The following is a 72,089-nucleotide window of genomic DNA, read 5'->3' as shown; positions in this document are numbered from 1 at the left end:
GGCGGGCGGGCGGGGCGGGTCTATTTTCAGGTCGGTGCGGATTTTAGTGGCGGGTGAAAACCGGGTACCCTACCGGATGATGTGTCAACGGTTTTTTTTTTACACTCATAATAGAGTCTCAAAAAAAATCAAAACACCTTGCTAACTACAATACAAAAATAATCAGGAAGGTACAATTACGAAAACATTGGGAGATGATCGCCATAGCGTGTTTCTAAATATATGAATCAAAAACTGTGAAGTATAAGGGCTCTTTAATCTTTCTCACTTTTTTGAATTTGAAACAATGTTGAGCGTCCAGCACTATCTAGCGACAAATTCTGCATACTATTTGCAAATACTTTGGGCTTTCATAGACTATGACCGCTATGGTTGTCAAATGTCAACATGAATTGGGCCTGACTGTATTGGGGGGACCGGGTTGAGCTGCTCATTCCCATTACCATTACAAGCTTTGAGCATAGGGCATATGAATTGGTGAGGCGGGTGTGTTGGGTTGAGGGTCGATGCCCAATTTCATAGCTTCCCAATGTTGGTAGTGGCAGTTAAATGTCATGATGAATCTCAAATTCTAAAGGAGGAACAACTAACTGATGAAAAGTTGTAGCGGTCAAATTGGTCAAATTCTAAACACATGCATTAAAATATATTTATGGGCACAAACAAGTAATATTAATACTAATAATACATTCTTTTTTCTTGGATCAAATTCCACTCAAAATACATTTATACATCTTAACTGATTGATATAACTACACTGCAGAATCCCTTCTACGGATTTGTCTAGATCATTGATTAGTAGTGTATTCATGTAAAACCTAGCAATTTGTCGCTACATTCTCCTATAGCGCACAGAACCTATGGAAGTTAGAGCATTTCCAATGCAAGCAGCAACTTGCTACCTCCATATAGGCGACACATAGGACTATTTCCTCTCATAGCTATCTTACTGGTGAAAAGCTATCAGCGGTTGCCCAATGCAGAAGTGACTTTAAACTTCAGATGGAATGTTTCATTCCATCTTAATGTAAAAAAAAAAAAAAAAAAAAAAAAAACGGCCTCTAGAAAAATAAATAAATAAACAAAAAACAAAAACACACACACACACGAAAAATTTCAAAATAGCACACGAGACGGAATAAAAGGTTCTGTCCGAAACTCACTACTCAGTGGAAATTTTGGTAGCTGATAAGAGCCCAAAACTGTAGTTTTAACTCCTTAATATTATTACATTTAGACCAATTATGTTTATAATAAATAAGAGTTAGTACTGTTTACATACTTTTGTGTATTCAAGTCTTGGAGTCAAATATGTGAAGAAATATGTCACTTTTGCAAGAGCAAGAGAAAGGAGCAAAGGTTGGTTTCTAAGAAGTTATACGGTTAAAGCCCAAGTTTCAAGGAGAAAAAACCTTTTTAAAACCCAGTTAAAGCTGAAAAGTCAAAGTCAACGCGGGCAAAAATAGAGCAGAAAAGTCAATAGAACTTCCGCAATCCATATCTTTGGACTCAGACCTTGGAATTGGGCCTACTATATGTCAAAACGACCGGCTCGGAAAGAGTTTTCTAATGGTTCTAGCCTTAATCTAATCAAAGAATTAAAATTAGACTAAAAGGCTGTTGCAGTAATTTCCAATAGAAAAATCTTTTTTGGACTTAAGTAATTAGGTTTTGGGCTTGATTTAATGGCCCAAAACATAGATCCAAAGCCCATGTATGAAATTGTAAACCTAGCCCTCTCCTATATAAAGAGGACTAAGGCACAACTCTAACTCTCTAACCTTTTAGTTAATTAGACTCTCCCATTATTTAGAATAAAACCCATTAGATAATAAATTAGTTTTTTCTTCTTTAGTTTTAAACTCTAGTTATTGTTTTATTAGCATAGCCACCATTAATTCAATTCAAATTATCTTTAATAAAGTAGTTCTTCATTATGTCTTATTCTTATTCTTTTAATCATGATAGTCTAATGAATCATAGCTAAACATCCATTAAAAGGGTTTGATTGAATCTTTGATAAAGACTTGATGTGTTAGTGTAGAATAGTTGTAGTAAAATATTTCACTCTAGAAGGTAGTTAATTCACCATGAGAATGGATTTAAATTGTCTCACATGCTAATTATTAGTTGGTAGAGATTGCCATGAATAATTAGGGATTGAAAAGACCTCAACTTTATGTGATAATAGAAAGATTAAGATTGTAACAACTCTATACTAGCATATTAAGAATTAATCAAGGTGGAATCAAATCCCCCTAATACTCTTCTTCTCATTCACATTTTCTCATTAAATTGTGATAGTATAATTTAGAATATATTAATTAGTTAATTTCACCATATTAGTATAATTAAACCATTGCTCTCATTAATATTATATAATTGTTAAGTTAGAGAAATTGTTACGTTTAAGCAACTAGGAGTGGAACGAATTCTGACTCCTGTTATTACATGATAATTGAGAGTAAAACTTTGACAACAACTAGTGCAAACACATATTTTACTTCTGCTGAGTTTAATTAGTTAAGTAGGAGTAAAAGCGTGTTTTTTACGTTTTATCAAATGGCGTCGCTGCCATCTTAGTTGTGTTTAAATTAGTTTCCCTTTGTGTTTTCAATTCTACCAATATCCCATTTCACCCACCCACCCGATTGTTTGGTTCTAACTGTGGTTGTTGTTTTTTCAGAAATTTTTTTTCGAACAGTACCTTGAGCGCGTCCGCACCCTCTTAACTCTATCATTTGAGCGTGCCCGCCCTCTTGTTATTGGAAAAAAAACATTTCGAAACAGTACCTTGAACGCGCACGCGCCCTTGTTTACTCTTGACTAGAGCGCACTTGCGCCCCTCTGAAAAAAAAACCTTATTTTCACAGGTTAGTCACAGGCTCTCGTTTTGTTCAAGTTATTTTTACTATTCAGTGTTCCAAACTTCTTCAATACACTGAGATCGCGTATAAAAGATACTATTCGTACGCGTAGCAAGGAGGCATTCAGATACACCTTCTTTCACTCTTCGTCTCTACTATCAGAGGAGTTTTAATTCTAGTATATTAGGTTGTTGTTTGATTGCTGCTAGTGGGTTTTTTTTTTTTCATATTGGTCTTAGTCTTGCATGAGATTAAGGTCCGGTAAGAGTAAACCATCTAACATTATCTATCGTAAACATCAACGCACACGCCTATCTAGAATATCACACACTACACCTGCATCAATGGCTGACGAAACAGAGACTCTTCTCTCTGATTTTTACAAAGCCCTAAATGATAGCCCTAAGTCATACATCGTTCTTGCAGACCCAGTGGGGGATTTTTAGAATTTCCCCAAATATATTTAATTTGTTACCGATTTTTCATGGGTTAAACCACGAGAAGCCTTATCAGCATATGCGTAGGATTGAACAAGTTCTTACCACATTTCATCATCCTACCATAGGTTCGGAACAAATTAAACTAAGGGTGTTTCCTTTCACCCTAGCCGATAAGGCTACATCTTAGTTAACTGCCCAAACGCCTAATTTTGTGGACTCATGGGCCAAACTTGTTCAATTGTTCATGGAACAGTTTTACCCACCACTGAAGATAGATGAAATGCTTCAAAAGATTCATTTCTTCCACTAGAATTCTCATAAATCCATTTCAGAGGCCTGGAATCATTTCACCGATCTTCTCTTCGAGTGTCCGCATCATAACCTTGCGAAAGACATACTTGTTCGTGCCTTTTACAAATGGCTTTTACATCATCATAAAAAGGTTCTTGATATAATGATGGGGGTTTGTTTCCTTATTAAAGGAGCCTCAGAGGCTTATAGGTTTTTAGAAGATCAATCTAAGCATAATAATAACTAGGGGTAATGACATCCCCCGCTCCGCTAATTCTTCTTCCACAGCTAAGGCTGCCAGTATGTTTGAGGTTAAAACTGATCCCGAGCTTAGAACTCTAATCGAATCCCTCACAAAAAAGGTAGAAGCCATTTCTATTCAACATAAGCCTACTCCTGTCATGAACATCAACTCTCTTCCATGTAATTTCTGTTACAGCCTTGAGCATACCGACTCCTATTTTCCTCTTGTCTATGAACAACTATCACAACCACTATCACAGCCGGATAATGTTTGCTTCATTAATAGCCAACCTAACACACCTTGGAGACAAAACCCCAACTTCGATTGGCAAAATAATCAACAAGTTATACCTCCGGGGTTTAATAATCAAAATGTTATGCCAGTAAACAATTACAACCAAGCTCTACCAAGATAAGGACAAGAGAATTATAATCATTATAATAATTATAATAATAATAATAGAGGTATCGTCCTGGTTAATAACAACTATCATAACCCACCCGTTAATAATCAACGTGAGATAGTTCCAGTCACACCACTTGTGGCCACTACACCTTCACAACTGGATCATTTCGAAGCCTACATGTAAGCTAACCAACAGATTTTATAATCCATTGATCATTCCATACAACAGTTAACCCAAGAGAAAGCCCAACCAAAAAGTGTGTTTCCAGTTCAAGCTATACCTAATCCTAAAATGTCAAACATATCCTTTGAAGTAATCGGTAAAACTAGTAATGAAAACTTAAATGTAGGTGAGTTAAATGCCATCACCACTCTCCGTTCTGGCAGAGTGGTTGATAACGCCATAACTAGGCCCATTAATACACCACCATTGGCCGTTGAAAATGAAAAATTACTAGATACCGATATAGAAACTGAAGATCCTACTCATGTAGAGGTACCAGTTAAACCACAACCCAAGAGGAGAGTGGCCAAGGTTAAAACTCCTATTGATCCATATGCTAAATATAGAGAGAACCCACTGTTTCCCCAGAGACTAGCCAAGTTAAACAAGGATACAAATTTTGACGAGATTAGGGAAGTTTTTCAAAATCTAATGATAAACCAATCTTTTCTTGAAGCTATTAAAAAATTACCACAACATGCTAAGTTTCTAAAAGAGTTGTGCACTACTAGGTGGAAAACAAATATTCCAAAAGACTCCTTTCTAACTGAACAGTTTCCAACATTATCAGAACATAATGGAATCGTTAAGTACAAGGACCCTGGTCGTCCTACTATACAATGCACCTTAGGGGATACCCACACGACAACTGCTCTATTAGACCTGGGAATGAGTGTTAACTTACTCCCTTATTATCTATATAAACAAATAGGTCAACAAGAAATGCAACCAACTAAAATGACGTTACAATTAGCTGATCGTTCTATTAAGTATTCTAAGGGTGTGGTTGAAAACGTCCTGGTTAAAGTTCAAGATTTTTACTACCCAGCAGACTTCGTTATCCTCGACACAGAAGTCGTTAACAACTCTGTTCCTATTCTTGGCAACTGCTAACGCGCTCATAAAATGTCGCGATGGTTCAATGTCTATGTCCTTTGGTCATCTTTCTGTGGAGGTAAATATTTTCAAAATGATGCAATAGTTACCCGATACAACTATCGATGGAGAAGTTAGCATGATCGAGAGCTTAGCTCAAGATTATTTCAACAACACATTTCAAAGAATCAGATGTACCAATTCCTTTCCTTCGAAAGTTTCGACTTCGACGACGACTCCTACGTAGAGGAAGTCAACGCCCTTTTCGAGTCTACTCCTATCTTAGATCCTTCTATAGCTCCATCTTCCGAGTTTGAAAACCTCTTACCTAAACAAGTCTTCACTACTCAAGATGAGGACCCTCAGGAAGCCTTTTTACCCATTCCTCCCACCCTTGTGCGTAAACCTCTTCTTGCTGAGTTGAAATATATCCAGCTTAATCCGGATGGTAGTCATCCGGTGATCAAATCTTCTCAGTTGTCTGCTGATGAAGAGGCACGTTTGATTAGGGTGATTAGGGAACATTATTCCGTGATCGCTTGGTCCCTAAATGACATTAAGTGGATTGACCCTAATGTATGCACACATCGCATACATTTGGAAGATAATGCGAAGACTTCACGCGAACCTCAGCGTCGGTTGAACCCTGCCATGAAAGAGGTGGTCAGAGAAGACGTATTATAGTTAATCGATGCTGGTATCATATATCCCATCTCCGATAGCGAATGGGTAAGCCCCATTCACGTAGTTCCTAAAAAATCGGGGATTACCATTGTGCGTAATGTTGCGGGTGAATATGTTTCCACTTGAGTTCCTATGAAATGGAGGATATGTATTGACTAAAGACACTTAAACGCTATGACACGAAAGGATCACATTCTTTTACCCTTCATAGATCAAATGCTCGAACGTCTAGCTTGTCATGCTTATTATTGTTTTTTAGATGGCTACTCTGGCTATTTTCATATCATTATCGGTCCTGACGACCAAGACAAGACTACCTTCACATGTCCTTTCAAAACATATGCCTATAAACGAATGCCTTTCAGCCTTTGTAATGTTCCTGGTACCTTTCAACGGTGTATGCTTTATATCTTTAGTAACATGGTAGAGTGCTTCATGGAAGTTTTCATGGATGATTTTTCTATCTATGGAGACTTTTTCAGTGAATGTTTGTCTAATATTTCCAAGGTATTGACACGATGTGAGGAGAAGAATCTGGTTTTAAATTGGGAAAAATGTTATTTTATGGTAAAAAGAGGAATAGTGATAAGTCATATTGTATCTAGTGACGGCATAGAAGTAGATAAGGCCAAATTAGATAAAATAGCATCTTTATCTATACCACGGAATATCCGTGACATTAGAGCCTTTTTAGGCCATGCAGGTTTTTATAGGCATTTTATCAAGAATTTTTCAAAATTAGCTAGGTATTTAACTAATCAGCTTTTAAAAGATGCCATCTTTGATTTCAATTATAATTGCAAACAGGCTTGTGAAACTTTAAAAGTGACCTTGCCTCTTTTTGTGTATGTAGATGAGATGGTATATGGATGATGTAGATAGATGATGGTTGTTGAACAAAATAGAAGCATATCAAAATCCAATTATCCCTCAATAAGTAAAGATGAGTAGGGTATCGTTCCACTTTTAAGTATATGTTTATATGAAGGACAAGACTGGAAAGGGGGTTTGAGGGATTAAAAACTATTATTATAGATATTGTAGATTCTGATACGAAACTAAACTAAACTATTGAGAATTTATAAGAGAGGGAATTCAAGAGATTAGAATCCACCAATATTTTTGATTCAATGACCTTTTGCTTCATGGTTATTCTCACAAGTAGACTACAATTAGGCAATCGAGCGAGTGCCGATGCCCTCTTCGACGAAATATCGTTAACGAATAACTCTACTTAAGGTTGTTCCTATGTTCATATTACTAGTATCTTCTTTCCTTTTATGTGAGCTTGGATAGCTATTCAATGAATCACCATCTAAGGCAAACACAAAGAATACTTCCCTTACTCTAAAACAATACACAACTAGAAGAAAAGTAGAGAATAATAGTATAATATTCAATTACAATAAATAAAACCCTATTCTAGCATTATATTCAATTGCCATATATAAAAACCTTAATCTATACTTCCATCCCCTGGTCTGGGCAATGAAACTAATAACTAAAAACATAAAGAACTAACCTGATTGAAGAACACCATGAACCAAAAGAATCATTAAACCTTAAGCACCGACTTCATCTTCTCCTTTGAAGGAGAAGATTAGCCTTCCATAAAGAAGGAAAAATGAGAAGAAGAAGAGTCAAAGAACATAAGACTAAAAAGACTCATTTATTAAGACTTAGCTAGTTAAAACCGATCTTTTATTATTAATCTCTCTCCGCCTCAAGTTTTGGAGACAAGAGTATAAGTGAATTAGCAAATTACATGAGGCACTTAAGTCCTCTATTTATAGAGGCTACAATGAGCTCTATAAGCATTCCAAACCGTCATTTGTTTCCTAATACAAATAGACTTCTTTCAGAGTCCAACTTCGTCTCCAAAACTGAGAAGGAATTGGCTACAGTGTCGATCCATGCATCTGGACGCACTATTCATGCATCCCAGACGCGATCAATGCGTCTGGACGCTCGATCCATGCGTCCCAGACGCGTAAGTCTATTTTGTCTCTTCTGCTCTATCCTTCTATCCTCTTTTGCGGGCTTTGGTCCAAGCAACGAATCATTTGGCCTTGGGCTTCCAAATAGGCTTTAAAATAGGTCCAAGTCGCATCTTTAATAGCTCCAATTCCTTGGCCTTCTCCATGATTGCTACGGGCTTCCCATGTGATCCTTAATACTCCAAATTGCTCCGTTTTACCCCTTTTTCTCTAATATTCTACAAAACTCTCTCTTTCACCTGTAGAATCATAAAATATAACTTACAAACACTATTAGTCCACTAAGATGGCTAAACAAGAGGCATAATCGAGGGTTAAAAAGCACTTTTTGAGCACTTATCACAACTCCCAACTAGCCTTTTCCTAGTCTCTTAACAAATAAGATAAAAAATAAATAAGTGATCAAAATCACATCCTAATAAGAAAAATAAAATCCTAACTCACTTTCGCAGGCATCGTGATTGTATTTACCATATGCAACAAGGCTTTAAACCTTTAAGTTCCCCAAAAAGGACGAGTTATAGTCTCGTGAGGGTTTTCAAGTGATATACCCACAAAATCAATCAATAATATGTTTAAGAATGATAGTATTTTTTAGAGAGAGAAATTCCTTACCCACTTAGTGCTTACTCCAATAGACAGTCTCCATTGCTAACTACATTGTTGCAAAAACTCATAGATTATGATGGGAGATAGTAAAAATTAACAAAATTCTCAATCAAGGCTTATGTGTGTACTTAGTCAATCTCCTATACTCCCCTATCCAAGAAACGGAATCCCTAGTTTACCTTTAGATAGATAATTTCAACTTTCAATCCTCACCGGTCATACTCTCAGAAAAGAATCTCTCAAAAGATGGTCTACTATTTTACCTCATATATGTGGGGAAAAGAATAATGAATACGAACATCCCACATACTACCTTGAAAAACAGACTTCTAGATGAAATTAGTCTCATAGAAAGAATGTCAATCACATATGAAGTGTCGGGTCCTTCACTTTAGCATCCTCTCACCTATTCTAGACTTCGTACCATACTGTAATGATAAGTCATGGGTTGTAACTTGGCTTGGGTATTGGTTTATGAAGGAAAGGTAAAAAGGATTCAAAGGTTGTTTCTGAAAAATACTAAGGGTTTTGCTTCATTATTTGGAAGATTTCTTCAAATTTTGTATTGCAGAGAAAATTCTTCCTTTGTCTTAGCTTTTCCATCCATTATGTTCAACTTCTTCTTCTTCTTTTTTTCTTTTTTTTTTTAGCTCAGTGGTATATCCTTGATTAGTACTGGATATGCTTGTTTTCTACTAGCTTCTTTCACTTAGAACAGAATGATGGTCTTCATTGTATCTCTCTGGTATTTCCTTGTAATCTTCTTTTTGTGCTATTTCTTCCTCTTTGTGCCCCTCATATTCTCATAAACATATGGGTATGGCTGATAAATGTCTGGAGTTGGGTAAAGGGTAAAGGGTTTTATGAAAGAAAATGGCTTATTGTAAGGCTCAAAAGGGTTTAACATGATGGTCCTACTAGGTGGGATAAAAGCTGAATGGGTTCACTACTTGACTTATCAGTACGATACTCTGTTTCAAATAGACTACAAGACCTAATGGCTATCTCCCCAGTTGATGTCACTTCGTGATTAACCAAATCAACAAATAATGAGACTATATTACAACGACATAAAGAACTGAAAGATGTTGAGTCACTAAGACTCGGATTTTTCGTAAGAACTCTCCAAAGAATGGGTATAATGCGCAAGTCTCATGGGCTAAGTCTTAAAATTCTACTTCCAGTTTACTAGGGGTTTAAATCTCTCTTCTAGCACAAGTACACAAAACTGACCAAGTACTATGGTGGTGCCTTGATAAAGAATTCTATCAACAAGAACTATGTCCAAGCATAATAAATAGTCTAAGTGGTAATAAAATCAACAATATCAACTATCTATCAAACTCAACACTAAGCAGTATAGAATCTATATCCCAGACTCATCATTAAAATTCATTTTTCTCATGCTACTGGTATAGAAACAAAAATATTTTTGTTTTTGAAAACTAATTTTCGAAATTCATTTCTCAAGTACTTCTCAAGTACACCCTCCCCCAACTTAACATATGTATTATCCTCAATGTATAGAAACTAAGTAAATGAAATGAATGAGAAAAAGGGAAGATGTTACCATTAATGCCGAATACCAAAATTAATCCAAAAAATAAGAACATTTCCTTTTACCAAGATTTTTTTTTTTTTTTGTTAGGTCTTTGTAAGTCAGATCCCTAAGACTATATATCATACATTATCAATTTGGAGTGAGGAGATCAGATTTTCTTACCCAAATCTGACTAATGTTTGGAGGACGAGGAGGTCTCACCTTGTGGGTTGTCAAAAATACTTCTTGATATGCTGGAAAGATTGCTGGTGAAGTTGCTTTTCTACCTTGAACTATTTCAGGCCTGATAATTATGTGATAGGCCTTGTGGTTCCTCTGTGTAGAAGATTGACAAAAATCTTTCTTTTTAACAGGACAATAGTATCTGATGTGCCCTTTACCACCACAGTGATGATAATGGATGTCTGGCTGACTGCGCTCAGGGTGGGTGGTAGACTGGTTCACATACTTCTCTCATTCGGACAATGATGGTGTAGAAAAGGCTTCAACAGTGCAATGCTTCTTATCAATATGGTCCACTTTCTGCTTCAGAAGGCTCGTTTCAGTTTCTAGATTCTATTGTTTTTCCAAAACTTATTTAAGTTGATTATCTAGTAACTGATTTTTTTGGGCAGAAGTCTGTTGTTCATCCAATTTTTTTGGGCAAGGTATGATACTCTCTCTGCCAATTTTCCATTCTGCTCACTTAAATCCTGAATTTTCTACAGAAATTCCAAGAACATGGCTAGCAACGCCTCTGTGGTGGAGTTCTCAGGTTCATCACAGTTTTCTGTAGATTGAGCACTCTCAATTGTATCTTCGAATGGGACGAATTCTTGTATCATGCTATCAAGGAAGTACACCTCTCCACCTTCGGTGTCATCACAATCCTTATGCAACAGGTGAAAGATATTTATGTCCATGGACATCTTACCAAAGTTGATCTTTATTTCACCATTGTGACAATTTATCAAAGCTTTTGCGGTAGCGAGGAAAGGTCGGCCTAGAATAATTGGAATTTTATCAAAGGCCTCCTTGGTGTATATCACAATGAAATCCATTGGATAATAGAAATCGGCTACTTGAACAAGAACATCCTCAACTATGCCTCTGGGAATCTTGGTAGAGCGGTCAGCTAACTTCAATTTGACTTGTGTAGGCTTTAGGTTCACTAGGCCCAACGCTTAGTACACATGATATGGCAAGAGATTAACACTAGCACCACAGTCTAAAAGAGCATTACTCGTGAATTTTTCTCCTATCTTGCATGATATTGTAGGACTTCCTGGATCTTTGAGCTTGACTGGAGCTTGCTAATGGATAATAGATGTTGTTTGTCCAGCTAGAAATGCTCGCTTTGGAACATGAGTACTTCTTTTTATGTTGCATGCATCCTTCAAGAATTTGGCATATGATGGCAACTGCTTGATCGCTTTGAGAAATGGTATATTGATGTTATCTTTCTCAAATGCCTCCTTCATCTCTAAAAATTGCTTGTCCTTTTTGCTTTGAGCAAAAAACATAGGAAAAGGTGCCTTGGGTACAAACACATCAACATATGTCTGCTCTTTTTTCTCTTTGGCATTCTTGCATATCTTGTCTTGGTTTTCTTGACAAATAGGAGTTGAAAGGATTTCTCCCACTTCCTTTCGATCTTCATTTGAAATCTTGACCGATTGCTCTGTAGCAATGTCATCATGAGAAGGTAAGTCAACCTTGTTGTCTATCTTCAATCCTAATCTGAGAGTAATAACTGAGCTGACATGATCATGGAGGTGATCAGTACTAGCACTTGTCCCAATGTGGCATACATCTTCACTCTTCGATATTGGTTCCAATAAGCTAGGTTGAGTGGCTTGTGTCTTTACAGACAAAGCAGTGGTGAGTTGGTCGACCTTAGCCTCTAGAGACTCCATTCTAGAACATTGACTTGCGTGAGATTGAGCTGAGACTATGCAAGAAGCTCTAGAACACTTTCAAACTTCTGATTTTTCTGTGATAGCAAAGTAATAGCATTCTCCAGGTTGGCAGGTGTGGTATAATTTCTCCTAGGATCAGGCACTAACTCTCCACTTGTATTGGAATTCTGCTGAGAGTATAATTGTTGTTGAGGAACCAACTGTGAAGCTTGACTTATCTGTGGAATATAACTTTGATCTTGAGAACCTGGGGGTCTAACGTTCTGTCTCCAATAATTACCTTAAAAGTTATTACCACTTTGGTTGGGCCTCTGAAATGAGTTCACATTGTACTCTCCAACTGATGCATGTTGATAGTAACCAGGACATTCTAGAGTTGCATGAGAAGCGTCCGAACAGACTTCGCAGTATTGGCTAGCTTACATGACTGGGAGAGATTTAGCTTGAGACTTATTGATCTTGGAGGGATTCATGGAGAACTGATTGAATTTCTTACTCAAAGGTTCAATGCTGATGGCCAGGCTGGCCAATGTAAACTTCAGTTCTTGATCTGCTTGTTCATGTGCTTGGTAACCAAATTACTTTGGCTCCCCCTCCATGCTAGCGACATCCTTGTTGCTAGTAGTCCATTGTTGTGTTTCTTCAGCTAAATTCTCGAGAAAGTTGTAAGCTTCCTTTCCATCCATTGATGTAAACTTGCCTTTGTGCATTGACTGTTTCATCTGCTTGTTCATCATCGAGAGTCCTCGATAGAAAAAATGAGTCGGTGTGCTCTTGTCGTATCCATGATGTGGACATGAGACTAGCAGATTATTGAATTTCTCCCAGCTTTGATGATATTCTTCAGTCACCTTCCCTTTGAAATTGTTGATGGCTTCCTGCATGGTATCTGTCTTCTGGGGTGGGTAGAACTTGTTCATAAACTTCGTTCTCAACTTCTCCCAGTTATCTATTGAATTGATTGGCTGTGCAGTTAACCATTCAAAGGCTTTACCTTCAAGTGAGAGCGGAAAAAGAATCAACTTGATACTCTTATCTTTGATATTCTAGTTCTTGAAAGTTCTGAGGACTGATAGAAATTTGTTCATGTGAACATATGGCTGAACATTGTCTAAACCATTGAACTTTGGAAGCATAGAGACTACTGATGTTCTAAGTTCAAACTGGTTAGCTTCTGTCTCTGGAAAAACAATACTGCTGGGTGGGTCTCCAATGATTGGCGAATAGAAATCGCTCAGCTTCTTCCTCTGCTGTGCTTGCATGGGTGGGATAGCTTTAGGATTATTGGGTTCCGTAACACCTCCATCATTGCGTTCGGCCATTGTATCAATCCTGTCTAGTATTCTTGCTATGCGAAGATGATGAAAACTATCCTACTATGCTTGAATGCAATTAAACTAATATGCAACTATTCTAAATTATACTAATATGCAAAACTACTTTCCTTCAACTGGGTTGGACTTTGCAGCTAGTATCTCGCCCGTTGTCTAAAGCTGTCTCTTCTAGGGTTATGGTGAATCACTTGGATTGCTTAAGTACCACAACCCACAGACGATAGTCCGTTTGTCAAGATTCAGACAAGAAACAATAGAGTTTGATGTTTCGCTGTGGTGGCTTACAACTTCAATTGTTGAAAAAGTCTTAAATGCAATTATACTAGAAAGCAATAAAACTAAACTATGATGTAACTATACTAAGAAAGTAATAAAACTAAACTACGATGCAACTATACTAATAATGAAATAAAAAGAATGAAGATTCGACTAACCTGGATGGTAGATCTTGTCTTCAAGATGTTCTTCAAGCTTCTTTCTTTCTTAAAAGGATGGATGATGCGGCTAAAATTACCTCAATATCCAAAATTCTAATCTTGAAAGAAAACGTTAAACATAAACAACTTAAAACGGCAGCGGAGCCATTTGACAAGCTTCTTTTTATGTATGTAGATGAGATGGTATATGGATGATGTAGATAAATGATGGTCGTTGAACAAAATAGAAGCGTATCAAAACCTAATTATCCCTCAATAAGTAAAGGATGAGTAGGGTATCGTTCCACTTTTAAGTATATGTTTATATGAAGGATTATTATAGATATTGTAGATTCTAATGCTAAACTAAACTAAACTAAACTATTGAGAATTTATAAGAGAAGGAATTCAAGAGATTAGAATCCACCAATATTTTTGATTCAATGACCTTTTGCTTCATGGTTGTTCTCACAAGTAGACTACAATTAGGCAATCGAGCGAGTACCGATGCCCTCTTAGACGAAACATCGTTAACGAATAACTCTACTTAAGGTTGTTCCTATGTTCATGTTACTAGTATCTTCTTTCCTTTTATATTAGCTTGGATAGCTATTCAATGAATCACCATCTAAGGCAAACACAAGGAATACTTCCCTTACTCTAAAACAATACACAACTAGAAGAAAAGTAGAGAATAATAGTATAATATTCAATTACAATAAATAAAACCCTATTCTAGCATTATATTCAATTGCAATAAAGAAAAACTTTAATCTATACTTCCATCCCCTGGTCTGGGCAATGAAACTAATAATTAAAAACATAAAGAACTAACTTGATTGAAGAACACCATGAACCAGAAGAATCATTAAACCTTAAGCACTGGCTTCATCTTCTCCCTTGAAGGAGAAGATTAGCCTTCCATAAAGAAGGAAGAACGAGAAGAAGAAGAAGAGTCGAAGAACATAAGACTAGAAAGACTAATTTATTAAGACTCAACTAGTTAAAATCGATCTTTTATTATTAATCTCTCTCCGCCTCAAGTTCTGGAGACAAGAGTATAAGTGAATTGGCAAATTACATGAGGCATTAGGTCCTCTATTTATAGAGGTTACAATGAGCTCTAGAAGCATTCCAAGCCGTCATTTGTTTCCTAATACAAATAGACTTCTTTCAGAGTCCAACTTCGTCTCCAAAACTGAGAAGGAATTGGCTACAGTGTCGATCCATGTGTCTAGACGCACTATTCATGCGTCGCAGACGCGATCAATGCGTATGGACGCTCGATCCATGCGTCCCAGATGCGTAAGTCTATTTTGTCTCTTCTGCTTTATCCTTATATCCTCTTTTGCGGGATTTGGTCCAAGCAACAAATCCTTTGGCCTTGGGCTTCCAAATAGGCTTTAAAATAGGTCCAAGTCGCATCTTTAATAGCTCCAATTCCTTGGCCTTCTCCATTATTGTCCACGGGCTTCCCATGTGATCCTTAATTCTCCGAATTGCTCCATTTTACCCCTTTTCTCTAATATTCCACAAAACTCTCTCTTTCACCTATAGAATCATAAAACATAACTTACAAACACTATTAGTCCACTAAGATGGCTAAACAAGAGGCATAATCGAGGGTTAAAAAGCACTTTTTGAGCACTTATCAAAAAGTTGCTTTAACATCTGCACCGATTATATAGCCTCCCGATTGGTCTAAACCTTTCGAGCTTATGTGTGACGCTAGAGATTATGATGTTGGAGCCGTATTAGGCTAGAAATTAGATGATAAGTCCGCTGTTATTTATTATGCTAGTAAGACTTTAAATGATGCTCAACGAAATTACACTACTACAGAAAAAGAATTTTTACCTGTGGTTTATGCTTTAGATAATTAAGTTCCGTCTTTATTTGGTTGGTTCAAAGACCTTAGTCTACACTGACCATGCAGCTCTTAGGTACTTTCTCGCCAAGAAGGATGCTAAACAGAGATTGATCCGATAGATTCTTCTCCTGCAAAAGTTTACCCTAGAAATTAAGGATAAACGAGGGGTTGAAAATGTAGTTGCCGATCACTTATCTAGACTAACCAATAATAGTGATAGTGATTCTGAGTCCATACCTGATTCTTTTCCTGATGAGCATCTTTATTCTATTTTTTCTGCACCTTGGTATGCCGACATTGTGAATTATTTAGCTTCTGATATTATTCCTGATGTTTGGTCAAGAAATGAACGTAAAATTTTTTTGGCAGAGTTAAGATATACTACTGGGATGAGCCCTACCTTTTTAAGTATTGTGCGGATCAGATTATTCGTCATTGTATTCTCCAGTGGGAATATAATGAGATTTTATCTTTCTGCCATGACAAAGAGTGTGGTGGCCATTTTAGTGGTATGAAAACAGCGGCTAAAGTTTTTTAATGTGGTTTTTATTGGCCTACCCTTTTTAAAGATGTCCAAGTTCATTGCAAGACGTGTGTTCGTTGTCAACAACTTGGGCGTATCACTAAACGCAATATGATGTCTTTAAATCCCATTATGGTAGTATAAATTTTTGATGTATGGAGCATTGATTTCATGGGTCCTTTTCCTGTTTCCCACGGTTTTATTTATATTCTTGTTGTCGTGGACTACGTTTCAAAATGGATAGAGGTCATGGCTTGTCGTAGTAATGACCATAAGACAGTTATGTTTTTTGTTAAGGAATATATTTTCTATCGTTTTGGCATCCCTAAAGCCATCATCAGTGATGGCGGAATGCAATTTTGCAATAGAGTTGTTGCTTCTTTAGTTAAGAAGTATGGAGTTACCCATAAGGTGACAACTCCTTATCATCCACAAACTAGTGGTCAAGTAGAAGTCTCTAATAGGAAAATTAAAAAAATATTATAAATAACAGTCAATCCTGATTGGAAAGATTGGTCTAAGCGTCTAACAGATGCCTTATGGGCGTATCAGACAGCTTTTAAAACTCCTATAGGAATGTATCCCTTTATACTTGTGTTTGGAAAACCTTGTCACTTGCCCGTTGAATTGGAGCACTATGCTATGTGGGCTATAAAAAGCCTGAACTTCAATATTGATGAGGCAGGTGTCAAGCACAAATTGCAATTAAATGAGCTTAAAGAAATCCGTAGCGATTCTTATGATCTCGCGAAGGATTATAGAGCTAACATGAAACGTGTTCATGACAAACAAATTTTGCGTAAAGAGTTTGTGGTTGGTCAAAAGGTTTTGCTTTACAACTCCCGTTTGCATATTTTCCCAGGAAAATTAAAAACCCGTTGGTCTGGTCCTTTTCTGGTTACTGAAGTCACCCCTTACGGGGCAATCGATCACCTTGGTAAATCATAAAGACAACAGTACCTTTCAAGTTAATGGCCAACATTTAAAATATTTTCACGAGTTAATATCCTCAGATGTGGAGGATGTCCTTTTACAGGACCTTGTCTATAAGGACTGACCTTTGATGTTTGGTGTACTTCCTTTCATTTCCATATATTGGTAAGTGCACCATTAAGGTAACCGGGCCCTCCCTTTGGAGTGTGTGGCTGTAAGTACCGGATCCTAAGTCCACGTTTAATATAATTCATGTTTTCCACTCTTGCATGTTTTCTCGGGTTTTGAGTCGTGTTTCTCTATGGAGTGATTTATGCCTTTTTTGTTTCATTGTTTTCCTTTATATTAAACCTTATTCATAAAAAGTAAAAAAAATAAAAAATATTAAAACCCTATAAACAATAATCTAGCAAGTCTTGGGAATCTGACTTTAAAATACCCACATTTTAAAACAAATTTTCTAAACTTTGCTTTCAAAAATTTGTTTGGGGGTGGGGTGTTTGGTATTTCCATTCTTGATCGCTCAACTTTCTATTCTTATTGTTTAAGCCATTTAGTCGTATTTTGATTCGGGTTGACACTATCTATGAATTTAGATTTCTTTTAATCACATAACTTATGTCATTCACGTATTTCGAGGCATTTTTCATCTTTTTATATGTCAACCACGGTTAGATTTGAGTTTTCTATAGATTATTGGATTGTACTTTCTCTGTTGATCGTTTTCATAGCTCATTCGCCAAAATCGGATCGTTAACGAATCGGAAATTTTAGTTTTAAATTTTACAAGGCATTACAGGATTTGTTTTGGGATTTGGCCCAAACGATTTAAACCCTACACGGTCACGTGCCCCGCACGTGACTCCCTAAAAAAAACCCCACGCATTCTTCTTTCTTCTCCGCCTCCACGCTTAAGAACACCAACTAAAGAAAACCTTGAGTGCGCCCGCGCCCTAACCTCCACACAAACCCAGTTCAAATTTTGATCGAGTGATTCATTCACTATCCCCCACCTAGGAGTGTAAAAAAAAATCATTGACCCATCATCCAGTAGGGTACCCGGTCTTCACCCGCCACCCAAACCCGCACCGACCCAAAAACAGACCTGCCCCTGCCACCGTTTTTACACAGTCGGGCTATGGGTGTAGGTTCTATACTCAAACCCGACCCGTACCGTGTCAAAAGTCGTTGACCCAACCCCGTTGACCCACATAATTTCAAAACTCTAACTCTTATATTTTTGTATTTTGTTTATATTTTCTTTTAACTTTTGTAGAAATTTGGGAGATATTAGCACAAACTTATGAGTTCAACATCAATTTCAAATATTCAAGTTTGAACATTGGGCAAATATCAAAAGTTCAAATTCAACTTTCGAATTTTGGAGAAGATGAATCATTCATCCTTGTATTAATTCGAATTCTTTTAATTTATATTTTATTGTTTTATACCATAGATCCTCACTCTCATCTTTATTTTATCATGCTATGGAAAATAATCAATTTACAAATAAATCACGAGAAAGAAGTTTCAAATTTGCATATATGGTTTTGGGTTCAAGTTCAAGTTTTTTTATTTTTGTTTATTTTTATTAATTGATTCCATTTTTTTCTCTATATTGTGAATTGGAAATATATTACTTGCAGAATTAGAAAGTTTTTTTTAGGTGAAATTGGGATAAAATGATAATTTCCACCCGACCGGATGACCCGCCAAAAAACCCCGTAGTTTAATGACCAACAGTGGGTGATGGTACTAAGACATGACACTTCAACCCGCCCTGCCCCATCGGAGACCACTGGATTTGTATCCCCTAGACCCGCCCCATCACTATTTGACCCACGGTTGACCCGACCCACCCCGTATTACACCCCTACCCCCACCTTACATTCACCACAATTTCCAAATCCAAAACTCAATGGCTCCTCAACCCCCAAAGATTCTTCCAGAACAAGTTTTTACTGCTCAACAATTTTCACCCTTTTTCGGTACCGAAATGTGTATTAGGAAGTGGGAAGGGTTGTGGTATTCTACTGATGATTTTTATCACACTGATTTGGTGTTTGATTTTTATAAGAAGAGGGAGATTGATGGTCGTAGGATTTTTGTAAAGGTGAATGGTAGTCAGAAGGAATTGACTACAGCAGTGTTGTCTGAGATTATTGGCATTGAGCAAAGAGACATCGTAGTCACAATACAAGAATCTCAGTTTGGTGGAATCGGTCCCTTGATGACGGAGACTGTACTGGAAGGACTTTACAACCCTAGTTTGCATTGTGTTCGTCAGACGTCTCTGAGAAGAAACCAGCTGGCTGTGGCTCAGTGGGTCGGTAAGAATGTTATTGCCACCATGAAAATAAGTGACATCAATTTGAGTTGTATGCACATTCTCTGGACCCTTCAGGAAAGAAGGTATGGGTTTTGCATTCTTGATTTTTTGTTAAATGAGATTAGAGCAGTTGGTAAATTGACCGCAGCCTTCCCTACATTGATTACGAAGGTTATGTTGTATTGGGGATGTGTTCCGAAGACTGGTAAGATTAATTTGAAGTTGCATGAAAATGCACGTATTTATCTAGAATGTATTTAGAGGGATTGGCATTTGCCTGAGGTAAGGGGCTGAGATTGTATCGGATGAGAAAGATGAGGAAGACATAACATGTTTTGATGCAGATGCTTTGGAAAGAGCTACTACGGATATAGACCGCATCTCATTACTTCATCGTGGCTTGCAAACTCTTCATAACGAGTATGAGACGATTCGTACAGGCCAACGTTCTCTGAGTGACCTCTGTGAGGCTATTTAGACTAGGTAAGGTGCTATTCTCCATAACCAAGATAAGCTTCAGTCTAATATGGAGTTGCTCGGTGATAGTCATGAGGATCTCCAGGCTAACATGGAGACTCTGGCTCGTACTCATAAGGAGCGTTGGGAAGCCATGGATGTTTTTATGGAGCAACATCGCACATTTCAAGTAGAAGTACGTTCTACAACGCCTGCCACCTCATGAGGGTTCTTCTTCTGCTAACTCTGGAAGGCATGAACGTCGTCGACGTAGGACGGATGGCTCTGGCCCATCCTCATCTCGTGGCTAGTTTGTTGATTGGATTATTGTTGTTTTAGGAAATTTCCCTGTTTTTAGTAGAATACTTTTTTATTTCCAGGTGTTGAGTTAAGTAGTTAATTTTGGATTATGTATTTGGTTGTTATTTAAATTTCAAGTTAGTTTAATTTTTGTCCGAGCATGCTATCTATTTTTCATGAATCCCACCTTCCTGACTTGTTTGGGGGTGGTATTATTTGCTTAGCATTGTATTTTACCCTATCCACCTGTATTTGGAATTTAATATTGCAAGGTTTTGAGAATATGGTTTGTGTGAGCATGTTGCTAATATGGTGTAGCTAGAATTAGCTACTCTTAGTTTATGCAACCTCAAAGATTAGAAATTTGGATGATTGCTATTTTTAATTCTAGCCTAAAAGCTCTATGTTTGATTTTGGAGCCTGTTTCTATTTTGGTTTTAGAAGCCTTTTCTTATTCTATCTCTTTCCGTATCAATTAAGGAGCCTTGAGGACCTTTGTTTAAGAAACTAGAGCTCTATAAATACATGGGATGCTCTAAACTTCACACAACACCTCTCACTTCATAACACATACAGCACTCGGAGCGCGCACACCCTCTATGTTGCCTTATAATAGAACGCGCCCGCGCCCAAGGACCTGGAACGCAGAGTCAAAGTTGAGCACGCCCGCACCCTTCCATAGGCTATTCTGAGCACGCCCGCGCCCTGACCTCAACACACCTCCAATTCTATTTTTTGGGGTTTGCTGTACTCACTTCCAGGAGTTTAGTAGTGTATTTGGTTGCTATGAAATCTCCTCAAATCATACCGGAGCAGTCCTTTGAAGAATTGCTCGAGAGCGACACCTATGGATACTAATTCTGTGACTTGATTGTGCAGGCAAGACGACAACCTCTAATGGTAAGTGTTGATGAAACTTATTCTTCTGCACTTACTACTTATTTCTATGATCATTGTAAGTTCTTTTATCGACCGGATAAGGAACAAATGTTCTCTGTCACCATTGATGATGTAACAATGGACTTAACCAAGTTTTTGTTGGCCTTTGCTATTAGACTATCTATGCCTGCTAAAATCCAAAACTCATGAGGTTATATGGCTGATAATATATATATCTACAACTATGAGTATTTGCATGAGACCTATGGGGCGGGGATTTTTCGTATAGACGACCAAGGGCAATATAATGTAGCCCTTGGTACCTTGTCCCTTAAAATGGGCACTATTATGTTCTTTATCATGTTGAATATCTTAAGGGAATGGCGTTTTTCTTTTTGCGAATAACGTCACTTGTGACGTCTTCCTTGCTCTAGCTGAGGGACGTATGCTCTATGACCTTCCCCAAACCTTAGTGTCTAGTTTAGCAAGAGCACATAGTATGAAGCATAAGTACCTTCTTATGCCTGTTTTGATTTGCCGCATAATGCTATTTTTCTTTCCTAAGTTCTGTACCCGTTTCACGGAATCGGTTGGGGTTAACATTGTGAGACCCACCAATTGCATTATACGCTCTTTCCATGCAATAATTTAGCCAGGGTGGAGGCTACAACCTAATTGGGTTACCCCTTACACCCCATCCGACCAAGTGGCGCTTAGCAGGTTGGCAAAGGTAGATGACAAATGGCGTGAGGCCTGCAAATTGTCATGGCGTGGCAGGATGCAAAGGAACCTCACTTCTTTATAGAAGAGGAGGACAACGCTTAAATGATGGATATGAGGTAAGTTTTACTTTTTGTTAGTGTCTGCTTATGTCCCAAGCAAATTAATTTTTTTTGTTATTCCCATAATGGGAGAAACTCATATAGAGTTGCGTCTGTTTTCCTTTTCCTATATTAGTATGTTCTGAATTTTTTTTGTAGGTGTTCTTAAATTTTCACGCATTTCTATGGTATTTTCTATTCTTTTTATTTCTATACTTTGATGACAAAGTATGTTTTTGTTTGGGGATGGCATAGAAACACGCGTAATTTAATGCACCTATTAGGATACATATATTTATAATATGCACTTGATTTCTAGTAAAAAAAATTAAAAAAATATATAAATAATAAGTATTTATACTATGCACTTAGGAATATTGGTATTGTTTCTTTCTCCATGATGATATTAGTCTAGAAGTTTCACGTTAGCTCTTAAATTAGAATAGTTTTTAGAAATTTAGGTTAATATGTAGGTAATAATCATTGCATCTTTCCATAAATATATTGCATGAGCATCTATGTTTGTATTGGCAGTAAGTTTCTGAAATCTAGGCTAAAGTACTTATTCTACAAATCCTGTGAGAATATAGCCTTAAAGCCTTATATGAGTGAAATATCTGAGTAATGACACAAGGGAGAAATAAATTTCGAATAGAGAAATCACACGTCCACTTGCTTAATCACTATATCATATCATAAGCGAGAATTTAGGCCCTTTTTGGATCGATATAGCCAGAAATTCAAACATATATTAAATTATTTTCCGCTAGTCGCCCCTCTGAGCCTTTCTTTAGCCTTTTCATAAACCACAAATCATTTACCCTTTTATAAGAAACAAAACAAAATAAAAATCAGCCTACCCATTTTTTAATGAATCTGAAAATAGAGATGAAATAAAGAAAAGAAAAGAGAAATACCTGTGGAAAACCAAGAATTTGTTAGTTACTTCAAATAAGAAAAGAAAAGAAATTGTCCATCCAAAGAAAAGAAAAAAAATAATAATAAATAAATAAAATAAAAAGTTAGAACTCCAAAAACATAATCAAATGAGTCAAAAGCCAAAAAAAAAAGAAAAAAATGGCTAATGATGGGAAAAAAATGTATAAGCAAAGTAAGAACATGGTTTTCTCTAGTTACATATTTTGAAGACTCTATTATCTCAGGCTTATCCTGTTGAATATCAATTTTCTTCATTCTTAAACCATCACCTAATCCCCGTAACACCTAATAAAGACCTCTAGCCCAATTAGAAATAGGTTAGTATGATATTAAGTGGCAGATGTGTTTGATTGACTTCGACTTCCTTGTACATCATTGAGTTTGTAAGGAAAAGTGTGTCCACTGCATACTGGAGTGAGCGAAACTTGAGTGGAAGAATTAGAGTATTTTTGTCTTGACATATTTGTGAGGACCTACTTAGAACGCTATTCCAAAGTTCATAAATGGACCTATTATTACATTTCATAGCATAGTTCTATCCGTAGATGATTGATAATTATGCACATATTACCTTAGATTTCGAAATGATTATTCTATATTCATTGCTAGTGAGATGTATAGATATCTGAAAATAAATAAGAAAACAGTAATTTTATTTCTTAGTTGTTGTAGTATAGATGAAGTTTGTGAGTACCTTCTCTGGAAAACTCTCACGAGGCTATAACTCGTCCACTAAGGAATTCTTAGTGGTTTAAGGCCTTATTGCATATGGTTAATGCAATCGCACTCGGCGAAACGAGATTAGTTAGAACTCCATTTTTGGTCACTTATTTTAATTTCTCATATTTGCTTGAGGACAAGCAAAATGTTGTTTGGGGGTAGTTTGATAAGATCCTAGAACTATAATTTTAACCCCTTAATAATATTACATTTAAACCAATTATGTTTATAATAAATAAGAGTTAGTACTATTTACGTACTTTTGTGTATTTCAGGTCTTGGAGTCAAATATGTGAAGTAATATGTCACTTTTGCAAGAGAAATGAGCAAAGGTTGGTTGCTAAGAAGTTCTATGGTTAAAACCTAAGTTTCAAGGAGAAGAAGTTTTTTTAAAGCCTAGTCAAAGCTGAAAAGTCAAAGTCAACTCATGCAGAAATAGAATAGAAAAGTCAACATAACTTCCGCAAGTTGTATCTTTTGACTCAGACCTCGGAATTAGGCCTACTATATGTCAAAACGACTGGCTTGGAAAGATATTTCTAATGGTCTAGGCCTTCATCCAATCAAAGCAGTAAAAGTAGATGAAAAGGCTGTTGCAGTAATTTCCAGCAGAGAAACCCTTTTTAGACTTAAGTAATTATGTTTTGGGCTTAATTCAATGGCCCAAAACATAGCTCCAAAGCACATACACGAAAGTGTAAACTTAGCCCTCTCCTATATAAATAGGACTAAGGCACAACTCTAACTCTCTAACATTTTAGTTAATTAGACTCTCCCATTACTTAGAATAAAACCCATTAGATAATAAATTAGTTTTTTCTTCTTTAGTTTTAAACCCTAGTTATTGTTTTCTTAGCCTAGCCACCATTAATTCAATTCAAGTTATCTTTAATAAAGTAGTTCTTCATTATGTCTTATTCTTATTCTTTTAGTCATGATAGTAATGAATCATAGTTAAACCTCAATTAGAGGGGTTTGATTGAAGCTTTGATGAAGACTTGATGTGTTAGTGTAGAATAGTTGTAATAAAATATTTCACTCTAGAATGTAGTTAATTCACTATGAGAATGGGTTTAAATTGCCTCACATGCTAATTATTAGTTGGCAGAGATTGTCATGAATAATTAGGGATTAAAAAGACCTAAATTTTATGTGAAAATAGAAAGATTAGGATTGCAACAACTCTATACTAGCTAACATATTAAGAATTAATCAAGGTGGAATCAAATCCCCTTAATACTTTTCTTCTCATTAAATTGCCATAGTATAATTTAGAATATATTAATTAGTTAATTTTACCATATTAGTATAATTAAACCATTACTCTCATTGATATTATAGAATTGTTAGGTTAGAGAAATTGTTACGTTTAAGCAACTAGGAGTGGAACAAATTCTGACTCCGATCTTGTTATTGCATGATAATTGAGAGTAGAACTTTGATAACAACTATTGCAAACATATGTTTTTACTTCTGCCGAGTATAATTAGTTAAGTAGGAGTAAAAGTGTGTTTTTACGTTTTATCAGTAGCAAGTGCTACTCTCATTGTTAATTAGTGAAAAGCTACCCTCATTGTCACCCTTGCATTGGGGCATTGTTTTTTGCTTAACAAGGGTGACAAGTTGCTATTTCCCCTCAAAGTTGCTTGCATTGGGAATGCTCTTAGTTTTGGGTGATATGTTCTTTTATTTCCCATTTGAATTTCTATACTAGAAATCGAAAACTAAATACAACTGCATCAAACTAACCTCAAAAATAGTTAACGGGAAATCAGAAACTAGATGCAAATACATCGAACTAAACTCAAAGAGCAATTAACGGGAAATAAAAAAAACTAGATGCAATTGCGTTGAACTAATCTCACATAATTATTAACGGAAAATAAAAAAACGGGATGCAACTGCATTAAACTAATCTCAAATAATAATTAACGGGAAATAAAAAATAGGATAAAAATGCATATAACTAACCTCAAAGAATATTTAACGGGAAACCAGATGCAAATGCATTGAACTAACCTCAAACAATAATTAACGGGAAATCAGAAACTAGATGCAAATGCATTGAACTAATCTCAAAGAATAATTAACGGAAAATCGAAAAATAGATGCAACTGCATTGAACTAACCTCAAAAAATAATTAATGATAAATCAGAAATTGGATGCAAATGTAGTGAACTAAACTAAAAGAATAACGAATGGTAAATCGGAAACTTTATACAACTAATTTGAACCAACCACAAGAAAAACTAATCGGAAATCAGAAACTGGATGCAAATGCATTTAACTAACCTCAAAGAAGAATAATAAACGGGAAATTTGCCATAAACTAAAAGCAAATGCATTGAAATAACCTTAAAGAATAATTAACGGAAAATCGAAAACCTGATGCAAATGCATTGAACTAACCTCAAACAATAATTAACTATGAAATTGGGAAATTGGAAACTGGATGTAACTACATTGAACTAACCTCAAAGAATAATTAATGAGAATTAGAAACTAGATGCAAATGCATCGAACTAACCTAAAAGAATAATTAATAATTTTGATACAAATACATCGAACTAACCTCAAATAATAATTAACAGAAAATCGCAAACTGGATGCAACTGCATTGAACTAATCACAAAGAATTATTAATGAGAAATCGGTCGGAAACTGGATGCAAATGCATTGAACTAACCTCAAAAAATAACAAACATGAAATCGACCTAAGACTAGATGCAAATGCATTGAACTAATCTCAAAGAATAATTAAAGAAAAATCGGAAACATGATAGAAATGCAATGAACTAACATCACAGAATAATTAACATGAAATTGGAAACTGGATGCAAATATATGGAATTAACCTATTAATGGGAAATCGGAAACTGGATGCAACTGCATCGAACTAACCTCAAAGAATAATTAACGGGAAATCATAAATTGGATACTAATGCATCGAACTAAACTCTAAGAATAATTAACGGGAAATTGAAAACTGGATATAAATGCATCGAACTAATCTCAAAGAATAATTAACATAAAATTGGAAGCTAGATACATTCAAAAAATAATTAACGAGAAATCGGAAACTAGATGCAAACGCATTAAACTAACCTCAAAATATATTTGTATTATATGTAGTGGGAATGTCTCAACAAATATTGTTTTGCATTTAAAATGGTGTTTATCATATCTCTTTTCATATATATATGATTGGTAATGTTTTTTTATTCAAGTAGTTTCAATATGATATTCGCCTCATTGGGCATTCTCACAAAACTTTAATCAAACTTCTATTCTTAAACAGTAGCAAAAAGTTGAAGAGTTTTATCAAAAGTGTGTTCTTTATTTTCATAGAGGATAGTGAAAGGGCGTCATACATGAAAGGTAAATATACCAATCGAACAGGGGGATGGTCAAACTACAAAACCTCCACTGTTTGGAAAGGTATCAAATGGGCACTTAGTGAGATGAAGCATCTGCATGGCTGGACGGTGGGTAATGGAAACTATATCAATCTGTGGAGAGAGAATTGGTTGTTGAATAAACCGCTCTGTGATTTCTTTCAGGAAGAGAGCAAAGAGATTGTCAAATTTCAGTCAAAGCTCAGTGAGTGTATTCTGGGAGATACTTGGAACTTTTCGGTAAACATGACTCAACTGTTGCAGCAAATGGGCATAGAACTGGGCACTCTACAGCAGCCTAACAGTGCAAGAGAGGATACAAGGGTATGGTTAGGCAATTCTAATGGGAAATTCGCAGTTTCGGAAGCGCATGATGCCATCCGAAAGAAATCAGCCAAACCAGCATGGTGTAAATTCATATGGAGCTCAAAGGTTCTACCGAAAACTCAAGGTATTGCATGGAAGTCGGGCGATGGCTAACAAGAACAGACGATCACTCCAAAGGCAGAAAAACAGCTGGCCTCTAGATGTTGCATTTGCCGCGACTCAAGAAGAAACTCTAGAGCATATACTCTTTCAATGCAAGTCTGGCTAAAACAGTTTGGAACTATGCTCGAGACATTTTCAAAGCACTTCCAAGAACCGGAATCATTTCGGGATGCAAAGACAAGGTAAGCATTACAGCTCCCTCATTCTTGACATGTGGAAAGCTTGCTCTATCACTATGATGGTGAGTCTTTGGAAGAACGGAACGAGTGCTTTACGACAATAAAGACTCAAGCTTATCACATATTTGTTTTTTAGCTAGACGAGCAATCATTCGAGCTCACCACAGATCTACAGGGCATATGGAGAACTTCGGTTCATGACTTAAAGATTCTTAGAGTCTTCAATCTTCATCACAAGCTGAGAAGAGCAACGAAAATCATTGAATGCTTCCGGACTCTTCCTCCACTGGAATAATAAAGGTAAAAATCCGATGGGTGCTCGAGAGGGAATCACGGGAGATCAAGTTGGGGAATAGTTATGAGAAACTATAAGGGTGAATTCTTAGGGTGGCGGGAGGTCCGGGGGGTCAATACAAATTACATGGCGGAAACAATTGGCTATTGTGGAAGCCGCACAAAGTATTTGGAAATGGGATGGAAGTATATATGGGTGGAGAGTGATTCAAATCGGTAGTCCAAGCTTTTCAGGAGAATAAATTACATTGGAGAGTCAGGAAAGGTGGCAAACTATGAAGGAACAAAAGAATGGATCAATGTCACAGTCACTTGGAGAGAGACCAACCTTGGTGCCGATAGCTGTTCTAAACATGGGGCTAACTTGGTTCAAGGTGAAAGGAAATGGTGGGATAGTAGACCACTCTTCATGAAGAATCTAGAGAATCACTACACCACTTATTTCCGATTTGTCCACTAGAGCATTGATGTTTTTAGGAATGATACATTTATGATGTAGCCTTCTGTAAGCAGTTCTTAATATGTATCTGACACTTTTGTAATCCTTATTCTTTATTAATCAATTACCTTTAGCAAAAAAAAAAACGTTACAAGAAATTTGGATGTGTGATCAACATAATATTCATATCTAATAGCTCTACATATATAGTTGCAATTATTTCTCAAAGTAATTTAATACAATGACACCCGTTTGTAGGACGGGTTTGAAAGCTAGTTTCTTAATATGTGGTTATCCCAAAATTTTACATTTTTGGAAAATTTCGAGTTTTGTGTTAATTAGGGTATTACGCCTATATAAAGGCTGGTAGTCTGTATTAGGTTTTTAGTTTTGATTGATTGATTAGTATTTTCTTAATATGTGGTTATTCCAAAACTTTTTATTTTTGGAAAATTTCAAGTTTTGTGTTAATTAGGGTATTACGCCTATATAAAGGCTCGTAGTCTGTATTAGGTTTTCAGTTTTGATTGAGTTAATAATATTAAGAGTTTCTTCTTTTGTTTCCATTGTTTTGGTATTCCTTGTGTGTGCATCAAAAAACCTTGAAGCCATTAATCCCTAGTATTTCATAAGAAATCAATAGGCTTTAGTGTAAGTTGTGAAAATTTGCAAGTTATAAGTTCTTCCCTACATCAATGACCTAGCTACTATGACTTGTTCTTACTCTCTCTCTCTCTCTCTTTCTTTGTGTTTTTGTTTTTGTTCTTTTGTTCTTTACTTTTCCCTTTTGCTATAGCCATGCTTCAGTTCTTCCCAATATTTCACTAGTAACACCAAGTGTTACAAGGATCTCCGTGTATGCTTTTCCTTGAATAAGGTAATTAAACTTGAGGAGATTTCTTAAACTTTCATCTTTAGGGTCATACAAAACTATTTTCCTACTATTCTGCAAGAATATGAATGCCCATTCCTCTGTTGAAAATAAGGGTTCGGCATAATTCACACAGGCATTACTCCATTGTTTAAGGTTAAACAACCTTGTCCAAGTTTACTACTCCCACCTTGATCTTTCATCGCCCATGCCTCAAAGAGCCTTCAATTCTCGAACCGCTAAAGACCACACAAAGTGATGTAGAACATTAGTCGAGTCTACCAGTGTCATAGGCGTGCGCCTATGTTCCCCCTACATTTTATGGGTGTTCGCCCCTTAGTTGAGTCCAAGCCCATAATTCGAGTCCATTAGTTAGTTATGGTACATATCGTGTTACTATTAGTTTATGCTTTCTAGGTTTAGTTTAAATAAGGGCTTGTAATTAGGGTTCCTCGGTGTTGAAGTTTATGTGATTGAGAGATTCAATAAAAGAGTGATTTTAGGTCTTCTTTAAATTGTGTTTCAATTAAAGTGTAGATTCTATTAAACTGAAGCTTCTGCCAGTCAGAACTACATTATTTGGTATCGGAATAGATTAATTCCAGGGGGTACTATTCATGGTACTGTTCACCAAAAACACTGTTTCGCAAAATACTATTCATCGGGTACTATTCATCGCACCACTATTCACCCAAGTTACTGTTCACGACGAATTTTTAAGTCAATTTTTTTTTTGTGTAATAATGGTGAATAACAGAGCCACTCGAGGTCGTCCCCTATCCATGGATACTCGCATGTTTCGGTTAGAGAAAAACATGAAAATCATGACATGGATGTTCTAGAACTTTACTGCAACAATGGCCATAGTACAGAGAGAGGTGCAACAGCCGCCACCATCACCGAATAATGGTTCAGTGGCTAGTACTGATGATGCGTCATCACAGAGTAATGGTACAGTCCCTCTTCTAAACCCTTTTGTGCCTATTGATCCAGAGAATAATGGTGAGGACAGAGTTGTGGGAGTAAATAACAACAATGAAGTTCATCAGGCGGATGAAGTAGCTGATCGTATACCACCTATTGTTGGTGATGGTAAAGATGACGACGGTGTTGGAGAGGTCCCTATGCGAGTTCCACCCATAGTGTCACCACTGCACCAGTCCACCAGCTACATGTCAACGCCCCCCAGGGCCATAAGATCCAATTTTTCAGCCAAGGTTAAACCCTAATGGCCAAAATCAAGAGTTATCCATGCAAGAGGTAGCTAGAGGTGTGCGCCTTCCTCCACAAGGGTGTGAGATTCCGCGTGTTAATTAGGTTCGAGGTAGAAGTCATGGTTACCAACGTCCTATGCAGAGCTGGGTTGATGGTGATAGGAATTTTTTGGAACAACCCATTCCTCACAATGCAAGGCAAGAGAATATTGGTCGGTCTCCATCTCCTCCTTCTTCTCCTTCTACTGACTGAAGTGGTCGTAGGCCAGACCATGAGCCTAATCGCTAGGCAGGGCGGTGATTTTGAGAGGTATGACCATTTTAATTATTTTGATGAAGATCATGATATTCAGAATATTGATAATGTTCCTCCGAATATTAGAGAGGAGTCAGGTGGGTGATATTAAAATCGATGTGCCTACTTTTGATGGTAAACTTGATCCTGACTAGTTTATTGATTGGCTTAATCAAATTGAAAAGGCCTTTGATTATAAAAACGTAGATGATGGTAAGAAGGTTAAATTAGCAGCCACTAAGTTGAAGGTTTATGCTTTGGTGTGGTGGGATGAATTAAATCTGCGGAGGGTTAATCAAGGTTATAGGCGTGTTTTCACTTGGGCTAATATACGCCGAGAGTTACATGAGAATTTTGTTCCTAAATAGTACCAACAAGATTTGTTCATTCGTCTACAGAATTTGAAATAACAGTTGTCTTCGGTTCAAGAATATACTTAGCAGTTTCAGTTGTTGTGTACTCGTGCTGGGTTGGTTAAAACTGGTGAACAGGGGGTGGGTCATTATCTGAATGGCCTGCGCAAGTCAATTCATGAAGCATTTATCATGTTTGAGATTGATGGCATGGCTACCACGTTGAAGTATGCATTGCGTGTTGAAAGGGTGCTTTCACCTGGTATGACTTCTGTACCTTATACTGGTTTTGCAAGTGCAGTTACAACTGCTACTCCTGTGTCAACTGCTGGTCCATATAGTGCTGCTAGAAAGTGCTTTGAATGTGGCGTTATGGGTCACATTGCTGCCGAGTGTCCAAAGAAGAAGGCGCGCCCTGTTTTGTTAGCTGAAGGTGAAGATGAGGTCGAAGAAGTTACTGCCAAGCCACCTAATCTTCTCCTAGATTTTCAGCATGAAGCTTTGTCAGTGTTTCCAGCTTCAGACGCTCCACTGCTTTATCTTGTGGACAAGCTTCGTCAACATGGGGAGAGTGATGTAGAACATTAGTCAAGTCTGTCAATGTCATAGGCGTGTGCCTATGTTCCCTCTACATTTTATGGGTGTGTGCCCCTTAGTTGAGTCCAAGCCCATGGTTCGAGTCCATTAGTTAGTTGTGGTACATGTCGTGTTACTATTGGTTTTTGCTTTCTAGGTTTAGTTTAAATAAGGGCTTGTAATTAGGGTTCCTCAGTGTTGAAGTTTATATGATTGAGAGATTCAGTAAAAGAGTGATTTTAGGTCTTCTTTAAATTGTGTTTCAATTTAAGTGTAGATTCTATTAAACTGAAGCTTCCGCCAATCAGAACTACATTACAAAGGTACTCATCTTTTCATAGTCCTTCATCCCCAATCTTAGGAAGAGATACCTCTTGGAACTTTTCGTCGCCCATGTTAAACGCAAGGACACAAGGATTAACTCTGGTGTGTCGCACACCAATAAAGTGTACCATTGAAGTATTCCAATGATTGTATGCGTGGTTGATATGGTATGTTTTCAATCTTTCCCCAAGAATCGCCATGTAGTGAGTAGATGTAGACTTCATAATGTTTATCATCATCAGGAGCGGATCTAAAAGGTTGGTGACGGGGCTACACCCAAAAACTTTCCCCAAAAAAAATATATTAGTATGAACACTAGCCCATAGGCCCACAAGTCACAATCAATCCCAATTTGTTCTCGTCCTGTTTGTTGTTCCTATTAAAAAAAAAAAAAAAAAAAATCCTAGAGGTTTCGTTTCTCACAAATCACAACTCACAACACAATCCCCCCGACCCACAAGTCACTATCCCAGTTTCTTACAAGTGACAATCCCAGTTTCTCAAGTCACGTTCCTAGTCAAAAAGTAAAACCGAAAAAAAAAAAAAAGGTCAACAAAAAAACAAAATAGCCCTTTGTGTCGTCGTCTTGTTCACAAAAAGAAAATTTTGTTCTTTATTATTGTCTTCTTCCAGTCAGCAGTTCCAATTCCGCGCCTAATCTATTTATCATTGTATTTTATATTCGGCTATTCATTACCTAAGGGCTAAGGTAAATTGTTTTGCATTATGCCTATATTTTTTATTTCGTTTTTGTTTTTCAATTTTCAAATACTAATGTGTTCTCTACTTGACTTATTGTCTTGTTAACTTGTAGTTTATATTGGAGTATTAGATTGTCATTTAATTTTTGGTCTTATTTAATTAGTTGAATATTATTGTAGTTATTATTGTGATATTTTTTTTTTTTTGCTTTTTAGTATAGAGCAAACTATTGATTACGAAATTATTATGATTTATCTTAGGTAAGAATGTCTGAACATCAAGCTCGTAAGAAAATGAAAACCATGTTTTCCTTCTTTAAACCCAAAGATGTCACCCCTTAAAATGATGTAACTTCTACATCATCTAGTCTTGATATTTCAAGACTTGATAGAGATGGCCAACCTCCTTCACAAGTTCAAGTTGTTGAAATTGAGCAAGTTGAACCTTCTCCTCAAGCCTAAAGAGTTAGTGTTGAAGAATTTGACTCCACATCTTTATTTGAACATGATCCGGGTAAACGTACTCCAATATATAATTACCCGATTAATCAACAAGATGATGTTCGACGAGCTTTTCTTGGAAAGGGGCGTTGGTTACTTGAACTCAGTGAGAAAGAGTATCCATCCATCATATTCGGAAAGCAAACTAGCCGGTTCAACTCCTCTTGGTTCACACTCTTTCCTTGGCTAGAGTACTCACTCCATACGGATAGAGCTTATTGTTTTCCATATTTTATATTTGAAACAAATCTGCTGAAGCGGCGTCCTGCATCCACTGTTGAAGGTTTTAAATGTTGGAAGAAGATTAATAATGGAAAGAAGTGTTCCTTTTTGCAACATGAAGGAGGTCCATGCTCACCTCATAGGTTGGCGATGATAGCTTGTGAAAATTTCATGAATCCTTCTCGACATATAGATAATGTGTTAAATACATTATCTAAAGAAGAGGTTGTTAAGAACGGTTTGCTAGTCAAAGCTATTCTTCAGTGTATTCAATTTCTTGCACTACAAGGGATTTCTTTTAGAGGCCATGACGAATCCAAAAAGTCAAAAAATAGTGGAAATTTCATGGGAGTGTTGGGATTTGCAGCGATGTTGAATGACAAGGTTGCATAATTATTAAAAGATGCTCCGAGAAATGCCACATATACCTCACATTCAATTCAAAAGACACTTTTGCATATCTATGCCGATAAAGTGAGAGAGAGAATTCGTGAGGAAATTGGTGATGCAAAATTTTGTGTCCTTGTTGATGAAGCACAAGATAATTCTAACAAGGAGCAAATGGCGATTGTCCTAAGATTTGTTGATAGAGGTGGTTTTGTTAGAGAGTATTTTCTTGGTATTGTTGGTGTTAAAGACACTTGCGCTTTAACTTTGAAAGAAGCTATATGCAATATCTTTGCTCGCCATAATTTGCATATTATAAATATGAGAGGTCAAGGTTATGATGGTGCTAGCAATATGTGTGGTCAATGGAATGGATTACAGGCATTGTTTCTGAAGGAGTGTCCATATGCATATTATGTGCATTGCTTTGCACATCATCTACAACTTGCTCTAGTTGCGGCTTCTAAAGATGTTTCTGATGTTTGGTTATTTTTTTCCAAGTTGGCTTCTATTGTTAATCTTCATGTTGTTGCCCAAAAGTAAAACGGGGAGTTGGAAGATACTCGGAAAAATGAAATTGATATGCTGGTAGCTAGTCGTGAACTTGTTACTGGAAAAAGAGCTAATCAAGCAAGAGATACTAGATGGAGTTCTCATTTTGCTTTGGTTTGTAGCCTGAAAGAGATGTTTGATTCAATTTGTATAGTTCTTGAAAGCGTCATGAAGAACGGGTTAAGCAACTCTATGCGTGGGGAAGCTAAAGGTGCTATTCTTGCAATGAAAAGTTTTGAGTTTGTCTTTCTTTTTCATTTATTGCATAAGACTATGGGAATTACTAATGTCTTGTGTAAAGCCCTGCAAGAAAAGTCCCAAGACATTTTAAATGCTATCAGCTTAGTCTCCAGTATAAAAGCACTTCTTCAAGAATTAAGAGGATCTTCTTGGGATGCTTTCCTTGGTGATGTGATTTTGTTTTGCAAAAAACATGATATTGATATGCCTGATATGGGTGCTCGACACATGGCGGGTACAGGTCATTCTTGCCAACAGAAAGATTACATTACAGTTGAGCATCACTACCGGGTCGAGTTATTTAATGCTGTAATAGATTACCAGTTGGTGGAATTAAATAACAGATTTCTAGAAGAAACAATAGAGCTTCTTTATCTTCGTTCTGCTTTGGATCCGAAAGATGCTTTTAAGTCCTTCAACATTGATGACATTTGCAAACTCGCAGAAAAGTTTTATTATGGAGACTTCACGAAACAAGAGATACATCATTTGAGAAGTCAACTGCAACATTACAAACTTGATGTGCTCAAGCATCATCTTTTTCAGAAATTGTCTACCATCTCCGAATTATGTCAAAGACTAGTTGAAACAAGAAAGATCAAGATCTATTATTTGATTGATAGATTGATTCGTCTTGTCTTGACACTTCCCGTTTCCACGGCAACTACAAAACGAGCATTCTCAGCTATGAAATTGCTCAAAACACGACTTCGTAACAAGATGGGGGATGAATTTCTTGTAGATTGCATTACTATTTACATTGAACAGGAATTTGCTAAAGAAGTTGATTTGGATGCAATAATGGATGTATTTGATAAGAATCCACGCAGGTCAAAACTTCACTAGTGTGATGCTAATGTGCTATGTTATTCTTGCATATTTCTTTGTTATATTTGTCTAGGTCTATAGTGAAAACACTATTTTGTCCATTTTGGGTAAGATAATAAAAGCGACAATTCTTTTGTTTATCAATGCTAGCTAATTATAAACTCAAATAGATATTTAAATAATTTTCCGTAGACATTGATTATTGGTTCCTAAAAAAATCTTTAAAGGTTAACTCCATGGCAGCCCCCCTTATCTAAAATCCTAGATCCGCCCCTGCCAGTTAGCAAAAATAATAATAATAATAATAACAATATTGTTGAGATCATAGAATAACCGATTATAATGTCGTGCCGTTGTAATCCTTTCCCAACATAAGTAGTGTGTAAATAAACATCCCATACAGTAGAACACAATTTCAAAACTCAACCTTGGTTTCGTAATTAGAGTTTAACTTTCAAACCAAGACTCATATAAAGTGGGCCCAGAAAACAAAACCGCGTGACATTATTATTCACTAGCAAAATGCACGTGCTCTGCACATGAACGACACACAAAATTTATTGAAGAGAATGTGAACATAGTTATCAAGAGGAGAGCTATGTCAGATTGTTACTAATTAATTTGTTATTAATTTATACATGAAATTCAAAAAATCTAGCAAAGCTGCAAGTGTAACAAATACTACAATTTAAAAATCATGTACATTACATTCATAATATATATTATTGCTTAAATATCATTTTCTGTTTACAAATAATTTGCAATGCCTAATCATTAGAACAATCTAAGTACATGAAAAAAAAATGGGAGGAAAAAAAAGATGAATGTATATGGTCCTCAAAGTCTTTGTGGATGACAAATAGATCATGTTGACAGGTATTTGTATTTGAATATAATATCGGTGTCTACTACATTTAATTTTTATGAAATTATGTTAGCATACTAAGTTCATTAGCTTCTGAAACTGGCATGCTAAAAGAATATAGAAGCCATTAAATATCGTTATAGCATATCACATAGTGGCAACATATATATTCTTAGAAAAAATATTACATAAAATGTTACGTGGTTTTAGAGGTGGAACTTAGAAGTGTGGAACACAATTAGGTAATGTTGTGTAAGTTCATAAAAAAAAATGCAATTGTCCATCATAGGTTCTAAGTTGAATTGAAGTCCCTACGGCATGGTAAACATAGTCACAAAGAATAATTGTTTCCTCTAAATTTGACGAAAAAAGATAGTAATTGCCCCCTCCATTCCATAGACATAAAAATAATAATAATAATAAGTAGAAGCTTCTACTAAATTAGCAATCTGTAAGGGGTGGACTTTCCTTAACTACAACAGACACCTTAAAGGGTCTTGACCATAATAATTAAAATACAAAAGATGTGAATACTAATCACTAATATTTTCCTAATGTTCACAATTTTACAGTGTTACAAAGATTTTTTCCCCATCTTCTAAATATACATGCTGAAATGGCAATATGCAAGGCACATCCTTGAATGACACCCAAATCTTATAGAGCAACTTTAGATACGGGAATGAGACCCAGAGATAACTTGATTATTATGCCAAGAAATCAGAGAGAACGAAACATTTGCAACACTCCACAGTGATGCAAGTTTTGCAATGTGATGGGCATGTTGACTGAAGGAATTATGTGCTTCACCAAATTCTTCTTGTAAAATATGAGTAGGGTAGCGTGGTCTAAAATTTGCTTCCCATCTGAATACGCATACTTCCAAGTACCTCAAGGTGCAGAAAATGCACCAATCCTTCAAAAAGTGGCCCGACAAAGCGGTTTGAGCACATGCACGAAACTTCGGTTTGGCTAGAAAAAGAAAAGATGACATACTATTAAGATATGAAAGTGATGTACCCCCGCAACAAAGCGAGGGGACGGAAGAGATAGACTGTTCACCTAATCCATCACACAATAATTTATGTCTATATTACAATGTTATTTCAGGAACATTTGCTTTACGGGATAAATTCTCCTGCCTATGCCTTGAAATGCATTCAGTATAGCGTGACAATACTGTATGTATGTAACAGATAACTAAATCTATCTAGATGTAATTAAAAATACAAATAACATGCTTGTGAACATCAGATGCGGAAGAGCGTTGTTTACACAGGTACTGCTGGGGGCAACGATTCAAGAGTCCCACTACTTCCATTAAGCACTGTAACATTTCCATCGATCGGCGTCCATGATAACAGAATCCTCCTCCTTGATATCTCGAGAGCATCTTTTCAGCCATCTTTGTCCTCTAAAAGCCTCATTATTGCTCTCCTTAGAGGTCTTACTCAGAGCTCAGTCAGTATCCTTCATCAACAACTCGTGTCTAAATCTCTCAGAACACGAAGCTCTATTTCCTTGGCCTTTAGCCTCTCAAATACCTCCTTCAACATTATATCGCAATATCCTTGACTTCCAACCGTTAGCTGCGGAAGACAATCATCTCGCCTAATTTGTTCGGGAACTCGGTCTAAAAATCTTTGCTTCAATTCCTCGGTAACCGTGCTCTTTATCGGTTGTTGTAGCTGTTGTCCTTCTCATCATAGTCAAGATCGAATCCAATACGATGACCTCCTTTTTCAATTACACTTTGCTACCAACATTGGAGGTCATTATCGGTAGCATATTTTTAAAATCAACGATCCGTCCTTTGCTATCATGTCAACCTCCCATCTTCGAATCGAAGCATCATATTGAAGACATCGGGGTGAGCCTTCTCTATCTCGTCAAAGAGGACCACAAGATATATCTGGCGGTGAACAAGCTTCAATGGTGACCACCACCCCTCGGTGTAGCCGACATAACCGGTGGTGAACCAATCAGCTTGGAGACAAGATGTCTCTCCATAAACTCACTCATATCAAAGCGGATCATGGCTTCCTCAAAACCAAAGTAATAGGTAGCCGGCGTTTTCGCGGAGTTCCGACTTTCCAACACCAGTTGGACTGAAAATATGAAACTTCGCGATAGGCGATTTGGATTCTTCACTCAACACAGGCCGGCGGATGGCACGACTAATAGCTTTGCGGCTTCATCGACCAATGATTCTTTGGTGGAGTGTGTCTTCCATCTTGAGGAGTTTATCAGACTCATCACTTGATACTTTGTCAACTGGGATTCCAGTTCATGAAGACACAATATGCTGTATGTCAACTTCTATCACGAACCATTCCTCAACTGGGTTATAGTTCAAAGGGCCATAAATGTAGACCGGTCTTATTGAAGTCCACTTCACATCTCTCGACTGTAGTAAGTTTTCTGTCTCAAGCTTTCCTTTGTGCCTACTCTTTGGATCTACTGCATCAACCTATCATACAGTCCACACAAGTTAGAAGAAGATCTAAAGATCAGAAACTTCCAGAACATAACTAATTGCTCAGTTCCACTGCTTTCAACAGAGATAAAAGCCAAAGGTTTTGTCAACTATGAGTTTCTAGAACAGTAAAATAATGTCCTAAAAGCATGTCTTTACGCCACGATTGCATCGAAAGCGGGACAACTGTGGATCGTTAAGGGATATTTCCCTAACGTAAAGGCTCTTCAGTGTATCTATTGAAAGCTAAAAATATGGGGCTTCAGCCTTTTTCAATAGCCAAATAGACTCCCAACATTCTTTGAAGACCTCGCAGGCTCATATTTAAGATTTTGAGGGAAACATTAATGGGCTTAAATTAATTGGCTAGTGAAACGGTTCCGTCTTTGCTTTATACTCAAGAACACCATCTTATGATTCTTGTTTCGGAGTAAAGTTTCGTACATATGCCAAATTATAGCTAAACATAACTGAGCAGTGCATGATCATAACTCACCTCAACATGAGGCAACATATCAGATTTGAGATATACACCTGCTGATGAAAAATATATGTACCTGAGATCATACGGAATAAGTTATTAGTGCATATACTTAAGACTTCTTTGGTTGACAATTAGATATTAAGTAGATCAAATGTTGTCCAATCATAAAGGTGAAAAGGCTATTGGGATTTAAGATCTTACTGTTCAAGTTTTGGTAGCGCATCCAGTATTGGTTCTACTTCCTCTACCTCTCGTCCTAAATTCCAAAAGTTATTAATTGAAAATGGGAAAGAAATGAATTCTTATTGAAATGTAGTAAATGCCTCCTTGAAAGCCATGGAAATGAGCATATTATCAATAAAAGGTTACAGGCATTACCATTGATATCATATACAACACGGGCTCGGCGGATGGCAGGGCTAATAGCTTTGACAGCTTCATCCTGACCAATGATTCTTTGGTGGAGTGTGTCTTCCATCTTGAGGAGTTTATCAGACTCATCACTTGATACTTTGTCAACTGGGATTCAGGTCCACGAAGACACAATATGTTGTATGTCAACTTCTGTCACGACAGGACCTGAATCACTTGCCTCACTCTCTGCCTTGGTTTTCTCTTTACCTTTGTCAATTAAACTTGTGATCTGGGCCAATTGGATCACCATGAATAAAAATATAATTGGTTTAGAAAGATCAATTATTCACACAGTACTATTGTATGCCATTCATTTAATCCATGGTACTATCCTCAAAATGTAAACCTAATACAACGATTATATAACAAAAAATATTAAAGTAGAACAAACATAAACATAAAATAAGCATTTAATCAAACAGTTCGTGATTACCAACATAAATTCCCAAAAAAACATATACAGAAGGCTACGCAACAATTTGGTGTGTGGAATTTTTTTTTGCCTAAAGTGAACAGTAAAAGTTAAACTGGTGATTACAAAAAAGAAATCTAGCCTGCTGACATAGAAATCCAACGAAAGTAGACATCAACATATAAAAGAAAATGACAAATTGTGAATGGTTCCCAAGGTCATAATAACTTTGGTAAAACTAAAATAAAGATAACAAACAACAAAGTCATCATCAATTACCTGAGCTCTGGAATCAAAATGGTTTCAAACCAAGTCAGTGCTTATAAACCCATGAGTAAAACTCATTTCCTCTCCTACAATCACTGGCTGGAGACGGAAAACTCATGCTAATCCAACTCTGACAGGATTCCAAACAGGAACTATATATGAGAAACAATTATCGCGCTCACACATTAATATACACTTGGAGGCGGTATCAATGTTGAAGATTGAGCTGAAGTTTTTTAAATGAGATTTGTGTTCATGTCACGGTTCATAACAAACAAACATATAATAAATCACAAAGCTAGAATATATATAAGAAGAAATGGGCGATAGGAAGTACTTGCATCGGTGACAACGTTTTCTATAGCTTTTCTTTTGTTTCTGCGTCGGTCGTGTTAAATTCTTGATTTTAAAGTCTAACCATCCTATTGAAAGCAATGTACCAAAGATGGAACATCGCTGAAAATCCACACAAAAGCAAACACAATTAGTAATTATTTCAAATAGATCAAATTTAATATCCAATCCGATAAAGAAAAAAAAATAGACAAAGATTGCACACGACCTGTTACATGAAAAACACATGATATCTTTTGTTCTTTGAACGTGTTATACAAACACCGACCTCAGAGACTTTGAAAAACAAAAATAGCAACCACGTCACTTGCAAAACTATCAGTTCATTAATAGCCAAATTTTATATTCATACAAACCACGGAATATCAAAAGGAGGAGCCAACAAATATCCACAGTTAACAATTCAAATATTAAGAATCAAAATCAAACTAATTGCCTCTCAATCTATTCATATTCAGAGACAATTTCAGTTTTGAATGACTAAAAAACAAAACCAAGTCAATGGTATGATGTTTGAATAAGTCAGCATGTGAACCCTATATATCAGAGGTTAGAAGAAGAATTTGGGCAAATGAGAATGCTGGTAAAAGAGTACTTATGCAATGCTTAATATCCAGGAAACCATGTATTTTGGTGATACCGGAGAGTATGGGATGTATGAAGAAGGGGATGAAACAATATATAGCTTCAAATATTGTGATGTGAATCTATTCAAGTGATACATTGCTTAATGACCTATCATAAGACCTTTTCAGGTACCAAATGATGAAAAATTATAAAGTATAGATGGAAGTGTAGAATGCAGAATAGTACAAATTGAGAAAACACACACAAAGAAAAACGAAGCAAGAAAGCTATAGTTTAATCAAACCAATTTAGGAAATGGCTTATATAATTGCCTTAGCCGAGACTTCGTTACTGAATACTTGGAAAATCACTTAAAGAATAAATCGCATGTGACAAAAGTTAGCAAATTTTTAGAAAATAGGGTACATACTACCAAACAAAGTCACGATCTAAATAAACGGATGAAAAAAAAGAGGACACTACTGTAGCATCATATCACAAAGGATAACAGTCGGTACCACTGCACTAAAGTAGTCTCCTCTATAATGTCATTCATCTCATAAATTGTTGGTGGGATCAAAATCACTTAAAGAACAAATCGCGGATGACAGAAGTTAACAAACTTTTAGAAAAGAGGGTACATAATACTAAACAAAGTGATGAAAAAAAAAAAAATGAGCAAAAAAAAAAACAGAGGGCACTACTATATAATGAATCAAATCATAAAAGGATATCGGTCGGCACTCTTTGTCTTGAAGTAGTCTCCTCTATAATGTCATTCAACCTGAGGACCTTTGCCTGCGAGAGCCCATGAAAGTGGTCCAATTGGAGTCAACAAAACCCTAAACCTAACGCTAGTATATATTAATGCAAACAACAGATGATTTTTATATAGAGATGATAGAAGAATAGTGTCACCTTAAGATGCTTCAACCTTATACCGTCGTACTTGTCATGCTGAAGCCAGCTCACAGTGGATGTGACATGGCCTATAAAAATAGAAAAAAGGATAAGCAACCATAAGGTCTAATAATAAATAGGAAAAGTGTGTTATATGTGTATCCTTGTCTTCATTTTAAGATTGGCCAATTCAATTTCATCCATGACGTTCTACCAACATGTTATGATTCTCACTTGTTTATCTTTTTATTCAAAACACTTGATATACTAACCTCATGATTTTTTTCCAGCATTGTATACCGTGATGAGTTTTCTGCATGCCTTTCAGTTAATACAATCATGAGGTTTCGTGCTGCGGCTATCTCGGCATTGTCACAAGGCACCTCTGTTGATTCCGCAATGATTGCCAAACTTGCACAACAAGTTTTTCATATAAGCAAGTGTTACAGGAACAAGGAGGAAGCACTTTCTGATCCAACTTTTCACCCTGGAACTGTGGCAACTGAAGACAATAAATATCGTATAATGCGGGAGAAAGCATGTAAGCATGCTATCACAGGTTAATTTTTCCTATTTGCTTATGTGATTTGTTACATTATGAATATGCATAATTAAGTATTCATCATAAACCTTGATGTGTAATAAGGGCTGAGAATTGCTACCAGTAATCTCAAGTAACTTGAGAAACAAAAGGTTCTTATGAAAAGGCCTTCTGCAGGGAGCTATGAAAAGGATCAAGCGATCCATTCTCTCGGAAACAAAGTGACTCTATAGAACAATTGAATGCTTCAAGAGAGAGTTTTGATGGATTTAAGCTGCGCACAAAGTAGTTTTAGCTCCATTCTTTGGTACGGATGATGTTGCTTTCGTCCATGTGAGAATCTAGCGCTGGCGCCCTAGGCAACGTCTCCTAGCCCAAACAAAGCATCAATTTGGAGATCCTCGGAGATGTATATTCTAGGCTTTGTTATTCATATTGTAGCACAAAGGCGAGCTTTCTTCCTTAATGGAAAAGCTGGAGTACTAATGAAAGGGAACATAATTATAGATCATATATAGCAAACAGAGAGAACTTCAAGAATATCATTGTTTCGCCATGTATGTTCCTTGATCATCTCCCTTGGAGCTAATGATGAAATAGTATTATATTCCTATAGTTTCAGTTTCATCATTTAATCCGCTTATGTAAAATGCCAACTGGTGAGGAACTTGTAGAGAACTAATCTCAACTACTAACATAATTTTTATTTGCACGTTGATATTTGCAGATGCCACTATGCCATGCCATGCAGAAAGCACTGGAAACCAGAAGAGCTCAAGTTGAAGCCAGTGAGCCTGATAAAGTCTGAATTATCTTTACTTCTTCGGTGAAGTCAATTGCTATTGCTGTTTGCAGACAGTTTCTATTACTCCTCTCCCTTGTATGGTCAGTCACCCATGTCATGTAAATGTTACGACCTACTGAGGCCATGAATATGGGCCCTCTAAGAGAGGGGATATAGAGAGACGGAGCTAGGGAGTAAAATTTGTGAGATCATTTTTCAGTGGCTAATGCTGCTACTTCATTCAATATCATTTAAAACAGCATAATCAATATTCACTCTTGTAACTATTTTCAAACGGGGAATCATTTGTCGCGTGAACCAATGAATCACACAAAGTTCTAATCATACTAATAGACATTTGCAAATTTGAAGCAAACAAATTGAACCGATCTATCTGAGAGATAATTTCAAACATTTCCACAATGAAAACAACAAAACTCAAAACCCCATTCTAAATAAACCAAAATAAACAACATTTACCCTCAAGAGCAAGAAAATAATAAACTCAAAGATTAAAAAAAAAACTCATATGAGAAATTACATACCTCTTTCTAAACTCTCTTTCTCCAATAATCATGTCCAAGAAAACGATATCTTCAATAGCAAGTGTGCCGCTTTTAACGTCAGGAAGGAATGACAATAATGCTTTTGAGAACTTGAGCTCAACAATACTATAACAGCCTTACATCCAATTTACTCAAAACTCTATGCATGTTGACTCCTACCTGTGTTGGACATTGACACACGTCTTTGTCCCGATTCATGGATAACACACCAAATTTGGAAATATAGTTTGTAGGTTAAGATCACTTTCACTTATTAATCCCCAGTAAAGTTTCCTTTCCTCAAGTATCCTTAGCATTATTCATTCTCCGGGTGACAAAACTTCTAATCTATTTCTCTTAGCAACTTACTTGGGACTGCAACTAAGTCTGCACTCAAAAATAAACTGTGAACTGTGATGAGACAGAGGCGTATACAACTACTTTCTAAATGATCACACGTCTTTGTCTTGTTTCATGGATAACACACCAAGCTTATTTGGAAATATAGTTTGTAGGTTAAGATCACTTTCACTTATTAATCCCGAAGAAAGTTTCCTTTCCTCAAGTATCCTTAGCATTATTCATTCTTTGGGTGACAAAACTTCTAATCTATTTCTCTTAGCAACTTACTTGGGACTGCAACTAAGTCGAACTCAAAACCCAACAAAGGAACTGTGATGAGGCAGAGGCATTATACAACTACTTTCTAAATGATCTATAAAGACCCAACAACAAGATTAAACACTATTCTATTTTTATTTTATTTTTTAAAAAAAAAACAACAACAACAATGATAATATTCCCTACAACAAATGTGTTTCACAAAGTATAAGGAAAATTCAGTCAAAGAGCAAGAACAAACCGGGAGGCCAACAGCTATACTAAGTGAGGAAATCTTGTTAATCCCAGCTATCATCTTCACACTACTAATGAATGTCAGTCCGTGATTTTGCTAAACTCCCATATCTGAGTTCCGCCAAGAAGACCGAAAACAATACTTACCTACATATTCTACAGTTTTTGTCTACCTAGTGTCCTTTTATTCTGTACATTTAAGTGTCGAGAAAACAAATTGGTGTTGAAAAGTTGTGATGCCATTGTTCTCTGTTGCGTGTATGTAACTGTGTATGGACTTATGCAAAGCAGAGATGCGCTTGTGGTGCTTAGCCTGTTAGACTCTGGCCATTCGCTAGCCAAAAGTCGTGTCACCTTAAAATAAATTGTTCACACATCTAAATTACTCTATTAGGCTAAATCAGAATGGCAGAAAGTGAACTACAAACTCGTTCTTTGGCTTCTATTTGTATACATTGGATTACTTTCACAGATAATGAAAATGGCTTACTTAGCTGATGAATATTCAAAAGTTACACCCTCACTCCAAATAATCACTTGAAGAATATAAATGTGCGATTATTAAGAATTAAGATTTAATAGTTGCTTCAGTACCTTTCTTTGGAGAAACCATGTAGCCACCGGCGGTCGCGATGGAATTTCTGTGCATCGGTTGAAGTTTTGTTCGCCAAACAAAACACATATAAATAACTCAACAAATGATATGTATTACGTGTTTTTATAAAGTTTATAGAACACAATCTATTATATCGCCATCAGGACGCAACAACAACAACAAATTGATCAACTCTCCAGCCAAAGCAGAAAAAAGAATGTGCCGACCAACTTGCAGATTCATTATTTATGATCACGCTGCTGATTAATTTAGCATAGCCTTGACTCAAAACCCGAATTGGAATCGCCACAACTCTTATATAAATATATAATCATAAGTCATAACAACCGACATAACCTCAGAACATCCGGTTTTAGACCGCTTTGCGTAAAAATTAAGGTACTTTCATTTTAGATAATCAAATTCAATAAGGAGATTGAAGAAGCATCAACCAATGACCGAAATGAGGAAAATATATTACAAAGTTCATCCAACGTAAATCAAATCTGAATCTGACAAGTTACATGTCAAATTTTAACTTATTAGGTACCTTGAGCCCTCGAGGCATTAGTGAATAACGTTATCCTATGAATCATCTCGGATATTTGTAAAACCGAGTATTTTATGAAGCGATTAGTCAAACAAATCAAAATTTATATAGGCTAATTGATGAGAATGAGAAGTATATCTTCACGTTCACAGAATTGGCATTCAATTATAAACACATACACAAATCGATAATTTGAAATCTACAACTTAAAAATGAATATTTGGTATTATCAAATAAATGTATGAAGAAAGACATACTATCTTTGATTGCGGAAGAAACCCAATCGAGGAACAGAGTCTCAAGGATATCCGGATTTAGTGTTTGGAAACAAAAAGCCTACGAATTGTCTTGGATGAAGGCTTGGTTGAGACATTCGATTATTTGTGGGAGAACTCAATTGGAAGAGAGAGAACGATGGTGAGATTATTTCATTTTACGTTTTGCAAATGAGGGGAAGTAAAGTAAAAGTGGAAGAGAGATGGTTGGTTTCTCGATTTTAATTTCATAAAAGTATTTATTTGGACAATCAATCTTTGGGTAAGTCGCATGAACAATTGAATAGGGGCGTATAGTTGATTTCCCACCTGAATTTACACATACGTCCTTAAGTCACTATATAATCTTAAGGGTATAGATGGTAGTAAATTTTGAAATGACTAAGTAGTCCTTCTTAAAGGCATTGAATAATTGATTTTAATATTTTATGAAGGGTATTTCATGGTAGAAAAAAGTTGGTCCAATTTAAATGTCCATGTTAATTATGGTATACTCTACTAATTGAGATAAGGTTGGGTTAACATCATATAAATATATTTTCAAAGGAGGAATCTCGAAAAACAAAAAAAAAAAAAAAAATTCCACTTGAAAAAAGTTTTCAAAAGAGAACATTTCAGTCTTTGCCTTGAAAACCGAAAAAGATTGGAGAGATGGAGAAGGTGAAGAACATGTTATTGCCAAAACCAAACCCACAACAACAACTCAGAGATTGGCAAAGAAAGCTCAGACAAGAGTGCCGTAACATTGAAAGACAAATTCGAGGTAAAGTTTGTTTTTTTTTTTTGGTAAATTGAGTAGTTGGCGTTAAAATTTGAGATGGGTATGTTTTTTTGGTTGGTTAGATGTGCAGAAAGAAGAGAAGAGTGTACAGAAAGCAATTAGGGATGCTGCTAAGAGAAACGACATGGTCTCGGCTAAGGTAGAAAGAATTTTAGTCATTTGTAGAGTTGGTTATGGGCAAAAAAGGAAAATTATTGAGCAAAAATATAAGAAAAAACCCAGACAAAATTGGATAGTTGAAATGGTAGAATGTGAGTTTCCTAATCCAGTAATTTGCTCCTGTCATTGATTATAAGTTAATTATTAGTTTATTACTATTATCTTTCTTGGTTGTCTACATTATAGTTGAGTATAACTCTTTCTATTCATCTAAGATTATAATTTTAGATGAGTATCCAATATGTAGCTACCAAAGGTAGAATATCCAGTGATAACACTCTCCCAAGTCGTGTCAACTCATTGGATCTTTGATTCTTTGTCCATGCTTGAATAAATGGACCGGATCGTCTAGGGGTAAGAATCATCTTTAACAGATTAAAAATATCAATGATCATCCACTTGAAGCCATTGTTTCCTACTTTCCTTGATAAAATATGTGCTCATTCAAAAAGAAAGTAGTAGTCATCTCTTCCTGTTTTTGAAATTCTATTCAGGCTCTTGCTAAGGAAATTGTTACATCAAGAAGAGCTGTGAACCGTCTTCATGAGAATAAGGCACAAATGAATTCCATCTCAATGCACTTAGGAGAAAGCATTGGTATGTTTCTTTAAGTAGTAATCTGATATTTATTTGAGCACGCGTCCATCTAATGATGAACAAGTTTGTGGTACTGTTATCACTCATTATGTATAACTAATATGGCATCTGGATAGGAATCAAAGTTTTACATAATATGTGCATATGTTCATTGGCAATCTACTTTAGGATAAATAAAACGATACTCTTAGTTTTACTTTGTGCTATTGCTTTATTAATTGATATAAGGAATTATGAATGTATTTGGTTTTCGGCATATCATATTTTATTGCTTGCTTACATTCATTTCAATTCTCTCTGCTTCCTGCTGGAGTATCTTTTGTTTATTATGTAAAGAATTTCGCTTTTAAGAGATCAGTTCCATTGTTTGTTTTTTATGAGATTGAACTGTGTTAAATTTTTAGAAGTCTTTCTATTTAGTGGTACCAAAATTGAAAAGTAAAACAAGGGAAAGGAAAGGAAAGGAAACTTAGCTGAAGTGTACATAATTTGTAATTGTTTTGTATTGCAGCAATAGCACGGACTGTAGGTCATATATCCAAGAGTGCTGAAGTCATGAAGCTTGTAAATAATCTGATGAAGGCTCCACAAATGGCTGTAACAATGCAAGAATTCAGCAAAGAGATGACCAAGGTATATATTTTTCATGCCTTAAGTTGTTCTAGACTTTTTTCATCTCAACTGTAATCTGTTATGTTATTTATACATGATTTGTCCTTTCAAATTTGCAATTAGTATATTGCTAATGCGAATTAAAGGTAACTGATACCACTTTTGTGTCATGTGCTGTGTTATTATCCTTTGGTGCCATTGAAAACTTTATCCTTGTTGCCATACAAGTGAAATGTTGCAAACAACTAACTAGTTTCAGAACAAGATAGAGTTAACAAGCATACTGAGATTCCGCAAATGGTTCTACAGTATCTCTGTGAATGGCAAAATAATTCTCCTATTCTCCTTGGTGTTCATTTTTTATTGAAAAAATGTCCAACTCTTTTTGTTTCCCTGTTTTCATGAGGTCCTCAGGACACCTTACCCTTTCTATCTCATGGTGTTTGTGTTGGTAAACAAGTAGGGGACGCCATATGATTCACTTTCATTGTTTCATATGCTTTATTTTCGCCTAATGAGTAAACCACATGATGCTTTTCTCTTGTTCAACCAGATTGGTCCTTAGTAGCCACTAGAGAAGAGTTTAAAGAAACATAAGGCGGTATATGCCTTGGAGTTTCAACTTAAATTGACTGGTGGCAGTGTAAATTGTTTTGGTCTAAATTAATTGCTAGTCATAATTGGTAGTCATACGATTTTGTAGGCAGGAGTGATTGAAGAAATGGTGAATGATGCCGTGGACGGTGCTTTGGACTCGGAGGATATAGAAGAGGAGACTGAGGAAGAAGTTGACAAGGTTTTAACTGAAATTGCTGGTGAGACTGCTGCACAACTTCCGGTCGCAGCCAGGAAAGAGAAAACAAAGCAAACTATACGGACGACAGCAACAACTTCACAACAGGTATATCTAACATGTTGCATGGATTTTGCGCATTTCTTTCTGTTGGGAAACTAGGATAACATAGCAATATCTTGTATGTGAATATGACAGGAAGACGCTATAGCTGAGGGTGCTGATGATGAGGAAGAACTCGAAGAGATACGAGCCAGGCTGGCTAAAGTGAGGTCATAAATTTGATGAGTTACTTTTAATTGAGGCAATTGTTAGTTGAGGTGACGATGTCTCAGCTTTTGAGATCACAACAACTCCATCCCAGCCTACATGAAGATAAGATGGTGTGATGTCTGCATTATTATTGATAACTACTTGCCTCCTATGTTGCCTTTTTTCTGAAATATTAATGTACATACGACTCATTGTAGCATTGGCATTTTCAAAACACGTGGAGACCCCCGTTGTCAGAGAATGTAACAATAATAAAAGATTACCGGAAATATAAGCAGTATCACGGACTGAATGAGGTATTCCTGGCCGATTTGTTTATATAATTATCATTTACATCTGTTGAAACTTTGAACACTTTAGTCTTTAGGTACCCATTGTCGCAGACCAACACAGCTCCATGACATTATTAATTTATGCCCATGTGTTTCTTTTTAGGAAAAGAAAGATAAATAAATTACATGAATTATTTACTCCACAGATTTGGAGTCATTTACACTGTTGAATTGATTTTTTGAGACGCATAAAAACAATTAATTCAGATTACTTATGTCACTATTGGTTCTGCTCATACTTTTCGTGAGTCAGGATTCAGGAAGAAACAAGAAGGAGCCAGATTTCTTGGAATAAAGCAACTTAATCTTATTTTCTTCCAATTCTTGAATTGATACAGATATATTGGAGCAGATTGTAACAACATCCCGTGGCTTTCTCGCTATCATTATCTCTTTGCATCTCTTGAACTTCTCTAATAATTACACAGCGTGTCATGTACTTCTATACTAACAGTGGTAGTAAAGGTCTATTCCAAGTTCCATAATTTCCTTCCTCTCATGTTTGGATCACTTTTTTACTTCTTGTGCTGCATAAGAATCAATAAATGCTCCATATAAGCAAACAATAATCGATGTACATCCATTTGAACCTTCTAGTAGCTTCAATAATTTTGATTATTGATTATATTTTGCGTACAAGATTGAAATGGTGATCTTGTAGTCCATGACTCCATGTTACCTAGTTAAATTAAGAAGCCTTGAATTCTGACGTTCTTAACTACTGGTCTTGTCGACTACTCCCGCCAAAAAAAGCAAGGGAATGCATACAACAGCCAGTCTTCACTAAAAAGATTCATTTCATAAACACCAACAAAAAGGAAAAGAAAATTGCATCAAGTCTTCCTTTATTGCTTCAACTCTTATTTCTTTATTGCTTCTAAGCTTCCTTTAATCACATTTTCACTCAACCTCTCATTGCGTCATCTGTAACAGAATCTTCTCTATAAAATCTCCATAACTACAAAACTTTCTAAGTCTCAAGACACCAAGAACAAGAAATGGTGAAAAACATGTCTGTCCTCATTCTTTCTTCTCTTCTTCTAGTACTTTTCTTTGAAGTGTCTTTGGCAACGGTTTCCAATGATGATCATCTTTCTTTGAATGCGAAGTTTCCATCAAGAGAAGCAGAGAAACTAATTAGACAACTTAATCTCTTTCCTAAAGATGCTCAAGAAGTGAAAGTGTCTTCTGAAGAAGCTGTTCCCAAGGAGAAGAAGATTGTCGAGAAACGGTTTAAGTTTCCTAATCTAGAGGATTCTGGAGTTTCAGTTGAAGATCTTGGTCATCATGCTGGGTATTATAAACTTCAACATTCTCATAATGCAAGGTACTGTACTTTTAACCCATTCCTTTTGTCATAATGTAAGGGATCTCCTTATTGTGTTTGTTAATCTAGTGTTCTTTGGTTTGATTTGTAATTGATGATTAATGGTGGATACAATTAATCCCCATCATTCAAAACCTAACTAAAGAGATTGGATTTCGAGTAATTGATATTGCAACGAATACGATCTTTTTTACTGTGAAGTCAAAAGACTACAACCTGGGATGCAATGTGCTATTGAGAACTTAGTAACCATATCATGCTTCAGGGGGTGCCACACTCACACCACTGCAATGAATGTTGTGAGCTTTTTCGAATTAGCACTACAATCTGGAATCACTGAAGTGTCAATTAGTATGTCTCAGAATCTCAGATACAATGTGAACCATGTTAATAGGCAATAAATTTAGGCAAGACAATATCTGAAAGCCATTTGATGCATGCACTAAGAATATATGCTGGAATGACTGGTCGACTGGATGAGCCTTGCTAGAAGCTCTGTAGCTTTAGATAATCGTGAGTCTTTAAAAAGATTCAAGTTCAGAAGTCACTGCATGGGAATGAGTAACAGATGACCAGATGTGATGGATGTTGGTACATTTGTTATACCGTATTATCTTGCTGGAATTTGGATTATCTCTGCAGTATTTGTTTCCTAGACTAGATGCTGTACAGATTGTATCATTCCTGTGTTTCATATATTTTCCTGAGTTGCCATGTCCCATGAATTTTGTAGGATGTTTTACTTCTTCTTTGAATCACGAAACAGCAAAAAGGATCCTTTGGTTATATGGCTGACTGGAGGCCCAGGATGTAGTAGTGAATTGGCTGTTTTCTATGAAAATGGACCTTTCACCATTGTGAAGAACATGTCTCTCTTGTGGAACAACTATGGTTGGGATAAGGTATGATTATTTCTGTCTAATTTCCTGGTTCACTTTATCTGCTGGGCATACTGTAGAATAAATGATAGTAAGGATTCAGGGCATAGAAAGTAGGTTCTTGATAAAGTAGAGATCCTTCCCTGTTTTTCTCTTAAAAAATCAGTCGCTGAAAAGATCTATCAAGCATACATCCATGTAATGCATTGTGATAGTCCTGTACACCAACAGTCTCAACATAATTTCTACTCGTTATGCAGGCATCAAACCTTTTGTATGTCGACCAGCCCACTGGAACTGGTTTCAGTTATAGTTCTGATAAGCGCGACCTTCGCCACAATGAAAAGGGTGTTAGTAATGATTTATACGACTTCTTGCAGGTTTGTTTCCCATACTTATTATGAATTATTATGATATCACTGAAACTGCAGTTATAGTTCTTTATATTATTCAATTATTGTGATATCACTGAAACTGCAGTCAATAAAGAGAATTCTCATTCTGATCAAAGTTTCAAACTGCAGAAATGAATTATAAGTTCAAACAGCATATTTGCTGTTGCAAGGCTGTTGGTGTTTTCTCAATAATTGTCATTAAATTATCAAAGCTTTGCTGCTTGGGCTCTGAATGACTATATAGTTGATTGGTTTCATATTTTTACCCTGTTTATTCATGAAGTTCCTGATCGATTTATTTCAGATTCCTCAAAATTCTTAAAAAATTCCATACTCGAGCACGTGAAACTGTCTTTTGGTCTATAACCTACAATAATATAACGTGCGACACATTGAACTGTTTCAAAGATGATAGCAAATATAAATATCAAATTCTGAGTGTTCTGTTCCTTACCTGTGTCAGGCTTTTTTTGCTGAGCATCCTGAGTATGTTGAGAACGAATTCTACATAACCGGAGAGTCTTATGCTGGGCACTATATTCCTGCCTTTGCCGCTCGAGTTAACCTTGGAAACAAAGCTAAGGAAGGTATTCACATAAACCTGAAGGTATGTATGTATTTGATTCTACCTGATGTATATTATTATATCAAGTTTGTTCCACTTTCTTTATAGTAATTATGTTGAAATTGGTCAAGTAGGGATTTGCTATTGGCAATGGACTCACTGATCCTGCAGTCCAATATAAAGCCTACACAGATTACGCGTTAGATATGGGAATCATTCAGAAATCTGATTATACAAGTATAAACAAGATGCTTCCAGCATGCGAGTTAGCGATTAAATTGTGTGGTAACTCTTCTTACTTCAGTGCTACTATGAGTTTCACTTGTCCTTGAAGTCTCATCCTTGCTCACGATCATATTGCCATTAGTTTGATATAACTACATACAGCTTTTTTGTATTTTCATTCATCTTTCAATTGGTAATATTTGTTAAGGTCACTTGTGGATCAGATTTAATTTAATTCTGTTGCTTCCATGTTACCACTGTCTGACAGTGAAAAAACTGTTTCAGGCACCAACGGGAGAACAGCCTGCATGGCTTCTTATGTCGTTTGTACTACCATATTCAATAAGATCATGGGGATTGCAGGAGATAAAAATGTAACACATTTATGTCCATTATGGTTTTTACTGATTCCAAAGATTTCCATCATTCATGAGTACTCACAAAATATTCCATTTGCAGTACTATGATATCAGAAAGAAATGTGAGGGCAGTCTCTGCTATGATTTCTCAAACATGGAAAAATTCCTGAATCAGAAGTCAGTCAGAGAATCACTTGGTGTAGGCGAGATTGATTTCGTATCTTGTAGCCCTACTGTATATGAAGCCATGCTGATGGACTGGATGCGGAATCTAGAAGCTGGAATCCCTGCTCTCCTAGAGGATGGAATCAAGATGCTCATATATGCTGGAGAGTATGATCTCATATGCAACTGGCTTGGTAAGTTTCTTTTTTTTTTTTTTTTTTTCTGTCCAAGGTTCACTTCCCTCAGCTGTTTCTAAAGTTGTATTCATAGTTATGTATGTCTGAGTGTGTATCTGTAATATGAGCAGGAAACTCAAGGTGGGTTCATGCCATGGAATGGTCTGGTCAGAAAGAGTTTGTTGGATCACCCACCATTCCATTTCTAGTGGATGGTAAAGAAGCCGGACAACTGAAAAGCCACGGTCCTGTCAGTTTCCTTAAGGTCCTCATCTTTAAAAACCTAGTTATGATTAAACACCTTTTTTCTAACTTAGTATTTAAAAAGGTAGGAAATGTCTTGATCGATACTAATTTCTTCGACTTCAAACAGGTCCATGATGCTGGTCATATGGTTCCAATGGATCAGCCTAAGGCTGCCTTGGAGATGCTGAAAAGGTGGACTACGGACAAACTTACTGCAGATGTTGCTGACTCTAAATATTGTGTTGCAGATGTATAGATCGTTTTGGTTATCACTCAGTTTCCTACTCTGTGTCGTGCACCTTTAAATATGGATTGATACTCCAGATTTTTCCTTTGTCTGTTTTTTGTCCTCCCTCCGGTGTTGTATTGCGCTCTTGAATCGGATAAAGGATTTGCAGTGGTGTCATCAAATGGGTAGTTGTTTTACGTACACCAGAAGTTAATAAGAGTATGTTTTTACTGAAAGTTTGGATCTGATTCTTGTGTATGTTATTATGTTTGTAATGATCGTCTAATCTTGGAACACAAAAGCACTGATAAAAGTGTAGGGGATTTCAAATAAATATAATTCAGTGTGAAATTCTTGGCTAGAAATGTGATATAGAGTTAAATATTACATCGTAATTAAATGTTATGGTGGTATGAAGTATGGAGTAATGTAAGTGCAAGTTCATGCTTCCCAAGAAGCTGGATATCCAGATAGTACGTTGTGTATAATCTTCCTCTTTGTTTGACATAATATGCAACCAAAACACACTTGTGGTTCGGGTTTCAAAGTGGATCTATTTTAGTAAGCACGAAAACATTAATAAAGAGATAGAAAATAGAAATAGAAACTCTCGCACCCTTGCGCCGCAAGAAAACAACGGACTCAAAACATTAATAAAGAGATAGAAAATAGAAATAGAAACTCTCGCACCCTTGCGCCGCAAGAAAACAACGGACTCTCCCTCTATAAATATATATTTCTCAGTTCTCTCATTACTATTTCTCATCTATTCTTCTAGGGTTTGCTTACTTTCACATAATCAAGTGATTTTCTGTTTGTTCTTCAGCAAGAGTAAGTAGGTATTTGCAGTTGTAAACTTTGGGGGGCTTGCAAATGGGTGAGACAACTCCAACTTCCACCACCAAACGGCTTATAGTGAGATTAAAACTTGGGAAGAAGAGTGTGAACAATGGTAATCCTCAAGAAGAAAATGGTTCGGTTAAGGATGCTTATGAGCGTGTGAAGCCGTCGTCAAACAAGGGTTCCATTGATCATAGAAAAAGAGGTAAAGAAGAGGATGAAGAAATAAAGGATCTATTTAACATGGGTAAGAAACAAAAAAGAGTTGAGAAGACGGCTGGGGAGATAGCTTTGTGGGTGGAGAAAGTGATGGCCGAGCTTGAACTTGCAGTCGAAGAAGATGGAGAATTGAACAGAAAGTCGATGCCTGCTGTGAATAAACTTATGAAGCTACCACTACTAAAGCAACTTCTTTCAAAGAAACAGTACCAACTTGAGTTCTTAGATCATGGAGTGTTGGCGCTTCTAAAATATTGGCTTGAACCCTTACCCGATGGAAGTCTACCCAACATCGCCATCCGAACTGCGATACTGGAGATATTATCTGATTATCCAGTAGGTCTAGAGGAATCCCATAGAAGGGAGGAACTGAGGAAAAGTGGCATTGGCAAGGTTATTATGTTTCTCTCCAAGTATAACGAAGAGAGTACTGGAAACAGAATGCTTGCGCGGAATCTGGTTTACAAGTGGAGTCGGTTCATATTCTGTAATAGTACACGGTATGATGACATGATACATGATGATAATGAGGAAAGACTACTCTACAAGAAGCCAGTGAAAAGACCAGCAACCGGACCTGCTAGATTGGAATACAGAGATGATGATCTTGGCTTGGCTAATTTCCAGCAGAGGCGAAAATCTAGCCAACCTTCCTCAACGCAATACGTTGTGAGGCCAGAAGCATTGCCACTGGACTTTGTTGACCGTCCTGAATCCAAGATAAACCCAGCAGAATTTCGAGCAAGGGCAGCACAAATGGTCCATGACCAGATGCGCCTCAGAGTGGGTAAGAAGCTGCAGAATTTGAAAGCTAAAAACAAAAGGCCGCTTCAAGCTATGAAGCTCAGCGTTGAAGGTCGGCGCAGCTTGCTTTGCATCTAATTAGACAATTTAGGAAATCTGTACTTTCTGATCATGCTGGAAAAAAATGTTGTAAGCAACCTTCATTGGATCAATTTATATACAGTTCTGTTTTATCAACTTAAATTTGTCTTCAGTAAAGTTTGATGTATCTTTAATATCTTTGAACAGGTTCAGATCAACACTAGAACTGATTTATATATATATATATATATATATATATATATATATATATATATATATATATGTTTTATTTTTCAAATGAAGTTTATTATTCCTCTGAGATAGGTCCCTTTCAGCTAAGCAAAGTGCATTCTTTGTCTAAAAGTTATTCATATATCATATTCGGCCGATCATATTAATATCCCCTCATAACTATTACCACTGCACTGCTGCAACTGTGAAACATACTATGTTGCTTAAATTTGTGATGAGGGAAACCTGACTGATTTCCCCCCAGAAGTGCTGAGTGTTGGGACTTTACGGCATGGAAAGCATTTCCGCCATGAGACCTAATCCTGAAGATGCTTGTTGTCAGATTACGGATCGGAACATCTATTGTTGTCAGAGTTCTGCACTGAACCGTTCTGCTTGTCGTCAGCTGATATATGGATACGATGACCCATCACTGAGTATAACATATAAGCTAAGCAGTTAGGCATGGTGGAAGCTGATACCACAAGTAATCCTCAAGTCATGCTTTGCAAATCACCAGAGTCTTTTGGAAGTATTTTCTTACTTGCAAACTTTATTTGAAAAGGTAACCATTTGCCTGTAGAAAGGCATGCAGAATTCAGAAAGATAATATAATAGAGGCATGTGAAATTCCAACCAGCACTCGTCCCATAGCTTATCCTCTACAGTCTACACCTAAGTCTAACGCAGAGGAAGAAACAAACTGAATGGTTCCCAAGGATCTCTATGGTATAACGGTGTTCATCATTCCATATGTAAAGATTATAATGTCATAGCTTAAGAACGACAACCCAGACTCTGTACAAAAAATACCAAGCATTATAGCTTCTGCAAAACGCGTACACATTCAATAGTTACAAATTGATGAATTCTGTAGTCTGTACCAGTAATGAAGTATACATGTTGTGCAACAGAGTAAGACATGTCATGGTGGCCAGTATAGCTAGTTTCTTATGTCGTTTGCAAAGCTATATTCAATAACATCATGGGGCTTGATGGACATAAAAAAGTAGCATATCTACGTTCTTTCTGGCCTTTACTGATTCTAAAAATCTTCAACATTCACAAGTACTCACAAAATATTCCACTTGGAGTACTATGACATGAGAAAGAAATGTGAGGGTACCCTCTGCTCTGGTTTCTCAGACACTGAATATTCCTGAATCAGAAATGATGGTTTTAATGTAGCCGTGCCGTAGGGCGACCCAACTGCTTATAAAGCCAAGCTAATGGACTGGATCTAAAGTTGGTATTCCTGCTCTCCTTGAGAATGGTACAAGAGTATTATCTCATATGCAACTGGCTTGGTTAGTTTCTTTTATTTGTCCAAGGTTACTTCCCTCAGCTATTTACTGATTATATTCATTTAGGTATATATCTATATGAGCAGTAAACGCAAGGTGGGTTCACGCAATGGAATGGTTTGGTCAGAAGGAGTTTGTCGGATCATTTAAAGTTCCCTTTCTAGTGGATGGTAAAGAAGCAGGATAACTGGAGGTCCTCTGTTCTCCCTAAATACTTAGCTTCTAGATAGGTAATGGCCTCTATTCTAACTTATTTTGTAATTTGTAAATGCAAGCAATGAGTTGAAACAAAAATACAAGAAATCTCATAGCAGAATCTATTAACATGTTATAAAACACTTGAGCTGGTAAAGCTGCAATCAACAACACAAATAATTCAATAATGGTATACCATATTCCTAGCAACACTCATCCAAGGAATGGGGAGGGGGAAGTACAATTTTAGCTCAGTAGAGACTAGAGAGTAACACATTGTAATAGTTTATAAAGTATGAAAATGTGATATACAGCAAGCAACAATATTTATAGAATTTGATTCTCACCATAGTTGTACATAAAAACAAGCTTTCAAAATACCAAGAAAACATTAATAATTTGACAATACACTTTTCACTCGATTAGCCTCCAATTGGATCATGCCTAGGCTTCAGGTTGGGGTTGACCATCGGGGTTGGGGTTGAGAGGGGCATGAATGGAATTGTCACGATCATCGGGATCATAATTTGGATCAAGAGATCGATCGATGGCTTCCCTTCCTTTATCAAGACACGGCTTGCAAGCAATTTCCATAGTGATCCAACCAAGAATTAATCCAGCTATTGCTATCACCGAGGCTGTAACGGCACCCATTCTTGCTCTCAAAGAGGACAAATATTTTATTGGTTCGAGCCACGTGTTTAGGAGTGTGTTGGGCTATTTACATTATTTTTCATGTGAAATGTGACAAAATTGATTGATGAAACCATCTAACCAAAAGGACCACGTGTTTGATCAGTTTAAGGTTGGCTGGAATATTTATTCTTCATTCACTGATCAAATTAAAACTACAAGTTGTATAATATAGAATGATGTTGAAAGGCAATGCTGTTTAGCAATACAGAGTGACAGACAACACAATATTCCTGTGATTAGTTTCAGGAATAATGCTAATTATACTGTTGCGTATACAACACAAAGTTATATATATATGGTTATAACCATCTTATGCTTTACACTTCTCTAAGCTCTCTCTTTCTCTAACTACCTTATTGGTTTCACTTATAAGCAAAGCAACGCGTGAATAACATCTCTATTTACTATTAATATATACAAGAATCAAGCTTCTATGCTCCTTAGTGACAACATACAATTTTGATTGGTTTTAATCCATACCATCTAGAAAACTCTTGTTAAAATCAGATGGCTGGAGATATCTGCTTATTTAAGATGCCACAAAAGACATATTGCATGCATCATTTTCGTAAGTAGTTTCTCTACTTTAGACTATAATCACATTTCTTGCCTCACTGACCAAATTCACACTTCTCCTTTTCCTCACTATATAATGACCAACATCATACCAAACTTTTTTGCCATTTGTCATACAAAGAAGAACAACTGAGATGGAGAGAAATCTAATAGTGGTCATACTTTTGTTTCTTGTTTCAATTGCTTTATCATCTGCAGCTAATAGTTCTAGTAAACATGGCCTTCGAAATTCCCCATATGGAGTAGCAGACAAACTTATAAAACAACTCAATCTCTTGCCACAAGATGCACAAGTAGTAAATATATCGTCCACTAAGTCGATTATTGTTGAGAAAAGTTTCAGATTCCCAGGTTTGATTGGTTCTGGAGCTTCGGTTGAAGAGCTTGGTCATCGTGCTGGATACTACAGGATTAAGCATTCTCATGCTGCAAGGTACATATGTAGTAGGCCTGTGTGGATTTTTTCCAGTTTTTCCTAAAACGCAGTTAGGAGTTTCTAATATAGGACTTCTGCCTATAAGTGACAGAATTGAAAAGTCTATGGCTCCATCTGTAACTCAGTAAGCATTAAAACCATCGTTACAGCGATCTAATCAGCATGAAGTTACTGAATTCAGTATTTCAAGGCATAAGGGAAGTAATTTCAAAATGAATGTAAGGTTCATAATAATCAAAGAATGAGAAAACACATCGTTCTCAGGGGAGATATGTCTATTTACTTTTCCTACAAGAATTCAATAATCTGATAAATGCAGCAGAGGTTGTTTAAGACTTTAAGGTGCAGATCTAGTTCCAACTTACTTCATCCATATTGGCCGCATATATTGCATTTATACATCTTCCGCCCTCCCCTCATATCTACCGTGTGCCTTGGAACCTCCGCTATGTGTTCTCACTAGATAAATTTTGAGTAGCTTAATTAATGATACATAAAGATTCTTATCCTCTGTTAGTTATAGCATAAACTGCTTTCTTTCAGCCCATTGGCTCAACTATTTTGCCCAAGGATAAATCTCATATTAATGATCATATGTGCTATCTGTAGGATGTTCTACTTTTTCTTTGAATCTCGAAACAACAAGAAGGATCCTGTTGTTATATGGTTGACTGGAGGACCAGGATGCAGCAGTGAATTGGCTGTTTTCTATGAAAATGGACCTTTTACGATTGCAGACAACATGTCTCTTGTATGGAACGACTATGGTTGGGACAAGGTATTGCGAAAAGGCGTATCCTCCTTTTTCATTTCTCATGGATAAAGAGATGGATCATTTTAAACAATCAGGCATGATTGTTTTGACTTTAAATAAAGCCTACACAAGGAAAAGAGTCATGTACGTAACCTGCAATGTGCTACTTGTTTGATTAGCTTATATTGCATAGTTACATACGATTCCACATATGTTGCATGGTTTTACAAGGAGTATTGCAGAGGAGTATTAGTTATTCCGATCCTATCTGTATTATGCTTCGTCTTCAAGGTCTTCCGACCATGTCCAATTTGAACAAGGAAAGCCTGATTATGTTGATATGTTATCTTGGTATTGTCAGGCATCAAACTTAATATACGTCGACCAGCCTATTGGAACCGGCTTTAGCTACAGTTCTGATAAGCGGGACTTTCGCCATAACGAAGAGGGAGTTAGCAACGATCTATATGACTTTTTGCAGGTATATTAATCCATCTACCATAAATCTGTCCTAGTTTCTGGATACCAACTTTATCATCTCAAGTATTCGATCTTTTCACATGAGAAAGTAGACACTTCAGAGATGAATTGCTTAATTAAAACTATAAGACATTACAAAAGAGTAATAAGATACCTTGAAATCACAAATTTTAAAAGTGGAAATTAGATTTTTCTAGTTTACTGTTTTTTATTATTATTATTTCCTCTGTATTTTATCTAGTAGCAAGTAAATGGTTGCATGCCTTCAGAAATTATGTTGGTATAGAATTTGTTTACTGTGTCTCATAAAAAACAACAGAGGGAAAAGAAGGTCGTGTTTTCAATAGATATTGGTATGAAAGCTTGCATGAATGATTATACTTTTTTGTTTATTATGTTAGGCATTTTTTGCTGAGCATCCTCAATTTGCTGAAAATGACTTTTACATTACTGGAGAATCATATGCCGGCCACTATATTCCCGCGTTTGCTTCTCGAGTTAATCAAGGAAACAAAGTGAAAGAAGGGATTCATATAAATCTGAAGGTACTTCTCTTATGATTAATTAATTATGAATTTGTTGTTGTCACTTCCAGTCTTGGACCTACATAACCAAATTATGTGGCCAAACAGGGATTCGCCATTGGCAATGGACTTACTGATCCAGCAGTTCAGTACAAGGCTTACACAGATTATGCCTTACAAATGAAAATTATCCAAGAGTCAGAATACAAAAGTATTAATGGGATGGTTCCAGAATGCGAGCGGACAATAGAACTATGTGGTCAGTCTACCCCACTTTCTTAATACTACTCCCACTAATTATAATTCTCAGACTTATAATTCTCATAATTCAGAGACATCATTGTAGGTGTAGTGTTTTGAAGTCCTAGATGTTTGTCCATTTCAAGATACATCATTTATGAGGATGGGATTTGGTCTTTGACACCAGTTCATTTTTATTTTTTTGAGTTCATCTGAGACGGTAAGATTTTAGAAGGGTCTCCTCCATAGCCTAGCATCCAAACTGATCTTTGACACCAGTTCATTTTTATTTTTTTGAGTTCATCTGAGACAGTAAGATTTTAGAAGGGTCTCCTCCATAACCTAGCATCCAAACTGATCTCTCTGCGAATGTATATAGAAAGCTTTCTTCTATATCTTTCACTATGATTATGTTAGACTTGTTGATTACTCTTGAAGTGTTACTGCAGCGAAAAATGGTGGAGATGATTGCATCATATCATATGATGCTTGCACTTCAATCTTTAATAAGATCTTGAACATAGCTGGGAATGTCAATGTAAGTAAGCATGTGCACTTATCCTTTTTGTCAGACTTTTGACAATTGGTGACAGTACAACAAGCTTGATATTGTGTCTGTATGCAGTACTATGATATTAGAAAGAAATGTGAAGGGAACCTCTGCTATGATTTTTCGAATATGGAGGAATTCTTGAATCAAAAGTCTGTTAGGGAAGCTCTTGGAGTTGGGAATATAGAATTTGTGTCATGCAGCCCAGCAGTTTACGAAGCAATGCAGATGGACTGGATGAAAGATTTGGAACTTGGTATCCCAGGACTTCTCAAGGACGGAATCAAATCTCTCATATATGCTGGGGAATACGATCTAATCTGCAATTGGCTTGGTAAGATTCTATCATTAATTATAGCAATGCGCATTCATGAGTTTGATCTAAGCCCCATAAATCAGTAGAGAAGATAGGTCTATGCATGTATCATCATTTGAATGTCTACTTGTTTACATATGCGCAGGAAACTCAAGGTGGGTTCATGCCATGGAGTGGTATGGTCAGAAAGAGTTTGCAGGAAAGCCCACTGTCCCATTTATGGTAGATGGTGCAGAAGCAGGAGTACTAAAAAGTTCTGGTCCTCTAAGTTTCCTCAAGGTCTTCTTCCCTTTTTGTGTTTGACACCCTATTGATATGTTGTTAAGACATACTAACTGCCTACTCATTTTAACAAATTACCTAACATCCAACAGGTACACAATGCTGGTCACATGGTTCCAATGGATCAGCCCAAGGCTGCACTGGAGATGCTGAGGAGTTGGACTCAAAATAAACTTGGTGAATCTGCTACAAACATAGCAAAAGAAGACGTGCCTGAAGAAATGTAAATGGAATTTATTTTGCAATGACTCTCATAAGTCCTAACAATATTTTCATTGGATCAAATGGACAACCATATAACACGGCCTGTTTTTTCAAATTCATATGTAAATACCATAAATTATGATCAGTATAAGTGGTTAGACTCTGTTTTCATATGAAGTCTATGTTAAGTTGAATATCATACTTACCGAGCTTACAAATAAAAATGTATTAGGATCTTTAACACTTACTACCCTAAGCTGGTATCTATCCCGCTATATGGAAGCCATGAGCCCATGACCAGAGCAACACACATATATACTAGAATACTGCACTGCAGTGGGCGTGAGCGGAGAAGAAGTGAGAACCAACAATGACTACTGCAGGTTTACAGCTGCAAGTTAACACATATAACAACACTAATGAAGATTAACAACGAAGGGCAAGGAAACATAAACAATCTTCAAAAAAAAACCCTACAAAAGCAATTAGTTAAATCCAAATAAAAACAAACAACATATAGTGAAAACCCAAATTTGACTACATTTCCACCAATAACAGTATGAGTAATGGAAACGAAATAAGAAACCTGGATAAAGTAAAAGATTCATTTTGGCTGATCATCAGCATCCCATTCATCTCAATAAGAACTTAAACCCTCAAAAAGTTCAGATAAGCAACCATCATGACAGATTTTTTTTTTTTTTTTGAATGGCAAGCAGGGTTTTTGAGAGGTCCCTTAACCCTTTTTTATTCATAATAAAATCATAGCTCGGTTACATTCTTACATATTCTTTGCCCATGGCATCATCATATATAATCTTTTTTACATCCTCTGAAAAAGAACTAAGATTAAATTCTATATAACTAACAGCAGGTATGGTAGATGCTACCATCATGACAGATATGTGAAACTACAATACTCCAGAGAGAAAACTATATCAAACAACCTTTTTGTACCAAGTAAAAATTTAGAAAACAAATTTAATAATCATATGATAGTGAAGTTTCCTTCCTAGTTGTCTACAACTCTATAGCATAGCCAACAGTTTGAATAGAAATGTAAACCCAATAATTATTTAGCAAAAGCAAAATATAAATACAATCTTACAATGTATGGTTTGCATGTACGTGTGGAAGAAAGAAAGAAAGAAAACATGTGAATTAAGAATGAGAAAAGTGAATGAGGAGCAGAATGCGAGAACAAATCTTACAAGTTTACGGTTTGCACAAAGAACTACAACTTATTTTACAGTGAACTTCTTCTTCGCTGATGAGGTTATGCTTTAAATAGAAATACTTGTAGAGATTCAATTAATGAAGTGTTTCTGCAATTTAACTTTATGTATTAAGTTTATTCTATACCAATCTTCATTTGCAATTATGTAAATGGGTATGATAAGTTAAAAGTAGTAATGACTGGTGAAAGAAATTAATAAGCATGCAATGAAACTACAATTATTTATAATGAACTCTGCCAGTTTATAACGAAAAAGTAATCACTGGTTTAGTACCATTAAACAATGAAACTTAGAATAAAACAATTGCAGAAATCTAAGGGAATAAAAATTAATTTAGATAGACTATAAGAAACCCGATAACTAAAACAACTGCCACGTGAATTGCAATTCAGAGATTCAGAGAACAACACAAATGAAACCCAATGAAGGACCAGAATCCAGTATGACACAAAGACGCAGAAAGAAGACATAGTTGAACCATGCATAATCTATCAATTTTAACTTTATTGTAAAAATACAAAGCATAGCATGTAGAGCATTGTATCCATATGAATAATGTGTCCACAACAAATTGATGATGGTATGCATCAATGAAAGAAAGAATGAACCTTTGAGTTTTGAGAATAACAGTGTATTCTTGTTTCTTCTTCATAAGGAAATCAGGAAAGTAGTTACGATGTTGAGAAGTATATTTTGGTTTATATTTGAAAAGACTTTCAAGCGTATAACTGCTTTGTTTTTGCAGTTGAAGGAATTACCCTTGTAATTAAAGGCACCCTAAATTAGAGATTAGAGATTTTCATAACCCAAACTCGTTGAACCAGAAACGGTTGATTTTTCTGCAGGGAAAGAGACCGACCACTAGGTAAATTTTTCCCTTTGACTGAGGTTTTATTAAGTAGAAAAATCAAAATTAACAGCACGAGATTTATTGAGATATTTATGCCAATATCTCGAGTTTTTAAAAAATTAAAACGAACATGTTTATAAGTACAATATTTGCCTACTACGTCGCCCCCTCTTGAAATTTTGAAATTTTCTTTGAAATTTCAATTTTTCGAGAAGCAATTAAACCAAATAACGGATATGAAAACTATCGGGCCCAAACAAACACCCGATCCAATATTTCAAAAAAAAAATAAATTTAAACATCTTTAGCTTCTTCAGTACACTTCCCAAATACATAATTTAATTTTTAGCTTCTTCATCCAAACGCCTCCAAACAAAAAAAAACTCTGGTTTTCTTCTTCTTTAACTTTCCAGAACTCATCTCTCTTGCAATCCATAAGGTATGCTCTTTCATCCTGCACTTTATTAATCTTTCTAACACATGCATTGATATACTTGCTTTATTTTGTTTTAGTTTTATTTGCTTACATTTGAATCACTTAATTTTGCATGTCTGCGTGTACTAATGCCTATGTAATGACATATATTACTACTTTGAACTTCCAAACATATAAAAGTTTGAATCTTTTTATTCCTACCTTAGTTTTTATCTTTTTGTTTGTTCTGGCTTGACTATCAGCATGTATCACAATATTCCCTATATCACTTTATTCTGATACAATTCTATTCATCTGTATCTCTAATGACTTATATCGGCCTTGCCGATACTACAATACTATGCAGCTAATAACATTATAAATATTGAAATGCCGATATTAAAAATACCTTTGTCCCTCCTTTTTTGTGTATAGTCATCTCAATGGCCAGTGAAGATATCATCTCTGATGCTAGTCTCCCTTCTGAGGATACCATATCGGATAGCATTCTTTCTGACGATAGACCTTTTAGTCATAACTTCGCTTCGACTTCGAGCAATAACTCTCGGCCCTTTATTACCTGGAACCTATCTTATGTTGTAGAAGGTATTCCATGCCATCCTTTTGCAACCACTGATTCTGAATCTGAACGTGATACCATAGAAGATACCAGCCGATGGAGATCTGGTCTTTGCAATTTCTTTATTAAACGACCCAATCTATCGTTAGTTCAAACCGCCTATCAAATTCCTTCTTCACTTTATCGACAACACTATGCTGGTACTTGGGCTTTTACTCAATGCCAGAGCGGTACGAAAAATGGAATCATTATTATCGCTTGACTCTTTTCTTTGGTGCGAGATTTTCTCTATCCACCCTTGATCGTGAAGTACTGAACCATTTAAATATTTCTCCTGGTCAGGGTACTGGTAATTTCTGGCGGCTGATGTTTGTATGTAATTATTATAACAACCACCTTTCTCCCGATAACTGCTGATTGTATTAGGTTATCCGATATTCTTATGCACTATAGATTCTATGAAAAGATTATCGGATACTTTTATCCCAAAAAACATACCCATCGAAACATTAAGGGTATTCTTAGAAAAAACCGCAATAGCGACAAACAGTGAACCCAATATCCTATTGTTGTTTAAGGTAACTAGGAAAGTTCCGATAGACCAGCAAATCCCCCTTTGAAACATCAAGTCTTCAACCCCACAGGTATGTCCTTCCCTTTCCTTTGTTTTCCTTCTTCAGCCCTCAGAATCCTTTATCTAATTTCCCTCTCATGTGCGTCTTTTAAGTACTTCTACCTCATTTTGCCAAAGCTCGTGGCAATTCTGACAGAGTATTGAGGCTTTTAAAAGGAACTGAAGCCGGTGTTGATATTAAAACGGGTGCCGATAAAGAAGGGAATCCCAGAGTTACTGTTCATCTGCCCGATATCTCCCATTATCGGACACCTCTTTATGTTCTCAAACATCGAGCTCTTCAAAAAATGGGTCAGTCGCCAACTCCCCCTCACTCTCCTTTAAACGACTCCTCAGACGATTTACCCTTTATTATATCCTCCTTTGCCTTGCAGCGAATTGCCTCCCACACTTCCCAAAATCTTCTATGATTATCTAGATAACACTTGTACCATGACTCCCAATCTTTTCCCTGATATTAAAAAAGAAGTTCCTAATTTTTATGAATATCCGATATTGGAAAATATATTTAATCAACATATTTTATTGTACACAGATATGGCTCCTCGAATGCCGATGAATGCCAACGCTGGTCATTATTTATCTGAGAAAGGGAAAAAGAAAACACCAAATCCCTCCTCCAAAACCCCTGCTGCTGATAAACAACCTGCTCCCCCTTCCATCCCTACTAATCCTCCTACTGCTCCTAAAAATCATCCTCCCTCTGCATCCCAACCCAATACCTCCAATCCCCCTCCAACTACTAATGCCTCTTCTAAAAAAAGAAAAACTCCCCATGGGGTGAAAGTAGTCTTCCCGATGGTCAACACCTTCACTCCTTTTCATCCACCGATGCTCATGAAATTTTTAAACCTGAATTTTACCTTGCTGATGGCAGCCCTATCCCTTTAACTGCCTCTCTTTTTGAAGATACTCATAAGACTGAACTAGGTGTTGCTTTAGCCAGCAGCTCTATTCTTCCGAAAGACAAAATTTGCTCTCAACATTGACTCCTCGAGCTTTACTTACCGAGTATTTCGACCATATGGAGAAGGTACTTATATCTTGTCTTCTTTTATTTCATACCAATTTCGTCTTTTTACTTTGTACTTATCTACTTTGGATATTCTTATAGGCGAAAGCACTTGCCATCGCACAATTTGATCTGCTTCATAAGCAAGAATGCGAAATTAGGCGATTAGAAAAACCCCACGACTACCCAATGATTAGAATTGACCGATTATCCCAAGAAATTCGTCCGATTAGAATTCGAAGGAAATCGTCAACTAACAGCTGCTATGAAGCAACAATGAGAAAGCCGAAAACGTTATCTCGATAAAGAGGTTTATCATGCGAACTTTTGAAGAAAATGATTGATGATTTTCTTTTGCCGAAAAGACAAAGAAGTCGCGGAGGGCCTCACGAAGGCTGGCGATCTTTGAATTCAATAATGTCATGGCGGTATTGTTAATTCCCTTGGCGATAAGTTTGGATATCTGCAAGCCTTTTGTTCCCCGTAACATCCTTAGGGAAAACAATATGCTTCGGATGATGAAGATGAAGATGCAAATACCGTGGCTGATACCACCCCGGAGCTTCCACCTGATGCTACTCTAACTACCGAGGCCATCTTATCTGATGTTGATGCACTTCTGAACAATCCTCTTTAAACTATCCTCCTTTTGCTTCAAAGCCATAATTTCCTAACACTATATATTTATGGATTGTTCTAAATTCTTAGTTCCATTGATCTTTTGTTTTTGATACTTCACCATTATTTGTAATTTTCCCATATTCGCATTATATCGGCGATACTTAGAATTAAACTAGAAAGAAAATGCAATTTTCGATATCCTCAACTAAAATAATAGTATCAGCGACACTTAGAATTAAACCAGAAAGAAAATACCATTTTCGATATCCTCAATTAACATAATAGTATCGGCGATACTTAGAATTAAATCAAAAAGAAAATACAATTTTTGATATCCTCAACTAACATAATAGTATCGGCAATACTTAGAATTAAACCAGAAAGAAAATACCATTTTCGATATCCTCAATTAAAATAATAGTATCGACGATACTTAGAATTAAATCAGAAAAGAAAAATACCATTTTCGATATCCTCAACTAAAATAATAGTATCGACGATACTTAGAATTAAATCAGAAAGAAAATACCATTTTCGATATCCTCAACTAAAATAATAGTATCGGCGATACTTAGAATTAAATCAGAAAGAAAATACCATTTTCGATATCCTTAACTAAAATAATAGTATTGGCGATACTTAGAATTAAATCAGAAAGAAAATACCATTTTCGATATCCTCAACTAACATAATAGTATCGGCGATACTTAGAATTAAATCAGAAAGAAAATACCATTTTCGATATCCTCAACTAATATAATCGTATCGGTGATACTTAGAATCAAACTAGTCTGCCAATTTATTTTTATCAAAGCACTACCACATACCTTTATTATCAAATGATCTTCCATGATTCCTTCTCTACAGATATCTTGCTCGATAGCTATGATCTTTTTACGCCTGATATCTACTTTTGTTTTTGATATCAGGACTTTTTGACAATACGCCTGAAATCAACATTTCTGCCAATCCCAGGACTTTCTTATGCCTGATATCTGCCACTGTTTTTGATATAAGGTCTTTTTGACAATATGCCCGATATCAACACGTCTGCCGATACTAGGACTTCTTATGCCTAATATCAACATTTCTGTCAATATTGGACAATACGCCTGAAATCAACATTTCTGCCAATCCCAGGACTTTCTTATGCCTGATATCTGCCACTGTTTTTGATATCAGGTCTTTTTGACAATATGCCCGATATCAACACGTCTGCCGATATTATGACTTCTTATGCCTAATATCAACATTTCTGTCAATATTAGAACTTTTGACAATATGTCTGATATCAACACGTCTGTTGATATCAGGACTTCTTCGCCTAATGTCAACATTTCTATCGATATCAGGACTTCTTATGCCTGATATCTGCCTCTGTTTCTGACATCAGGACTTTTTGACAGTATGCCTAATATTAATATTGCTACCAATATCAGGACTTTTTATGCCTGATATCTGCCTCTGTTTCTGATATCAGGACTTTTTGACAATACCTGATATCAATATTGCTACCAATATCAGGGCTTTTTATGCCTGACATCTACCTCTGTTTCTGATATCAGGACTTTTTGACAATATGCCTGATATCAATACTGCTACTAATATCAGGACTTTTTAACAATATGCATGATATCGATATTTCTATCGATACCCGGATTTTTACTACATGCTAACATAATATATATATAAAATGAAATTTGAAACTTGAATCCCTTTATATTGAATTGAAAATTCATGCTTCACATCTTAATTGCTCATGAAATTTAATAGAAATACCTTTACATTATTGATAGAATACCTTCAGATTACTGACATTCTGAGGTTTTGCTAACACTTCCCCATCAGCTTTCTTTAGATAGTATGCTCCATTTACTCCCACTTTGTGGATAATGTATGGACCTTCCCAATTCACCGATAACTTCCCAGCTCCTTTTCCTTTTGTCGCCTGTGTAACCTCTTTCAGCACTAGGTCACCTTCCTGGAAACTTCTTTCTTTTACTTTCTTATTAAATGTTTTTCTGAGCTGCCTATGATAAGAATCAAGCCTCATTCTTGCTTGCTCCCTTCTGTCTTCTAAATTTAAGATCTCTACCTGCATCCCCTGATCATTCAATCTTTTTTCTACAAGCATTGTCCTTGATGTTAACACCACCATCTCGGCTGGAGTTACAGCTTCCATCCCATAAGCTAACGTAAATGGTGATTCTTCTGTTGCTACTCTAGGGGTTGTTCTGTATGCCCACAACACACTATTTAACTCATCAACCCACAAGCTTTTCTTGTCTTCCAGCTTCTTTTTGATGTTGTCCATAGTGGTCTTATTCATTGCTTCTGCCTGCCCATTCCCTTGAGCATAATAAGGTGCCGATGTAAAGTGCTTGATCTGATATGATTCCAAAAAATCTTTCACTTTTCCCCTAATGAATTGAGGTCCATTATCCGATATAATAGCATGCGGCAACCCATATCGGCAAATCACCCTTTCAAACAAAAGCCCAATAATGTTCTGCTCCTTAACATGCTGCAAAGCTATCGCTTCTACCTACTTAGTAAAATAGTCAGTTACTACTAAGATGAATATCTTCTTTCCTCTTCCAGGTATGAGAGGCCCTACAATGTCCATCCCCCATAACGCGAACGGCCATGGGTTTGAAACACAATGTAACTGCTCTGCTGGCACATGAATGGCATGTCCATGTTTCTGACACTGACTACACTTTTTCGCATATCGCAAACAATCTCGCCTCATTTGTGGCCAAAAATACCCCTGCCTTGCAATCTTAGAAGCCAACGATATTCCTGCCGAATGATTGCCACATTCTCCTTCATGCATTTCTGCAATAATTTTTTGAGAATCTTCTGGCGATACACATTTTAAATGTGGTCCCCCTAGATTTTTCCGATATAATTGATCATCTATTAGTATATATCTTTCAGCTCCTCCTTTTATCCTTCTAGCCTCATTCTTATCTGCTGGCAACATTCCCTGTGATAGAAATAGCACATAATTTCTCATCCATGACGCCCCCAGTGTATCTATTTCCATTATCTCTCTGTGTCTTATATTAATACTCGGAATTTGCTGAACCCCTATATGCAATAATCACCCCTCCTCATTTTCGAGCATCGCAGCCACATATGCCAATGCATCAGCATGTCGGTTCTCACCCCTATCGAGATGCTGAAAAACAATATTCTTGAAATCCTTGAACTTCATCCTCACCAAATTTAGATAATCTATCATGTTATCACATTTTGCTGCATATCCTCTATTGATCTAGCTTACCACCAACTGCGAATCACTGAAAACCGATAAATCTTTGACATTCAACGATTTAGCCATCTCCAAACATGTTATTAGAGCCTCGTACTCAACTTCATTATTAGAAGCGTGAAAACCTAACGTAACTGCTGTTTCGATTCTTTGGTTTTATGGAGTTACCAGCACAACGTCGATCCTACATCCCTTTTGCCCTGATGACCCATCTATAAAAAGTCTCCATCCCTTTGTTCCTACCCAAGGATCATCCTCATCCATTGCATTATCACTCTCTTGTACCAATAACATATTCTTTTCTTAAGCTTTCCATTT

The 72,089-nt window shown here is 36.3% G+C and overlaps 5 protein-coding genes, 1 long non-coding RNA gene and 2 pseudogenes across 6 annotated transcripts; 5 read left to right on the top strand and 3 right to left on the bottom strand.

Moving 5' to 3' along the window:
• Window positions 1-34,438: 34,438 nt before the first annotated feature.
• LOC147482381 (uncharacterized) lies at window positions 34,439-35,494 on the top strand. The gene has a single exon (XM_086579299.1). The coding sequence runs from the start codon at window positions 34,439-34,441 to the stop codon at window positions 35,492-35,494; it is 1,056 nt and encodes a 351-aa protein (XP_086435425.1).
• A 2,167-nt stretch (window positions 35,495-37,661) lies between these two features.
• On the bottom strand, window positions 37,662-39,965 carry LOC147482380 (chaperone protein ClpC, chloroplastic pseudogene; annotated as a pseudogene).
• Window positions 39,966-46,891: 6,926 nt separating this feature from the next.
• LOC147482379 (vacuolar protein sorting-associated protein 24 homolog 1-like) lies at window positions 46,892-49,867 on the top strand. The gene is made up of 6 exons (XM_086581110.1): window positions 46,892-47,123; window positions 47,204-47,280; window positions 47,795-47,897; window positions 48,409-48,530; window positions 49,213-49,410; window positions 49,501-49,867. The coding sequence occupies exons 1-6, from the start codon at window positions 47,012-47,014 to the stop codon at window positions 49,579-49,581; spliced, it is 693 nt and encodes a 230-aa protein (XP_086437236.1). The 5' UTR covers window positions 46,892-47,011; the 3' UTR covers window positions 49,582-49,867.
• Window positions 49,868-50,702: 835 nt separating this feature from the next.
• On the top strand, window positions 50,703-54,823 carry LOC147482378 (serine carboxypeptidase-like). Its single transcript, XM_086581109.1, has 9 exons — window positions 50,703-51,234; window positions 51,968-52,136; window positions 52,373-52,492; window positions 52,971-53,114; window positions 53,207-53,357; window positions 53,583-53,671; window positions 53,757-54,015; window positions 54,129-54,262; window positions 54,371-54,823. The coding sequence occupies exons 1-9, from the start codon at window positions 50,906-50,908 to the stop codon at window positions 54,497-54,499; spliced, it is 1,524 nt and encodes a 507-aa protein (XP_086437235.1). The 5' UTR covers window positions 50,703-50,905; the 3' UTR covers window positions 54,500-54,823.
• Window positions 54,824-55,216: 393 nt separating this feature from the next.
• Window positions 55,217-56,529, top strand: LOC147482377 (protein IWS1 homolog 1 pseudogene; annotated as a pseudogene).
• A 1,819-nt stretch (window positions 56,530-58,348) lies between these two features.
• LOC147482376 (outer envelope membrane protein 7) lies at window positions 58,349-58,837 on the bottom strand. Its single transcript, XM_086581108.1, has one exon. It carries the CDS (start codon window positions 58,738-58,740, stop codon window positions 58,531-58,533), a length of 210 nt encoding a protein of 69 aa, XP_086437234.1. The 5' UTR covers window positions 58,741-58,837; the 3' UTR covers window positions 58,349-58,530.
• A 568-nt stretch (window positions 58,838-59,405) lies between these two features.
• LOC147482375 (serine carboxypeptidase-like) lies at window positions 59,406-63,315 on the top strand. The gene is made up of 9 exons (XM_086581107.1): window positions 59,406-59,791; window positions 60,404-60,572; window positions 60,910-61,029; window positions 61,430-61,573; window positions 61,661-61,811; window positions 62,242-62,330; window positions 62,418-62,676; window positions 62,804-62,937; window positions 63,033-63,315. Exons 1-9 carry the CDS (start codon window positions 59,493-59,495, stop codon window positions 63,165-63,167), a joined length of 1,500 nt encoding a protein of 499 aa, XP_086437233.1. The 5' UTR covers window positions 59,406-59,492; the 3' UTR covers window positions 63,168-63,315.
• LOC147482374 (uncharacterized) lies at window positions 63,197-65,244 on the bottom strand. Its single transcript, XR_015206569.1, has 2 exons — window positions 64,991-65,244; window positions 63,197-63,535 (listed from the first exon to the last, which is right to left on the bottom strand). It is a non-coding gene; the product is annotated as an uncharacterized LOC147482374 (long non-coding RNA).
• Between the last annotated feature and the right edge of the window lie 6,845 nt (window positions 65,245-72,089).

The sequence above is a fragment of the Coptis chinensis genome, chromosome 8 (genome assembly GCF_015680905.1).
Source record: "Coptis chinensis isolate HL-2020 chromosome 8, ASM1568090v1, whole genome shotgun sequence".
Classification (NCBI taxonomy): domain Eukaryota; kingdom Viridiplantae; phylum Streptophyta; class Magnoliopsida; order Ranunculales; family Ranunculaceae; genus Coptis; species Coptis chinensis.
This window is presented reverse-complemented; position numbering and strand designations above follow the sequence as displayed.

Bases quoted from the DNA above. Each gene is read 5' to 3' on its own strand.
- LOC147482376 (XM_086581108.1), bottom strand. From the start codon at position 58,740: ATGGGTGCCGTTACAGCCTCGGTGATAGCAATAGCTGGATTAATTCTT.
- LOC147482378 (XM_086581109.1), top strand. From the start codon at position 50,906: ATGGTGAAAAACATGTCTGTCCTCATTCTTTCTTCTCTTCTTCTAGTA. The intron at 52,493-52,970 runs GTTTGTTTCCCA...TACCTGTGTCAG, and splicing joins ATTTATACGACTTCTTGCAG to GCTTTTTTTGCTGAGCATCC. The intron at 53,115-53,206 runs GTATGTATGTAT...TTGGTCAAGTAG, and splicing joins GTATTCACATAAACCTGAAG to GGATTTGCTATTGGCAATGG.
- LOC147482379 (XM_086581110.1), top strand. From the start codon at position 47,012: ATGGAGAAGGTGAAGAACATGTTATTGCCAAAACCAAACCCACAACAA. The intron at 47,898-48,408 runs GTATGTTTCTTT...TTTGTATTGCAG, and splicing joins GCACTTAGGAGAAAGCATTG to CAATAGCACGGACTGTAGGT. The intron at 49,411-49,500 runs GTATATCTAACA...TGAATATGACAG, and splicing joins CAGCAACAACTTCACAACAG to GAAGACGCTATAGCTGAGGG.
- LOC147482375 (XM_086581107.1), top strand. From the start codon at position 59,493: ATGGAGAGAAATCTAATAGTGGTCATACTTTTGTTTCTTGTTTCAATT. The intron at 59,792-60,403 runs GTACATATGTAG...TGCTATCTGTAG, and splicing joins AAGCATTCTCATGCTGCAAG to GATGTTCTACTTTTTCTTTG. The intron at 60,573-60,909 runs GTATTGCGAAAA...TGGTATTGTCAG, and splicing joins ACGACTATGGTTGGGACAAG to GCATCAAACTTAATATACGT.
- LOC147482381 (XM_086579299.1), top strand. From the start codon at position 34,439: ATGCTGGTAGCTAGTCGTGAACTTGTTACTGGAAAAAGAGCTAATCAA.